A 72089-nucleotide genomic window follows, 5' to 3' on the forward strand; every position below is an offset into this window, starting at 1 on the left:
GGTCAATTAAGAATTTTCAGAGCAGGCATATTAAGAAGAAAGAAAATTAATAAAAGAATAATATAAAACAAAACAACGTAACAGATAGAAAGCCCTAAAATTGCAAGTCAAAGTGGAAATGTTACCATGTTATAGCTTTAAGCTATTCAATCCTTTCCTTGACAAATTTGAAGACTGATCTTAAATTGCTTATCACATTTTAATGCCTAATTTTCCGAAAAAGTCACCCCAAAATAAAAAGAAACGGAAAAAGCGAATTTCATTAAAAAAAAAAAAAAAGAAGCTACTTTACTTTCATTAATTGAAATGATACAATTAGGAACTTTAGTAATAATAATAACAATAATTGATAATAATTAGAGAGGGTGGCCTTTGCACACCACTACATTCTCTCTTCACATTCCGGAGTGTAAATCATGGATGGGTTGAAAAGTAGGCCAACAGGCCCACTAATGGGGCATTGACATAAGTAGTGGGCTCAGACTCCTGAAAAAAGGGCCTAGAGTCAGGGAACGCATCAGTGGTGTTGGGTCCACCAACTACAGCACCTACCAGGGGGTTAGGATTTGGATCTGGACTTAGGAAGTACCTCGACCCTTCTTTGCAGCCAATGTGGGCCGGGTGGACCCGAACTGATGGTAACGAACTAGCCCGATGATGAATCCTCTGCGGATAATGTTCTCCGTACCCCACCATGTACGACATTCCCATTGGATTGTCCCCAAGAATATAGTCAACCTGGTAGCCCAACCAATTTGACAAAAATTTATAATAATTGAAAAAAAATCAGTTACATCAAAAAAATAATAATAAAAAAAAATAGAGGGAATAAGATAAGGTCACAGGCGTTGGCTCAAATAATTTTTCTTTGAGCCAAAGGAAATTAATTTTTTTTAAACTAAATTTTCAATTCTTAGACGTACGAACGAACGTGTATTGTACAAGTATTATACGTGAGTTGAGTTTGATATTTACCTGACGTTTGGCTAAATTTTTGAGGAGAGAAGGGGAAGCCAACGTCTCGCCACATGGCACGGCCTTATTGGCGTGGCTTAGATAATTAGAGTAAGCTAGGAGCAGGAAAGATAGGGATGTTACATGCTGCATGTTGCACACTCCAGCTTTGACAATCAGTCCACCTTTTTACACCCACAAAAAAAAAAAAAAAAATTTAAAAAAAAAAAAGAGAAAAAAGAAAGATGTAAGAAAATAAAATCTTCAAATTGTTATCTATGTCTAAAAGATCAACTGAAAGAAATTTTCATCTGAAATTTTTTTTTTTGGGTAAGTGTAGAATAGTATACCTGGAGAATACTGGACTTGAGGATGAGAAATTCCAGGCAATATAGAACAGATGAAACCATCTGCATTTCTCCTAAAGGATTGCAGATCATCTGCTTTGCCCATCAGCACTTCCTGTAACAATTTCACACATGATTAAGTTGAATTGTAGTCTAATTATAATAATCTTCATAATCTTCATAATATAATAAAACCCAAAAAAAAAAAAATACAGCAAAAATGATGAATTTGGTGGAGTTGAGTTCCACTCATATTATTGGATGCTGTCATGTGAGTTCTTGACCCCATTTGGAGAATCCAAAAGCAGTGGGTAAAGAGACAACCGACAACCTACTACTCAAAAAAGGCCAAAGGAAAAGAGCATTAAATAGCGAAATTTACGATCCTGCCCCAAATCTTAAGCCTCCAATGAGGAAAGTCGCATTCATGAATAAAAAGCAATCCTCATCATCATGCATCATATTCATAGCATATAAGAAGAAGAAGAAGAGCTCTCGGTATGGAAGAACTGTTGTCTCAGACCTTTTTGCACATGCATGGCAGAAGCAGCAACTCACTTATCCCATCCCCAATGCCCCACAAATCTTAGGTCCTAAATGCAAGAAATAGTAGTAGCACAGCACCCCTTTTTCTTTTATTTATTTTTTTTTTGTCTTCTCAATATTCATTTTTTGTTTGTGCTTTAGTATATATTAGCACTTCTAATTAACCCAATATTTCTTAGGTGTCTCTAGCAATTTCCAGGCTAATTTTGCGCCTTATTGGTAAATTTACAATTAATTCGCAATAGTGAAATTTTTATATACTACTACATTAATATGTTCACTTGCGAAGGAAAGGAAAATGCCTTTTAGACTTTGTTAAAGTTAAAAAAAAAAAAAGGGATGTCCAAGTTTTCTGCCACCAAGTGAAAGCAACAACACTCAAAGCCATCATGTGCAATTATCCCAAAAAAAAAAAAAAAAAAAAAATGACCCTTCGCCGTTTGGTCTGGTACTGAACATTAAGGCCAAGTGGACCCTTTGTTCTTTAGATTCATCGTGGTTCACTCATCCATATCTATAGATTCTATACCCTGTGATGGGATGCATAAAATTTTTTTTTTTTTTGCATAATAGGTCAAAATTCACTAGACAAGAAGAATAAAGTTATAAAACCACAAAGAAAAAGAGACAAAGATTTGATGATGAGTGCAGGCTTCAATAATTAATCAACAAACAAACAGCATGATGTTTCCTCATATGGGTACTTGATTAAATTAAATTTCCGAAATAGGTGTGGTCGGGGGGGGGGGGGGGGGGAATAAAAGATTAGAGATTATGCTACTAACCTTGGAAATGAGAACATTAATCCCGGCGTGTTTGTTATCCCATCCGAATTCATTAATTGTGTCTGCAGCCCTCAATATCACCTCGTTCCTCACTATATACTCCCTGTATTCACGCCGCCTTGACGCCTTGTGTAACCATGCCGCCCCCCAGAGCAACTCATCCTACATTCTCAGTCATTAAAGAAACGGCTTTTTTTAGGGCAACTATCGAATTAGTAGTAATTCCACATTTTAAAAATGATTGTTGAAATGCTAATTAGACCCTCTTTCCTTCCCAAAAATGTTCCTATATCAAATAAATTATCTAGTTCATTAATTACATAATGAATAGTATATGGATTCTTGATTTATTAACTACAGAAGTAGATATTTTTTTTTTCTTTTTCTTTTTTGGGACGTGATAGACCTACTCTTACTCTATACTATAGATACTATAGGGAGGGGGTGACCCAACGGGACCAAAGGAGAAATCGGGGAAGGAGGAGGGACCGAGCCACCACCAGTCCAAATGAATACCTACGCACCCACTGACAAAACATTTAAGGAAGTTCTGAATTTTTAAAATGCAAGCCAAGAAAAGTAGAGATTAATGGTAGTGCTTGGGGGGGGTATATGCATTGGGGGTCGGAAACTCGAATGCAGCAAGGAAATACTATAGTAGAATATAAAAGAAGGGAAGTTATTAGTAGTTACCTGGTACCCATTAACATCACAATAAAAAGGGCAAACTGCAGAGCGCAGGCTGGAGCTGTACGCACCCCGGTGCCTGTCAGCGAACTGGAACACCTACAAAAAAACCAACACCAGGTCCATTTCACACACTCACGCAACGGTCCAATTCTTAGCTACTAGAGCAAGTACTACTACTGTAATGGTATCAATTATATGTTTCTCGTGAAATGCTTTACTTTTCCTTCTCAATAGTAACACTAACGTTAAATGCTTGGCCTTTAATACTAGTAGCTTGTGGAATTTGGAAAGAAAAGCATGTCTTGCTGCTGCAGTATCCACCGTAATAGTAATAACTTTAGCATGTGATCATCATCAGAATGAGAAGTCCCAAATATCACAACTCTAAAGATTTTACATGAATTTTTCAAGATCAAATTACCACAACCTGCAAATTTTGTGATAATAAAAGTCACTTGTTTTGTGTACCAATAAAGCAGGCAGGCACCAGTACTTTGTAATTGTAAGAGGCCCGTGACAGGGTGACACTATGAAGTTAACGTTATAGAAGGGCGGATATTGTGAATCTTGTGTGTACTGTATAGTCACGCAACAACGTTGACAATTTCACTGCATGTTTCTACTATATAAGGAAAATGTAGAGCAGTGAATATAGGATTTGTCATCACCCTCTTTCTTTGGTGACACCAGAGATGCCTCCCTCAAATTTGTCATAATTTGCCATAATATATCGCCGGTCTTAATTGATCATCTTCCCTTACCCGTTTCCTCTAGATTATTCCTAAATTTGCTTAGATTAGATTATAAGACATCTATCATTCTGAACAAAAAAAAATATATATAGGATTTGGTTTAGAGTGTTGTCCAATCCCTTGAGGAAAAAGGAATTGCTGCTGCTTTCTTTCCAACCACTAAATAAAAAGTGTTAAGTTTTATTTATTTTTTTTTGTCTTTGGACGTGATTGGGACTTACTAGTACTTATGAACACTGTGTTGCAGCCTTTTACAATAAGTTGAGAAAGGGGAAATTTTTTTCAAAAAACAAAAAGAAGAAAAATGAGAGAGAAATGAAGCAGCTTATAGGTTTCTCATAATTATTCAATTTTCAACCCATGTATTGTACTAAAAGAAGGAGTCCAAGATTCAAGGTAAATAACCGAAACCATGAAACCGGATGGTTAAAATTGATGCAACATTACATTATGACTTTATTGGAAGTCACAAACGTTATCAAAAGAAGCAAAACGACCAATCAGATGTTCCCTCAGTCAATCACATGCTGCCACCTAAAGTTTCTCGTTTTAGTCAAAAAAAAAAAAAAACACAACCAAAATTACTCATGCATGTTTTATACACTCCTCATTTTGAAGATCACATAACTGGAAAAAAAAAAAAAAAAAAAACTTCAGAGAACCATTTTTAGAACCTTTAAAGTAATGTATACAAGTTCAAGAAAACCATTAATATAGTAACATGCATGCCAAAATCAACAAAAAATACCTACATTCCTTAATTAATTATAAGCTAAGCCCGGAAAATAAAGTGCATCATTACCTTCATGGCACGATTGAGCAGGAGCCTAGAATAAGCAGGGTCACGGGACCTAAAGACAATGGAAGCAGCAGCCAAAGCGGCGGCAGTTTCACCAGCAACATCAGAGCCCGGATGGTTAACATCTATCTTGTAAACGGTCCTCAGCGTATCCATATCTTCAGGCCTTTCCCAACAATTATGGTCGGAAATTGCGTCCCCAACTTGTACGTAAATAATGCCCTCTTTCGCGGTCGCTTTCAGCAAGTAGTCAGTCCCCCATTTGACCGCCTTCAGTGCATTGCCCAGTTCACTTCCCATGTTCCTCCCGAAGTCTATAATGCTCCAGGACAACAATGCGGTAGTAAAGGCCATGGGAAAGCCGAATTTTATGTTGTCTCCGGCATCGTAATATCCTCCAGTCAAGTCCACCTGATCAGAAAATGCAGAACAAGAAGATAACACATACGTGATTACTTTTGAAATAGTCAAATCTGCGTTTTTTTTAGCAGCGGGAAGCGATAAAACTTACTCCGGCTGAGGCTCCGTCGTGCAATGCGGAGTCTTTGCGCCACCGGACACGCTGGTCGGGAGGGAGTTCGCCGGAGCGTTGGCCTTCGAAAAAGAGTATGCTTTTCTTGAGGGCGTCATGGTAATTTTGGCCACCGGAGACGGCGGAGCCATGGAGGAGGAGGGAGGAGGCAATGAGGAGGAAAACGGCGGAAAATCTTGCTGTTGAGGTTACCGGGATATGGCAAGATTTTCGCGCCATATTTAGTTGCTCGAGGGAGAAGTAAAGAATGAAGGAAGATCCCCTTGGCATATATAGGCGTGATGGAAGGAAAGAAGGGGAGAAAGCTTGTCATTGGATTCTTGGGGATTCAGGGGTAGTGGAACGACACGTAGGAAGACGTGACTGGTTCAGACTATTTGGGTTACCGATGAGGCAAGGATTGACCGGTTTTACCCTACAATTTGACCGGTTCAATGAACCGGGGAATTGGGATCGAGTTATGAGAGTCGGTGGGGTCATGGATTCATGGGGCCTGGGGGGAGTTAGCCGTTTTGGTTATGGTGGAGTGTATGTGCATTGTGTAGTGAGCAAAATAATCTGCGATTCGATGATGTGAATGGGGTTTGGGATTCACCGCCGCTTGATGGGGAACACGTGGAGGTTCTGAAAAAAGTGAAGAAATTGGTCCCACAGATCCAGTGAGATTCAGGGGGAGATGGTATGGGTAAGGAGGGGACTTGGGGGTGTAACCAGTTTGACTGAACTATCCCACCGTCTGGATAGATAATTGATAAGTAGGATGCAGAGTACTATAGGCTGTGAGATTTGGGCATGTACAGAGGATTCATGTGGTTAACCACCAAAAACAGCGGTCCAACGTTCGAGTTTTGATCTCAAGTGTAACGTTAGAAGTATTTTGTCCTGTCCTGCAACTTCTACTGATGGAGTTTGCTAACACTTGTTAGGAGTGGTTATTTGGTGTTCAAATGCTCATTTTATGTGAGTCCGATATGAAGAACATTAGATCCACGAATAGTTCAACTAGTTTCATAGTTTGACAATTGTCAGTAGATTCGCGATCAACTCTTACATGCTATCTCGCCGTATATTCTTGAAACAAGGTTTCACACAGTTTTAGAAAATTAATTTGATCAAAAGATTGGATACCCCTAAATGAATATATAGATATATATATATATATATATATATATATATATATATGAAGAACATCAATGGGATAGGAGTGGAGGGTTGATGAATCCACAAGAAAAGAATCTGATTTAGTATATGTTCCCTATTACCCCAACCCTTTTTTTATGCAAGCCAAGATTTTTGTTAAGGAATGACTTTGTCTAACATAATTGTGTGGTCGCAACCCTTTTTTCCGGTGTATTGGAAAAGCATTTGTATATATGTCTATGACTTGTGCAGCATAGCATGATTTGTATTGTACAAAGGTACAAGATGAAAAATCATGATTGGTCTAACAGTATGGTTTTCTTTTCTTTTCTTTATTTAAGCGAAAGTTGCATGATGGTAGTCAGAGGTGATGGTGTATCAACAACAAACTATTGACAACATGAACAGTTCTTGTTGACAACTATAATAGTACTTATCAAGTATGAATCTACAGTGACCATGAAGTTGCAGTAGTGTGTCCTTTGCTACACGAGAAATGCAATTACGAAAAACGTAAAAAATTTTCACCAAAAAATTACAATCCGAACGAGGCATTGCAGCATAGTTCACTTGTGGCTTTCCCAATTGGATAGATTTTTTTTTTTTTTTTTGTCAGCAGCGATACATTTGTATAACCTACTCTATCCTAATCTAGGAGGGAGAGGGAGCCTAGAGAGCTGTGATAGGGGGTTAGTGGGTATACAGATCCAACTAAATCAAAGGAGTGTTTTGACACAACTTTTAGATTTTTAGCTACAGGTGAGATTTAAACTTCACCTATAGTCCAAGGAGGGACTTAAGCCTCTCTATTGTGGCCACTGGGCCAATTGTATAGATAGAGTCTGTGATTATCTGGCGAGTGTAAAGAGAGTTGGGAAGCAACCTCAGGGCTTTCAGAAATTTTTTTTTTTGTGGGTATTTAGATTGTTCAGTTTCGGTTAATGGAAAAGAAATACTACTATAATATAATAGTAGTAGTAGTAGTAGTTGGGAAGGGTTGGGAGTAAAAATGGCAGCAGAGACTGCAATTCATTTATGAGGGTGCTCAAGTTGGTTATTTCTGCGCTGGTTACTAAGTTACTTGTTATAGCAGTGCCTACTGCCCTTTTTTTGTTGACAGGTTTCAGTTTCAGCATATGTGAAGGAGGTTAAAGAAAATAGCCCACACATGGTTGAATGAATAGGGATCAGGCACCAGCATGTTGGAGTAGGGTTGTTCCACTTTTCTAGTTTTCTTTTTTTATTTGAACTTTGTTTATCTTTTTCTTTTCTCCGATGTAAAAGCACTCTGATGTTTTTTACTACCGTGTTTAAAGGGGAAGGGGAACAAATGACTACAGAAGTCAAAAAGAAATACTAGGCCAGAAAATGTTTGTTCGGAAACCAAAAAAACCGACTGCCTTAAAGCTCAACCATGGATCTCTCTCTTTTTCCTGTTTCTCGTTACAAATTTGTAGAAAGATGTGATATTCTTGACCGCTGCATTTGACCCGTAAGTTTCTTTCGTACGGTTTGTCTAATGGGCGTCGCAGAGCATTCGTTAAAATGTATTTGAAGTATTATATTTTTTAAAATATAAAATTAATTGATAAAAATAAATAAATATAAGAGAGCGTGTGTAAAATTAAATAAAAAAAATACATAAATACAATGATAATATGTGCGCATATATATATGATAAGTTAAATAAATACTAAATTTGTTAACGAATGCATCATGGGTACCCGTTGGAAAAGCCCTTTTTCATATCATGTTTGCATAAGCAATCTGACCTTTCCAATTGTGAATAGTCCAATACGTTTCCAATCTACCATGATTATGCGCTTTAATGATAACGAAAGATTGCAAAAAATTCTTTCTGCCCCACGCCATATATGCCGTAATGGTTGGATGCTGTACATATATTCTCTCTTTTCCGATCAACATTCCGAACTTTTGAGATTCAGATGAGTCGTTAATCACGGTCAAGAGGTCAAAGTTGGACTGCCAAAAAGAGAAGAAGAAAGTTCATATTTCAAACAAGTTTCTAATATAGTCTCGTATAACACACGGAGAGGAAAGAGTCTCGTTCAGCTGCTAAGTTGAACGCAAATCAATGCGAGAAATGATCCTTCTTCTGTCATTGAACTCTACAATAGTTTGCCAATTTTTTGTTCATAAAAACACTATAGTTCATTATCACATTTAACATGATCATGGAATAGATTTGCAGAATTCACTCTGCCGAACCACTTAGAAAAGGCAACTATTAACAATTTAATCTTATGTATAGTTACTATATTGCTTAACTTGGCAGCGTAATAGGCTATGCATGTTTTCATCTACTAATATTTTTATAGGTACCAGTCATTTCTCAAAAGGAATACTTAAGGAGTAATTAATTGTTTATACATGGATAGTGTATACGCTAACGCTTTTTGATACATATCATATATATAAAATTTGGTGTTTAAATTCAGATTGAGATGATATAACATATATCTAGTCCCGTCAGTATGTACTAGGGCGGCAAACAAGCCAAACCGAGCTTTGCCCTAATCGAGCTGAATCTCGACATAATTTCATTGAACTCGAATTCGAGCTCGATCTCGACAAGCTGACAATTTCAAGCTCGAGCTCGAAAAAAAATAAAAATAATTTATTTTTATTTTTTAAAAAATAAATAAAATAATATTTTTTTCTTAATAAATAATAAAATATTAAGGATATATATGTAATTTTACTATTAAAATTAAAAAAATATAAAATATATATACTTAAAATAAAAAATAAATAAATAAATATATATATATATATATATACTCGAGCTCGTGAGTCGGCTCGCGATCTAACGAGTTTAATATTTTGAGTTCGAGTTCGAGTTTGATTTCGAATTGAGTCAACTGGAACTCGACTCGAGCGACTTGTGAGCGGTTCGATTCGTTTTGCAGCTCTAGCATGTACAAATGGCATTAAAAAGATTAACCTATACTTAAGATAAGAGTTGAAGAATTATTTTAAGTTCGAGCTCATCTACAAAAAGTGATTGAAAATCACTGACATATCTAAACAATCAAAACAAACTTGAGAATTCTTAAAATCAAGAAGGTAAATTATTTTTCAATTTGCTTCTATCATGTAGAGAGTGCGTCTTATAGAACAACATTTTCCTTCAAGTTGTAGCTACCAAAATCGGAAATTGGGCGTGCTTCCTCAAACAAAAAAAAAAAAAAAAAAAAATGGTGTACCAAATCGCAACTGGCTGGGCTAATGATTGCTAATGAGTGATGACAAGTTGCTTCAATCCAAATTGCCAAAATCATAGGAGGTAAGCCCAACCCATCATAGGAGGCTCAACTTGCAGGCATCATTCGACCAAAACAAAATTTGAGTTGGGCTTTTTTCGTTGGGTTTGGCAGCTTGAAGAAAACTTGCAAAAGTAAATTTTGTTTTCTATTTTTTTTTTGAAATTTTGCAAAAAAAAAAAAAAAAACTGTGAGTTAATTAATATCTTCCTTCGAGGTTTTACATTTGGATGATCGACTAGTCGAAATGATTTTGGCTAAGGAAGCTAACCATTCAGTCTTCTTCACTAATCTACCCTAAAGATTGTATTAAATTTGCTCAAATATGGTGAATACCAGACGGTGATTAACAGTCTAGTCCAATTCAGTAGCTCATGAAGGAAAGCAAAGAAATCCTATCATGTCTAAGTTGATACATATAAAACCAAAGTCTTTTTTTTTTCCCTTTTTTTTAAGGACTTTATATTTGTACTTGTTGTTTGTCTTTTAAATCTTATCTTAGTAGAATAAAACGCTAACTACAAATAAATCAGGACATACACAATTATATATAAAAGCGAAAATCTTTATTCAGACAATGCAAGATTTGAAGTGGAAGATACACCTGAGCTTGATTATGTAGTGCAAAATTTGGGAGGAAATTTGCTCAAGTACTTGAAAGTCGAAATACAGAGTAACGATTGAGGTTCAAATCATTCGAGTTGGTCCGGTGACTTTTATCTTTTTTTTTTTTTAGGTCCGAATTTAAAAGTTTTCGTAAAGTGAAAGTGTATATACTCAATTAATGAGAATAAGATTTGGTCCACATAATAGTTAAGGTCACCGTTTTCCGAGCTGGAGTGCCCAAACATTAAAATCAGATTCTTATCAGAAGCTATACACAATTTCTACAGTTAATTCTCAAGAATCCCACTTGACAAGAACAGAAATGATGGTGCAACAAGAAAGGTGTCTAGGACACATGGCTTTTGATTTTCCTGTCACATTATGGCTGTTATCTCAACAAGTTCACTTGCTGGGAGATACGCAATTGAGTGTCAGCCGCATAACAACACCAAACACAGTTATTCCCGTTCCTACTTTCACATCAATGGGTTTTTTTTTCGTATAATTTCTTTTGCCTTTTTGTGGGTTTTCTTGATCCTAATGTTGGCTAAATAGGAAGCTAAGCCTCTGCCAGTAGGCCACTAAATCCGATCCAGGGTTTCCTCTGCATGTAAAACCAATTATTGCAACCTTACTGTTTACGAATAAATTCCGTTTTCAAATGTAAAAGGAGCCAATTTGGTCAAGGCTAACAGATAAACATCAGCTTTTACATTTGAGTCAATCACGGCGACGAATTGTCTCTGTCTCTCCTCTTTTCCTGCAAATGATGAGCTTTACAGACATTCATGAGCCTTGAGTTGCGCTCGCGCCATGAATTACTGATCTTGTAGCCTTCAATTTTGTTTTGTAGAATGTACCGACATAGTTAAGCACTGTACATGGTTTGTAACAAATCTCGAGATTTATTAGCAATGTACATAAGTCAAAGTTTTTCACAAATTAAATTTCAAGTTCGTGGATAAACTCGCTCTAACTCGTCAGTTGAGATCCAAATATGATCCCGTTTAAATTGCCATTTTTTTGAAATTCTTGAAGAAAGATGTATCGTAATGATTCGATATATATGAAATGAAAAGATAATTGAAAAACGTGTTTACTGGAAATGTCAAAATTTTTCCTTTGCAATTCAGATAAATAGCTATATATATTTAATCTTCTCAGTATAAGTGTATAAAGGTTTCTTAGTTTAGGAAATCGACAACGATGAATGGGAAAAGCTTGCTTAAATAATTTCTAAATGTCCCATTACAATCCAAATAGGTCAGTGTTTGTAAACAATCTCTTATCATCCCAACAGAAAATAATTTAGGGTCTCACTCTCACATGTGGCAAGGTAGGGTATCCTTATATGTTTGTATTATTGATATGGTTCAGAATCCTCTCATGTTAAAAAATGTATTAAGAGATTGTCTTTACTTACACGACCCTTTTTTTTTTTTTTTTGAATAATGAAAATACTCACTCGTCCACGGCTTCTATACTTTTCACTCGTGCACGATTGAGCAAGCTCATGACAGAGATCAGCTTCCTTAGAATAGAATACCGAATCATCTTCACTTGAAATTCATTCACTATTTCTGTTCAAGCTTTTCCTGTTCTCTTCTTGCCATCTTAGATTCATTTGTTCTTCAAATATTTTGTTCATGAATGAATGCAAAGTCTTGGTTTTGTAGTTCAAGTTTTAGCATAAAGGGAACTAGCTCTATACGTCACGTCAGTAAACTAGTCCTAAAAGTCCCAGTCTAAGCCAATACCTGTTTGGACTTCATTATGATGATGATGCTCTATTTCCTCACCATAGATTTTGGTTTGTAAGTTGATCCAAAATGACAATGCCTGATGTCAATTCTTTCACGAGAATTAGCTTTTACGTTGGTCCATAGTGTTGCTAAGGCATTGCGGCTGTCTTGTACGTACCATATAGTAATTTGTTGCATGTGACTTTAGGTTTTGTTTGAAAGCTAATTTGATGGTCGCTTCTAGCTTCTTCCGGAAAATTTTAACTGCTACAAAGCTGCAAATGCCTCGACCACTAGGAATGTTCAATTGGGTTCACATGATCGAGTTATCCAGGTTGAATTATTTGACTGCAATGCATGTGACTTTCAAAATAACTTTTAACGTGAATATGATGAACTTAACTATTGGATTTTGATCCAATGTCAAGCAGAGCACCTTCAAACTTCTTCAAATCCCAGAAGTACAGTCCTTCTTTTCGTCAAAAAAATCCAGAGCGTGCAGTAGATTGTACATGTTAAACCTAAAAAGGAAGATGAGCAGATTTATAACAGAAGTTCTATGTGAATTTTTCCTTAGAATCTAGAACTGATTAAACTTTGAAACCTATTTCTTTTTAAAAATTTAAACAACTACAGTATTTATGGACGATTTACAATATATGGACCGCTTTTTTCTTTTTTTTTGGGGGTGGATGTATCTCCCCGCAGATCGGGTTACTCGAATCGAGTTGATTTTTCTTGTAGTATTACTTTCTGCCTCGAATCCACGCGGGAATGTGACCAGCAATCCCAGCACGAATTCGGGTCGGATAAATTTTAGGTTTTTTTTTCCCTATTTTTGCATAATTTATTAGGTTTTTGCTTGATTACTTAACTATTGATGATTAGGAATAAATGGAAAGTTAAATAAGCTATTTGTGCCATTAGATTAGTAGTTTTAAAAACATGGGATCATTACTTTTGAAGAGTAGTTACCAATGGCCATCATCCCATAACAAATACTGCATGATTTGCGGTGGCAGGGAGATGGAGATTTGCTTTTGCTCGTCATGTGTTAGTTAAGTAGTTATTGCTCTATGGTCCTAGTCTATAAAGAGTGTTCATATGTATAATTTGAAAAGGATGTCCCATGATCATTTGGACTTAAAGAGCAAAAGAGATGGTCAAAAAATCAAGTTTGATGTTCAAACGTACGCCTTGTTCTTGAATCTTTTATAAATAGTTTCTAGCACTTACTAGTTAATAAGGTTCTTGACACGAGAAATAAATCCACTGTCCTGCTAGGTCATGAGTTGGACAGCCGAGAAACTTATTGCCTTTGAGAGCAAACCCCCACCCCCCCCCCCCCCCCCCAAAGTAAAAAATTTCTGGGGACCCAGAGGAACGGAATTACACATACCAGAACCTATATGTCAAATATGAATGGGAAGGGGGGGGGGGGGGGGGGGGGGGGGGGGTTAAATCCAAAGATGTATTTGGCAGGTGAAATCTCCCTACTACTATTGTCAGGGTTTGTGATGTGCTTTAACGTCGTCATTATCAATTTTGGAAAGAAAAATCAGTATTTAACTATTTTCAAGAGACAAATTTAAGAAACTCAAAATTATATGACCCAAGAAATGAAAATCAGGCAAAAAGCATCCATTGATGCCCTTATAGCCGTTGCTGAAATTTTTAGAATTTTGAGAAACCATCTTTTGTCCAATAATTACTCAAGAACAATTCAAATAGAGAAACTTTTTGAACTTTGCGGTATTAATTTTTAGAAGTGCTAATTTGTTTCATGTAAACTATGAATATGAGTCCTCTTGGTTTGGTTAAAAAAAAAAAAAAAAAAAAAGACAAGAAGAAAGAAAATGTCGCTGAGGTCAAGTTTAGTTTGTAGGGACATTATTCAGGTAATTGTAAAACCCTATTCGACTTTCAAATCCTCCTTTTTTTCCATTTTCCTCTTATAACATTTGAAATCTTTCCTTAGACAAAAAAAACGTACTTCTTGAAAATTCAAGAGTTTTCCACTTGACACAACTGACATCTTCGTAGCAAAACTATTTGTCATAATAATAATAATTAGTACTTGATTTTCATACCCTTCTTTCTGATCAGTCTAGGAAGATAAACAGGAAGGTGGAATCGTCCACCCTGCGATCAATCAATTGGAATTTAGATGGACTAATCGAACCATTAGTTGAGGTTGAAAAAATCCCTTTTTTTTTTCTTCATCCCATCCAGAAGGAAAAGGGATAGAACATGCATGACTGATCCTACCATCAACGATACACGTACCACATTGGCAACTCGAACAAATTTATAATCTATATAACATTCAACTTGAACAACTACCTTGTTTAGTTTAAAGAGCATCGATGTCAAAAAGGGTAACGAAGCAGCAGAAAGGGATTGATTTACAAAAGAAAAGGTTGCTTCAAGAACAAAATGGTGGCTGAGTGGTTTGGTGGAGGGCCCTAAATCTGTTAAAGCAACACCACAAATTGCACGCATGAGAACTTCGAAGTGGCTCCATAGAAGGCAGGCTTATAGGTTCTCCCATCCCGCTATCAAAACTACCCCTTATTTTAAGTGGTCGGCTGGAAAAAATACTCTCCAGTCTCCACCACGCCACGGATTTTTATGTCGTCCACTCCATTGTGCTGGCTTGCCGGGTACTCTGTGCCCGCCCGATTCACCTCTGCTTTCTGTATTCATTCAATCAAACTATTAAGTAGTGTTCGTTTGTAGGAAAAAGCGTGGAAAATTAAAGAAAATTAATTTATTTTTTCTTTCATGTATATTTGATTGGCAGGAATGTTGAAAATTTTTCTTGCATTTTACGTCCTGCAAATTTTACAAGATTTTAAAGAAAAATAGTTGGGTACTCACAAAACTACTGTTCATTGTCATTCATAATTATCTTAGTAACCAACCGTGTATGAGAAATTCATTTTCGTTTTTCTTTACCTCACTTCTTTCACTTCACTTTCCCATATAACTTTACTTCTATTCAAACGAATTCTTAGTGTATAAATAATATGTTTTCAACAAAAATTATTTGACACTCTATAGAAGTTTATAAATTTGCTAGTTGGTTGTATTACTCACGCAGTGGTGGAGCCAAGTTATTTTTCCTGTGGAGATACAACATAAGATGAAAATATTTTAGTTCTATTGCTAGAATCAGACACTAAGGCTGCGTTTGATACAATTGAAATTTAAAAACTAAAATCTAAAATTTAAAATCTGAATCCATTGAGTTATTGAATTGTTAAATATTAAATCTAATACATTTGAGTACATACCACATTCAGTGATGAGTGAATAGCTTATCACTTAATTTTGAGAATAAATTTTGTTTAGAAAACCACTCAATTAATTTAGATGTTCAATTTTTTGTTATTAAACGGTCTGAATATGTTAAGATCCGAATCTATTAAATTTGAGCGTTGAATTGTATTATCAAATAGGGTCTAAAATCCACATGCTAAGTAATAGCAAGTATATCTATAGGTGTTAATTACTAAATTATACAAGATGATATAAGACTTTTATTGATATATTACAAGTCATGAAAGCACTAACTTATACGTTTCTTCTGCTTAAAAGAAATTTTTTGAAAAAGTCTACTGCTTAAAAGTATATATATTTTTTCCTTAGTGGGGGGCACATACACAAATTTTTAGTGTCAAAACAAAAATTTTTATGAAATTTCTATGCTTAGAATTAAAGCTTTTCTTTGCCCCTATAAAATCTACGTGCGCCCATTGGTTTACATGTAGGTCTGCCGCTAGACTGATGTGTTAACATAAATCATTAGATTTCTGATCATTTTGCGTTTTCATCTTTAACATGGAGAAAATGACAATATTATGTGCTTAAAGCACGCCACAATCTAATGTCCAACTGAAGCAAAACATGAACTGGCATTTGACTTATGCAGCTCTTGGATTATCAAGTTCGTCTTAATGAGCAAGAGCTAGAGTTTTGAGACCTCACGAACTCTATATGCTATTTCTTGGACTGATGCTATTTTCTTCCATTCTTTATATCGTTAGTCTTTCAGTAGAGGGTTCAATGTATACAAATGTACGTATTTCAACATATAGATTAGTATTTTTTTATACTGACAATATATATTTTAGCAAGTTTAAAAGTATGAATAATAATCTTAATTTGAATATAAAACTCAAATTTTGCAAAAAAATATATATATGCATTGTCAGTATAGAAAAAAAAAGTTAAACATTAACATATTGTAAGTTTTTTTTTTTTTTTTTTTTTTTTTTTTGTGAATGCCGGGGTTACTTTTGTCAAAAAACAAATGCGGGGGGTTACAAGATCAGCACTCCCGGGCACACACATAGTGCGTGAAGCCGCAGTCAAAAAAGCCATGACAGGCAGATAAAAGCACAACTGCCGGCCCAATATGCTATCCCCACTCCAACTGCGTCTCGATCTCGTATTGCAATTACTTTTGGTGCACGCGCACTTTCCGTTATCTTTTCCATTGTATAACTACCCATGGTCAAGAAGACATCAAATCTGATTGTAAGTTCCCAAACATGCCCTTGTTATCAAACAATGTTACAACAACATAAAATTTCGGTGGGGAACTGAAATTGAAGATATTCTACAATTGACTACACGATTATACGTTATTTATTTGATGCATAGACTTGGTTAATTTGAAATCTGAAAGATTAGGTGTTGAAAGTATTAAGTTGCTGAATTGATTAAATTATATCTGTTTGATAAGTAACTGAATTATAATGCTGAATTGAAATGTTACATAAATATTATGTTGTTATCTTTAAAAAATTACATCTATTTGTGTATTTAGAGAGAAAGAAAAGTGTGTATGTGTGTGAGAGAGAAATAAAAAATAATAAAGCAATTTGGAGGTGGTGTTTAAGCGTGCATATTTACGTGTGATAGTGTATATTTATATATGTATATATATGTGTGTGTGTGAATAAAAGAGAACAAATATGTATTTTTTGTGAGACAATGCATAAGAATGTATTATATGTATGATAGTTATGGTATGTATTGTCAATTCAGAAAATTTAGTAAAAATAATTCAAAAAGTTTTGAATGAATTAATTTTCTAACATTAAGTAAAGTTATCAAATAAGCCCACGTTAAAATTTCATTTTCCTACGGTCTCCTCTTCTTGCTTTCACGGTCAAGATTGCCAAAACATAATATTTGGTATACAAACTTGCTTAGAAATCAAATAAAATTGTAGGAACAAGGATGGTGTGATTAGAGTTTCTTTTATGTGTAAATTCTAGCTAGTCTATAAAAAGAAAGAAAACATCCTTACCTATAAATACAAATCAGAAAAACTATCACTACCAATAAAACCCTTCACAAATCTTTTTTTTTTTTTTTTGATATTGTCCTTCACAAAGAACTCATGTAGAATTAGCTTCAAATGAATTAAGCCATGGAATGGTTCTAATAAATCAAATCATCCCTGGACATGGGTCTCAGAGCAATTCCAATCGAATTTATGGTTTGGTTTTGTTATATCTCATCCCCTTCGAGGATCAGTCTAATCATAGATGAGGTTATTGATTAACTAATGTCCTTGGTGCAAGCAACAAAGTATTGATGTGAGGGATGGGATTTACAGCTTGCAAAGATGCTGCTAATGGAAAAGGAGTACTGCAAGCTAAAAGTTTCTTTTGACGAGGAAGAATTTAGTACGGCTGTTTTGTAAATTGAATACAACAAATAAGGTAAAATAGGACAAAAAGGTGATCAACTCGACAACAATTCTTCCTGCCGTGCTACAAATAAATAAGGTAAAATAAGACAAAAACGTGATCAACTCAACAAATAAGGTAAAATATGCAGGTGTTTTTATTTTTATCTTACTTGTAACTCTTCTTTATGTCACTAAAATGAAAATGCTAAAGCAATGCAATATTTCAGTACAAGAAACGAAAGAGGGTTTCTGTTTATGGATTGTATTACACTTATTCTCTTCTTCCATTGATATTGGCCTTTCCTAGTTATTTATGTGTATTGACATTGGATCTTAATACATAGGCCAAAAATCCCAGAAGTTCCAATATTAACTTTACTCCAATTTGAGTAACTACATAGCAAAAAAAAAAAAAAAAAAAAAAACTAAATATGTCCAAAATTTGATTTTCAAAATCAGAGAAAGTGCTATGTTTAGAGATCTTCAAGATAATACCTCACATAACAATTACATTTACATAGAGATCGATGATACGTGAACTAATCTAGTGTAAATGATACATGAAAAAATAGTTTTGACTAATAGCTGTCTTTGTTGCAGCTGTAAACTCAAGAAACATCAACAAATGTCATGTTCCACATTGAGTTCTACACTCAAGAGACATCTCTTGTGCTTAATTTTTCCAAAGGAAATCTTTGTAATCGGAAGTTTATAAAATGGGTCGGCCAAGAATTTTTCTTACTTTCACAAGCACTTTCTGTTCCTGTTGTCTCCAAAGTCCAATGTTGTGGCATGTCAACAATATTGTGTTCATGAGAAAATACAATTCCAAGAAAACACTACTGATACTTGGTGAAATTTTTTCTGTAAAAGAAAGATGCTTTTAAATTCCGGATGTCTATACCAAGAAAATTCCACCAGAATTACTATCAATTCAGCGTTACTCTTTTGCCTTGGACATTGTAACAAACATACAGAAATTGCCCATGAGAATGTGGTTAGTGAAGAAGCTGCCACAAAGATTCTTCTATTGTTTACTTATATCCAAGGGCTTACTTCCGAACCTCAGGCTCATTTGGATGTTTCCAAGATGAAGTAAAAACAACTGTAATAGGCCAAATTCTGTTATTATCTGCTATTTTTAATAAAAGAAACAAGAATTGCTGGCCATACCGATATTTCTAATGAAGCAGTGTATCCCAATTCTTTAGTACTTTTTAACTTTCTATATTAATTAGCTGCGGTTAATTAACCACTCATCAACACCGAAAGTGTCAGGTTCAAGCAATATTATTGATAGCCATCAATTAAGTACTGCAATTGGTACGTACGCCTCCGTAGCTACTGGGATTAGTTTAAACTTTGTGCACTCTAGTCATAGAAAATTGTATTGTGCTCCCCCGCCAACTTCAACCTCCCACTCCCCTCAAATGAAAACCAACAAGAAAGCTAATTTGATAAAGAAAAATATACAATATTGAACTCAAACGAATGCATTTAACTGCAGTTATTTTCGACGATTTCTTTTTTGTTTATCAAAGATAAATTGCGTCAAGATTTCACTTAAAATTACATTCACCTCATACTTTTTTGTATCATAGATAACCTCCTATATATTTTGCCTAGATTGATTCCAACGCTTATCATGTAGCTTTGCAAGAAAATTTTGAATCATGGATACATAACCCTTTATACGGAAGACCTATATATTGCTGAAGAGTTACTTTAAAATAAAGTATGATCACCGTTAATATCTAACATGTAATCACTACTTGTGTTGAGAAAATTCAAGATTTCAATGTCTTAAACGTGCTAAGAGTTGTTTACGAATTTACCAATCCATGATTAGAACAATTTGTTTTCGACAACAATCATCTGAATTTGACTCCCATGCATCAAGCAAGTCTCTTTGAGTCCCTCAATGGATGAATTGTTGTATGTATATAATAATGCACATTATAATGTCTAGCCACAGATAGACTAGCTTGCAGCAAATGTTCTGCCAAAAAGAAACTCATCATATGCATTTTGGATCATTAAGGTGCTGCCGATGATATCTTGGGTAGACAACAAAAATATTGAGAGAACTAAAAAGGATTCATTGAAGTAAATTGTGTGTGAATTGCATTCAAAACTAGAAAATATCGAAACTCAAAACCTTGACCTGCTTGAAGATCGCTTAAGCCATAAAATTAAAGCCTCTGCCAGCACCTTTATATTTGGCATTAACTGTCCCTAAAACCTCCAAATTAATTTATATTCATTGAAAAATATTGCAGAAATCTTTCAGCTTGAGATATTCTCCTATTTTTTTTTTTCTCCACTTGTAATTTTTAGCCCAACCAAATGGTACCATTAGTTGTACAAATTCACAATCATGAGTTAAGGCACATGCTGTCCTTACAAGGTCAAACTTGTTAACAAAACTGAGAGATTTGAATCTTTAACCCTTTAAAGGTCCACACCACAAACAGTAGCATAATCATACATACATGTGCAACAAGAAAACTTGAACTACTATAGCTTTTTTCCATTCTTCTTCTTTGTTAATCCGTTTTCTCTTTTCTCCTCTAATTAAGGACTCCGTCCTAACCCTTAAAATAATACACCCTTCACATCAAGAAATAAACTATGCATAAAAATCAAATTACATGCCAAACGAAAATGGAGGGCATTATAGTCATTTTGCGCTCAAACAGAGTTTATATAAACTCCTTACAACTCCTCAAGAAACTCACTCTCCAACATTTGCGGTTTGCCACCAATATTTCCTAACCTCATACTACTATATACCATAACAATTCAAGAAAACAAACAACGATGGATACTCATCAACGTCCTCTCTTCCTCATCACCACCTTCCTCCTCCTCCTCCTCCACCACCCCACCTCCACCCATTCCCTCATTGACCCCACCACCTACTCCACCCCGGCCGCCGCTCCCACCACCATCTCGGCTGCCACTCCGCCTGCCACCACCACCACCACTTACCCCACCAATAAAGACACCGAATTCATCCGTTCAAGCTGTGCATCCACCCGGTACCCCGACGAATGCTACAACTCCCTCTCGGGCTACGCCAGCGCCGTACAACAAAACCCTGCTCGGCTAGCGCGTGTAGCCATAGCCGTGAGCCTCTCCAGAGCCAGACTGGAAGCCACTTACTTCTCGAACATATCGAAAGAAGCAGACTACGGGGCCGACCATCGAGTCTCAGCCGCTATTCACGACTGCTTCTCCACCTTCGGCGACGCTGTGGACCAGCTTCGCGGCTCGCTCAACCAGATGCGCCACCTCGTCCCGGCTGGCTCCAGCGAGACGTTTAGGTTTCAGATGAGTAACGTTCAGACGTGGATGAGTGCTGCCTTGACGAATGAGGACACGTGTACGGATGGATTTGATGGGGTTTCTGATGGGCCCACGAAGAAGGACGTCTTTGATCGTGTTCATAGAGCTGAGGCTGTTACCAGCAACGCCTTGGCTTTGGTCAATAGTTATGCCAATACAGTTGCAGCAGATTCGAACTTCCCGTGAGAATTTACTCTAGCAGAGTAAGAAAAAAAAATTATGTGAAAGGACTGACTTTTTATTTATAGGTTTTTTATATGGAGAAAATTAGGGGTGAGTGAATTATTCTTGGTTTGTGAGCTGATTAAAAAGTGAGTTAGCTGTATATTATTTGCATGTAAGTGTAGTAATGCTATAGTATGAGTTTGTGGGATTTTGTTGTTATCTTATAAAGGTAATAAAAGTGTTGGTCATAGAAATTTGACTTGAGAAGACAAAAGAAATTAAAGGGGCAAAAGGGAAAGAATAATTTGGATTGTAGTTTTTTAACAAAAAATTTTATATTTTTTGTAAGCATATTTTTCAATCATTTTTTTTAATTCACATATATCAAATCTTTTTATTATATATTTTTTTTAATAAAAATTTCAAAAAGTAGAAACCAAAATGGGAAAATAGAAAGCATTTGACGAGCTAGAGTACATTTTTACTTGACGAGGTAGAGTCAAAAATTGTATCAATATTTTTTGTCTATGGCCAATGCTCTACTGCGTCTCTGTATTGCTCCACAAAACCCTGTAAAGGAAATATATAATCATTACAACTAACTTGATGGACTAACTACCAGTTTGAAATAGAGAGCATTTGTCCACCTGTGCGTTCATATTGTGTGGACGGCAAATAGTCGAAAGGGGGGGGACCCCCAGGCCTGTTAGTACTCGTAGTACCTTTTCAAGTTCAACCCTATGTTCTTCCATAACAAAAGTTTTCCTCTGTTTTACCCATTTCTTGAGGCTCAAACCAATCATGGCAGCAACAAAGCATTTTGTATTACCTATTTTGAGATTTAGTTAGTGTTTGCACGGCACAAGATTTATCCTATTGTGAGGTTAAAGATGGGCAAACAGTCGGCAATTGCTAATATGATATACTCCTTGATGTGAAAGTATTTTGTGATTGTAACGATTACAGGGAAAAAGCAGGCGGATTTAAATTCAAAACTTCTAATTTCTGAATTTAAATCTCTCCGTTCTCTTCTCGCTGCATTCATAGGTGTTTTGATTTATTGACAAACAATTAATGTTTGAGAGACATATGTATGTAGGTAAGACTGTGTCCTAGCAAATGAAAATATTTAGGGATTACTTTTTGCATAGTAGCCGAAGAACATAACCCCAAGCTCTATTTGGATCTTATTCTAATCACAAAAATGCGACTAACATTTAGTGAAATTATAACTAGAGAACTAACAAATCCCTTATTCGGAAGGCTAAAATTCTTTCCTTTTTTCATGTATTTATACTTGTTAGACACGTACTTCCACGACAATAGTAACAACTCTGTGAATTTATGCTCCACTCTTTTTGCAGTGGAATAATTGCACCATAGATCAATGATTTGCCATGATTCGGCCATTTTCTACCTAGTTGGTGGCTTTAAGTTAATGAATATTTGAGGATCTTCTCCAACTAAGTAGGAAGATTTTGCATTCGATCATAAAAAGGAAGAAAGAAGGGAAAGATAATATTGTGTGAGAAACATAGTTCACATAAAGGTGAAAGTGTATGATTCACTGTCGGGGTAGTTTGGAAATCCTGTCTAAAGTAATCATGACTTTATTTTGATTAATCCAGAAACGAAATAGAGGTATTTTTTTTTTCAACACAGGAATATTCGAATCAATCGTTACGGTCCGACGAGAGGTATTCAATTGCTGTGCCAAAATGAGTATCGACTTTTAACTTGTGAAGCTACAGTTTTGTTAACCAACTTTTGACCCAAAGAAGCAGCAGCCACCACAATCCCAAGCGGGACCTAAGTCACTGACCACAAGTTTTTGTTGATTTCGCACTGGTAAATTGTTAATAGAGGTGCAATTTGCTGTTATTTAAGAAGTAATTTTGAATTTCTTCCAAATTATTTCTTGAATAATATTTGCTTTATCATTTGAGTCATAATCACAGAATCAATATAATCGGGTCTAACCAAGAAGAGATGCATACTGGGTTGATCCATATAATCTTGAATGTCAACAGGATCACGAATTTCCTTTCTCTTTTTTTTTTTCCAATTTGACTATTACTGATTTAAGAAAAATGGATCATCAAACTGCTTAAAGTCTCCAGATGCGAGTTAACAATATGAAGTACAGCAGCTCCATTGTTGTTTGCATCCTAAACTAATCAAATTTGCTAGTAGTTGACATGGCTGTCTTGCACATTTCCAACAACAGAAACAAGAATTTAATCAGTTTCGCTATTTTCTATCGGAAAATTACGTTGTTTGTTTGGATTGTAATTTTCTGTCGGAAAATTACGTTGTTTTCCGTAATCTCATTTCCCTATTTTTTTCCCTCACATACATCAAATCGCTACAATAATTTTTCCATGAAAAATCATAAAAAATTCAATCCAAACACAAATAAATCTTTATCCAAAAAAATTTCACCTTTTCTGAAAATAAAAGTTACCTCGCACTTTACATACCCCCGTTAACTTACTCCTGCAACTGCTTAATCTCTGCTATGAAATTAATAATTACACTATTAGTTCCATCATATCGCATAATAGAAATGGCTCTTCAGAATAGTCAGTATCTAAGAAGCAAATGAATAATGTTTGCTATACAAAATGATTGTCTAATCCACCTATTAGCATCTGTCTCGTCCTTAATACGTTATCTTCACAATGATATTGGAATTTTTGAAACTTTCTTGAATTGCCCTTTTTCTTTGACCAATTAGAAAACTCATTTTTCACCTGGAAGGTAGAAATAGAGTAACATAATACCAATGGATTAAAAACGAATGTATTTTTGCGCAAAATTAGATTCGGGATTTGAGAGTGTTTTCAATGTTCAATCACTCCTTAATCTTAGCCATGATTATGAGTTATGACATGGTACAACTTCAATCCTTGTCGGGAATCAACCTTCCTTAGTTATAGGCTTCACTCAAACTAACCATCACAATAATGTGGATAACCTTAAACACATTAATATATTTTTTATTAATATATAGAAACTCAGAACCTCCTACTTATAATCCCTCTCTCACTTTACCTCTCAACCTAATTCTCCTCTAAACACATTATATCTATTTTTCCTTTTCTCATTGAGAATATTGTAGGTCTGCTTCCAAGAATCAACTCTCCTTAGGATAGGCCACCCTCAAACCACCAGAAAAAAAAATTGAGGACAGCCATAAAGAGTTTATATCTATTTTTCCTTTTCTTTTTTTCTTTTTTATTAAGATTGTTGGTGGTTCAAGTGCGCCTCTTGAGATTATTCTTCTCCACGGCGTAAAAATTTTCTTACATACTCTTTGATTCAAGGATGGAACCAAAAGGGAGCAGAGAGAAGCCATTGCCACCCAAATCCTAAAAGTTCACTCTTAAAAGATTTTTTTTTTTTTTTGGCTTCGGTCCATTTTTTAATTTCATACTCAATGCCCATCCTTTCTTAGATTTTAAAATCAATTATTTGGAGATGATTTTTTGTACAAATTCTAATCCTTGCTGAGATGAACGCTTTTCTGTTTCAACTTAGATCATAACTGTCGTTATAAAGGAAAATAAACTTTGATTGTAATTGGAAAAACAGAGCACCATCCAATTAAATGCATGTGTATACTTTTCTGTGCTAAGGTGATTCATTGTCGCTTTCAGATCAAATTGATATACATCGACCAATGAAGAAGAAATTATTAGTTGCATATTATCCAGGATGGAATACACAGTTTGATAAGATAGATATATTACGTGTTTGTGTTAATGCACATTGCCGTCATTAGTCAATTTATAATTCCACGCTTCGACGGGCTACATCCGACGCCAACCAATATGTTCCTCGTCTCTCAAAATAACAAACGAAACTCTGCTTATTTTAGGTCCAATTTTGTGAAATCTCGTTTTGGTTCTTAAATTGAAATTGAAGCAATTAGAGTCCCTCAGAGTTATGTCTGCCGCAGTACATCACTTCTATATGAGATCAAATTTCAGGGTCGTGCGTTGGAATTCTGTTGTTGATGTAATTTATGAGAATTCCTAGAAATGAATCGTGGTTCAAAAAATATGCCCTGATCCATGGTGATGATCAGAGTTGAGCCAACAAAAAATTAAAAAAAATGTCGGAAAAGTATATAATATGAATAAGGAAAACTCTAAGAAAACGTTTCTCACATTTTACGGTTTAAATTTTCTCATCTCTTATTTTAAAGTGATGCATTTACTTCCCTCAAAAATTTAAAATACACCTATTTGGTTTCAAATTCACCTGAGATTTTTCACGGGACACACACTTGATGAATTTTAAAGGAGCAAAAAGGTCAAATAAAGAAAATTTTTTTGACCCACTCACATGACTCGATTTATGTTTACCTAGTGAGAAATCTCCTTCAATATACTCATCCCTTGGTTGGGTAAAAAGGACAAAAGAAAACTCAGAAAAAAGGAAAAGAAATTGCATCAAGACAAAAGACACATACAACAGCATGATTTTGTTGGAGATAAGCGACGAGTGAATTATTGGAGCAAAGCAAAGAGATGCTTATGATACCATAATTTATGGGGGTTTTTTTTGTTTTGTGTTGGGTACGAACCATATTTTATGGGTTAGAATAGGGAGAGAGATGGACAGCGTGCATGAATCATGAATCGCTTTCTACCGAATACCGGATCACATGAAGAGTCGTACTCAGCTTTCTTGTGTTAAAGATTTCAAGTTCACTTCTATCTCTTTTCTTCTTTTTGGATTTATTCTACAATCAATAATTGTAATTTACTTGTACTTGAAGATATATATATATATATATATATGTCTGGTTCATGTCTCAAATCAGAACACGGCACGTAAACAATTAAATTCTGGTTTTGTGGTCTATGCGAACGATGAACAAGGACAATAATTCTGTCCAATAATTATTAGGGTAAAATACACTAAATCCCCTTGTGGTTTGGGTTATTATCATAAAGCCTCCTCATTATTTGAAAACTCTCAAAGAACCCCCTCATAGTTTGGACTAATTTGGATAATGAACGGAAATTATCCAATTTGACAGAAAAATATGAAATTTCGATATTAACCTTATTTCAATGTATACTAAAAGTTAGTTCAGGGTTTACATAAGATTTTAAAATTTTTTTTCACTTTATTTGAGAATAAAGAAACATCAAGTGGCTCATTTGAAAATTTCAAAACTTATCATCTTCTCCAAATCTCCACTTTTTCCTTCAACAATAGTAGAATAGCCACCGATTACCACTGCATCTAAGCTCCTTCCATGGGTAATTGATCCGTTGTTTCTTTCTTAACTATAATGCAAATGTCCGAATGGTGATGAACTAAACAACATTATTGCTACTAATTTTCTTTGAAAACAACCAGCATACCAGAAAAATTCACTAATTTCACTAAAATAAATTCCCTAAATTCGCCATTATCCTACTTAGTACTGCTGCCAGAAAAACTTACGGCTACCCAACTTTCAAAGTTTCTCCAACAAATCGACAACAGCAGGTGAGAACTAGCAAAAGCCCAAGGTGATTTATCTGCAATTAAAGAAGGGGGTCTTCTGCACAATCGTAGCCATCAAAATTCATAACTGGGAGCCCCCCAGAAATCTAGATTATCATCAAGGTTCTAACTTTTCAATAACTCTTCCCAGAAACGCAAATTTTGCTCCACCACCACCCTCATTTTTCAGTTTCTTGAGTTTTCTGGCCACCTCCGTTCTGACTCCGTTCCATTCTTTCAAAACATTGGACGCCGTCGACGAAGACGACGTCGTCGATTCAGCACCATCCGACGACAAGTCCAACGACGAGAAGTCAAAGTCACAAGATTCTCCATCACATGACTGCATGCTCCTACTCGATCATCCTCCTTTTCTTTCTTGATCTCAACACCCATTAGATCACGGAAACTAATTGCCGACGCACCGCAAAATATTTCAAAATTGGAACAAGTGCTCAAATCGAAGTGGTGATGTTGAGGACTCCGTGAAACCTACCGGAAGGATGCCAGATTTGGACTGCAGTGAACGCCGGAGTTCCAATTGCGTCGGCCAAAGAGGGGAATTTCCGGAGGCAACTACTTAGCAGGAACCCTACAGTGCTTTCTGGTTTGCTGCACCAGTAGGTGGGAGAGAGAGGGAAAAGAAAAGAAGAAAAAAAGAAAGTAGTTTGAAGCCCCTGTTTGAATAAAGGTTGGTATTGATTTTGCTTCAGTTTTTCTGCTCCAGATGGTTCAAGAGAAAGAAGAAAAAGGAAGAACAAGGAAAAAAGAAAAGGAAAGAAAAGAAAATGTAAAATTACCACATTACCCTTGATATATTGTTATCACACTCGCTTATCAAGCATGTGTAAGTCACTTCCCGTCAAATTGGATGATTTCCGTTCGTTGCCCAAATTAGTCCAAATCACAAGGGGGTTCTTTGGGGTTTTTAAATAATGAGGAAGTTTTATGATAATAACCCAAACCACAAGGGGGTTTAGTGTATTTCATAACCCAAACCCTAATTATTAATCTAACACTTTCATTTGATTTGTCTGCCTAATTAAGCTGGACCAAATCTGATTTTGGTGACTAAATAGCTGCAAAATCGCAGGGTTTTCTGTATTTTCTGTTTACCAGTTTTTTTTTTTTGTTCCCCAAACGATAGGGAATTTCATTACTTCATCAAAGTATTACAAATTTGGAGCAAAGGCTCCTACATCATTTTTGGCTATACTACTTAGTCAACTTGGGAATGAATCAATCCAGGCTATCTCAGAAACTAAGTTTAAGGCAAACTTTGCCAAATGGTGCGAGAAAAAATTCCCTTCTCTCTTAACAAAAGAGAAGAGACAAGATCTAAAGCCTTTGCTAAGTACGTCAATGTAAAAAAGGACAGCTCCTGCTAAATGATCATTCAAGTCCCCCTCTATGATTTGATCAATAATTCCCTTGCAATCTGATTGGATGATGATGTTCATCCATCCATTCCTCTTGGCAAAAATAAGAACTTTCCAGATTGTCATAGCCTATTCAACAGTAGGAACTCCCTTCCTTCCTTCACAACCATCCCAAGCACCTCTTAATTTCCCTTTACTGCATCTGGCCACGACTCCCTAACCTACCTTTGCTTCATTCTGCTTTATTGCTGCATCAGTATTTAAACACAAGAAGTTTTCTGACGGTGGCTCCCATCTAACCATCTTGTCTTCTTTTCCCTTGCCTGTTGCCTCCTCATCCCTTTTTGCTATGTTAGCTTCCTGGAATTCCAGCCATTCTTGTACTACCTTATTTGTTGTTACACCTGGACATCTCTCTTCTCTGTTAAACTGTATCTGATTTCTGGATTTCTCAATCTGCTACAACACATTTATAGTCAGCTCAATATGCTTCCTTCCTTCCTTCCTAGCCTTTGCTTCCATCAGACCACTCCACCACTGCCAAAAGTTATGTCTATAGTCCTTCAACCCATTCCAGCTAATTGGAGCAGCTTTCCATATTAGCTCAGCATGCTTACAGAAAAAGAACATATGTTCCATAGTTTCTGTCCCTTTTCCACAACAACGGCACCCATCATTCCCTTGTCGAATTCTCCTTCTAATTGTTTCATTAACTGGCAATATGCACTGAAGACATTTCCAAATGAAGTGTTTTAGCTTATGCTTAACGTTCAGGCTCCATAGAAACTTCCACACCCCTGAATTAGCTTCATTCCTGCTGCTACTTTCTTGCTGCAGGCTTTCCCTTCTGCCTTTGAGCTGCATCTCTTTTGCCACCACATATCTAGACTTTACAGTGTACCCACCTGATTTAGACAGCATCCAAACTAGTCTATCCTTATCACCAAATGCACTTATTTGACTATTAAGTATTCTTTGGCAGCCCTCCTCCTCAAACATGTTCTTCAGTAATCCCTCATTCCATCTTCCATCAGAAATCAACTCATGAACTCTCTGTACACAACAATGCTGAGGTTATTTTATTTTATTTTTCCATCCTCCAAGTCTAGCAATCACTTGTCTTCCCATATCTTAATTTGCTGATCATTTCCCACTCTCTTTCGTACCCCTTCTGTCAATACTTCCCTTGAGCTTAGGATGCTTTTCCATATCCAAGAATCCCCTGCATGGATTTTCATATTCCGAATGGAAGATCCTTTAAAGTACCTCCCCGTAACAATTTTACTAACTAACAAGTTAGGCCTTATCAAGATTCTCCAAAACTGCTTAGCAAGCATAGCAGTATTAAATTGTTGAAGATCTCTAAAACCCAATTCCCCTTTCCCTTTCACCTCAGACAACCTCCCCCACTCCATCTAATGGATTTTTCTATTTTCCTCCTTATCTCCCCACCAAAATTTAGCCATTTCTTTAAAAATATCCCTGCATAATCCTTTTGGCAGTTTGCAACAACTCATAGCATATGCAGGTAAAGCTAAAATCACAGATTTTAAAAGCACATCCTTGCCAGCATTATTTAGCAGCTTCTCCTTCCATCCACCCAACCTGTTGATGACCTTTTTCCTGATGTAGTTAAAGACTTGCTTCTTTGGTCTTCCTATAACCATTGGCAATTCTAGATACTTACTTTGCTTAGCCTCCTTTATACCTCTCAAGATATTCAGAATTTCTCCCTTTACTGAATTCCCAGTATTCTTACTAAAAAACACTGAGGACTTCTCAGCATTTATAGCTTGTCCTGAGGCTTCTCCATCATCTTCAACAACTTCATCACATGAGCAGCCTCTTTCTTGTTAGCTCTGCAGAACACCAAAGTATCATCTGCAAAAAAGAGGTGAGACAAAACTGGACTCTGCTGAGCAATCCTAAGTCCAGAAATGTCCTGGTTATACATTGCTCTCTTAAACAAACTTGATAATCCCTCAGACACTTGCAAGAAAATGTATGGAGACAGAGGATCTCCTTGCCTAATTTCCCTTGTAGGTGTAACCAAACTTTTTTTTTCCCATTCAAATTAAAAGAGTAAACAACAGAAGACATGCACTTCAAAATCCAGTTTCTCCACTTCTGACAAAAACCCATTTTTTCCATAACTTTTTGCACAAAAAGCCACTCCATCCTATCATAAGCTTTGGCCATATCAAGTTTTAAAGCCATGAAAGCATTTGATCCACATCTTCTGTTATTCAAACAATGGATGAATTCATGTGCAATAACAACATTATCAATTATTTGTCTTTCTAGAATAAAAGCTGATTGGTTTTGGCTAACACAGTGTTTTAGCAGAGGCTTAAGTCTGTTGACCAAGATTTTAGAGATTATCCTATAGACTACATTACACAAGCTAGTTGGTCTAAACTGAGAAATAGACATTGGGGAATCAATTTTAGGAATAAGAGTGATGATAGTCTCATTGACAGCCTTCAGTAAGTGACCAGAATAAAAGAAACTAGATATGGCATTCACCAAATCATCTTTTAACACACTTCAGTACTGTTGGAAAAAGGCAGGAGTCATACCATCAGGTCCAGAAGCTTTGTTGGGTTGCAAAGAGAAAACAGATTTTTTGACTTCCATTTCTGATACAGGTCTAACCAGTATAGCATTCATTTGGTCTGTGATCACTAGGGGGATCCCACTCAATACTGGCTCAAGGTGCTGGGAATTACTGGAAGTGAAAAGTTCCTAAAAGTAACCATTGATTTCATCCTCAATGTCTTGCTCTGATTCACACCAAGATCCATGTCCTCTTTGCAAACTTGATATGTTATTCCTTCTCCTCCTCTCAGCAACACTAGCATGAAAAAATTTTGTATTCTTATCACCTTCCTTCAACCATTTAACTCTAGCTTTCTACTACCAAAACACATCCTCTCTCCTATAGGCCTCTTCTAGTTTCTTTTTAAGCTCTCTCACCCTCCCAGCCTTATTGGCTTGACCATCTCCATGAGCCTTTGTGATCTTCTGTTTCAGCTCTACAATCTCTTTTTTTGCATTTACACCCTTTTGCCTATTCCAGTTCAAAAGAGCTACTCTACAATTCTTGATTTTTTGATGCAGCTTAAAGAATCTAGATTCTTCCTATTGTTTCCTCCATTCCTTAGTAACAATCTCTCCCACCTCCTTATTGTTTATCTAGTTCCTATCAAAATAGAACTTCATTTTCCATTTTCTACCCTTTTGCTCAGTGTCAAACAATAGCATGGCATGATCAGAGGCATCATTTTGGATATGTAGGCATTTAGCCTTTTCATGCTCTCTTTTCCACTGTCTACTGCATAGAACTCTATCCAAACGTTCCTTTACTTCCTTCCCCTCTTCCCAATTATTTGACCATGTCCATGGCACTCCTTCAAAGCCAATGTCAATGAGCTAATTAGTGTTTACAAAATCCCTGAAATTTTGAAAACTTCTTTCAGGCCTCCTACTACCCCCTTACTTCTCATCATTAGACAGTATATCATTCATATCCCCTGCCAGCACCCATTTCTGCCCTACACTCTCATCCTATCTTTGATGATCCTCCACTGTTTCTTTCTAATCTGATCCTCACTACTAGCATATATAAAAATCAGCTATCACCTATCTCTAGCACCAGTCCTTTCTAGCAACAATTCAATAGTAAAGTCAGTATAAAATAACGTACAAACATGCAAATCATTCTTCCACATTACTGCCATCCTACCAGCTATTCCAATTGGATCCACCACACACAGTCTATCATATCTTAACTTTAGTCTCACCTTATTCAAAATTTCTTTTTTGTTTTTTGTTTCTGATAAGAAAATCAACTTAGGAGAGTGGAGTTTGACACTCTCCTCTATCTGGGGAACTGTCAAGGGGCTCCCAACATTTCGACAGTTCCACACTAGAGCTCTCATTAGAATCTGGGAGCCCCATTTAAGTAGGACTCCACCACCTCAGATGCTAGTTCCATCCCAGCCACACCACTCACAGTTTTGCCTCTCTTCTGGCTTTCCCCTTATTCCCTAATATTTTCCTTATCCATACTCTCACTCAGCTTCCTTTTTCCCCCCTTCATTTTCTATGTCCATTCCCTCATTCTTTTCCCCCAGAGGTATTTTTTTGCTCACCTCACGAACTAACCTCTTCCACCCTCTACTCCCCTTATACTTCCCACCTCTTATACCTATACTACCATGCAGCTCCTATTGTTCTATTGCACGATCAATCCCCCTTATCCCCTCTATCCCTTTCCTTATTGTCAGTGTCAATTCCATCAATCCATGTGGAATCAAACAGTTCCTTTCATTCAGACCCCCTCTCTGGCTACCCTCCTGTATTTCCTCCTCAGCCGTGAAATTTAATCCCTTAGTGGCTTTACTCTTTTCCTTTATAACATCTTCATTCTTCTTATAACCAGACTTCAAGCTCTCTTTCTTAATGTCTTCCAATACTACCCCCTTCTCCCTACTCTTTTTAGTAACTTTCATTACTGCCTCTTGATCCCTCTCCTTAGTTCCCTCACTCCCTTTTACTACTGTATCAACATTAACCTCCACTAGCTTCCCAGGCAGACAAAGTTGTTCCTGCACCTTGTCCCCCCATCCCTTGGACAACTGTGGCCTTTCACCACCCTTACTCTCCCCCATGCTAGAGGTATTCTGTTTCCTAACTAGGGTCCTCGCATTGCTAGCTGTAAGCCAAGCTCCATACTGATTTTCCTTTTCTATATTAACTCACTTTTCCCTGCAAATTCTCTCATTATGCCCCATGATCCCACAACAGTAGCAAAAGTTAGGGCATTTCTCGTATTTGAATTCTATCCATCTAGTACTACCCCCTAGCTTAACTGTGGTTCCTTTTAGCATTGGCTTAGTTAACTCCATCTCAACCAGAATTTTTAAATGTTTCCCTTCTTTTCCACCACCATTAGGAATAATCACTTCCTTTACAGAATTGAAAACTCCCCCAATTTTCCTACTAATGTCCTTAGTAATCCAATGAATAGGTAAATTCCACAGCTGAACCCAAATCCAAGTCCTATTAAAAGCTTCAAGGTTCTGTTCTAACCCTTCCTTCCATGGTAAAACTACTAATGGCAAATTATCATATACCCATGGCCTTTCCCTCAGCACCCTATCCATATCCTAATTATTACTGAATACAAACTGGAACATATTAACCCTATCTCAACAACTCTTAGATTTCTAGTAAACGACCACATATTATTTGTAAAACTCTTTATACCAGCAATGTTTGCAGTCTTCTCCCCCACCACCCTTCGAATAATACTCAATTAACATTCAACTACTCCCTGAGCCAAGTCCTTACCATCCAATTCCACATCCTCAGCGTCCTCCTCTGTCAGAGCAAATTTCCTTAAAATTTCCTCCAGATCTTCAGTCATCCTAAACCACTACCAGTAAGATCCCCAGCTAACCACAGACCAAAAGAGCAATACCAGAATCCCGTCCAATCAGAAACAGAGTCTACAAAATAGCAAAAGAAAGCAACAAAGACCAAAGGAATGAAAACCAAAAAACACGGCCGATCAAAAACTATATCAGTAGGATTAAGAGACCTATACGGACAATACTAAGCTACTAATAACTGCAATGGAAAATGTCACCTGGAAGCAGAACTTAGATCTATGGTGAAGAAGTATCTGAAGTAGAAATTAAGATCGAGATGGAAGCTGTAAGCAAGAATGCAAGCTCAGAAGAGTTCGAATCTAGCTTGCGCAGAAATCAGCTCGCAGTAGCCACAAACCAAGGATGTAGCAAACAATGAACGAGTAGAGATGGGATGACAACATCATGATATTATTCCACTGAATTCACCATTGAAGCAACATCAATGTGGATCGAAATCAAAAGAACAAATTAAATTTGTTTTTGTTTTTGTTTGATGAAGAAAGTACGGGAAATTTGAATTTGAAAAAGCAAGTTCAAACACCCAATAAAGGTGAATTTGGCTCCCTACTTAGAGAGAGAAAGTAACCACCTACAAGAGGGACTTCTGTTCACCAGCTGATTTTTTTTTTTGATAAAAACCCACAAATTATTGGAAATCATTCAATACAATTTGACTTACGTCAGTGCTCAGTTTGTTGATCTAATTCACCAAAATAGTTCAGGGGCTAATGCCATATTTCACCAAATCTCAAAGTAACCAAGCTCTAGTACTTTGATGGGATAAAATGGTATTAGCCCACAAAAAAAAAAGAGCCTCTGACCTTACAAGAATAATTAAAATTGTTAAATCATTTTACTTTAATTTCTCAGCATCTATTTCCAGAATAATTTTATCACCAATTTGTCCTTCAGCTATCAATAAAGTAGGTGTATACAACAGCCTCAAGAGCAACATGAAGCTTGTATGTACACTACACTTAAGACTATGAGTTTTCTTGGATTTTGTACCACAAATAAGAAATTTATAGAGATAAACTTGAATATGAGAGGGGTCAAACATACACCTTTCCATTGAATTGTTTACTTTTGCATAACTTATTTTCATCAAGATCATAAAATAATTATGAATTGAAATATGTTGATCAATTGTCCTGTCCGTTTATATATCATATACATGTACATGTCTGTCATCACTTCAGAAAACATTTGTATTATCATATACCCTCGTAAGCCTGTAAGGGAAAGACGTAAGGGAGAGACATTCATCAGTATATTCAGCATGTGACAGTGGGAAGTGACAGTTTGGACAGAAAGAGAGTGATCAAAATACAGGTACATTAGCAGTGGACAAATTTCTTTGGGTCTCAAAATGTAGCACTTTTCTATATATTTTTCGTGGATCCTTAATGCAATTCAAATCATGTATGCATACATGCAAGGGACAATTGTTCATTAATGCCCCCATCACTATTGCCAGCAGATATGATTTTAGCAGTTTATGATTATAGAGGGCTAGATGCTTGGAGGCATGTGATATCATGGGTCCAATGTTACAATCAATCAATAGTTCCCCCTTTGCTGATATGAAAATGCATGGATATGTATTCAATGAAAATTACAGCTAACGATTTCATTGGAAATAATAATGTTAAGAATTATGATACTATGTTGATTAAGCCTAAGCCAAACTCAATTCACTTCCACATTGAAATGGGTAATTATGATTGTACCAATATTAATGGATATTATCAGTTCTTTGTGACGTTTCTGCTTTGAAAATGATAATACTTTCATGGTCCTAGAACATGTGTATATAAAAAGGGAAAAAAGTTGAAAGGATAACAATTGAAGAAAAACACTATGAATTGAGTCTTGCATGAGGACATCTAATTGAGGAAACATTTACATGACTATTTTTTATTTTTATTATTCATTTTTTAATTTTTTTTTTTGGAGGTATAGTACTTTGGGCACATGAAATGCTTAATTTTTGTGGATAATTAGTATGCTAGCATGGTATTCTACACGAGAGGATTGGATTATAAGGTGGGAGGGATTGTAAGAAAGAGATTATGCTTCAAAACCTCAAAAGAAAAAAAAATGAAAAGAGCATGATAATCTACAAAATGACAAATTGAATGGTTTTCCTTTTCAGAAGCCGGCTTGTGAAACTGGACATCAATCTCCTGACAAGACCAAGGAAAATGAAATGCTGCACATTTCACCACTTATTTAGACCCCCAGAAGCCCATTTTAAGCCCCAAGCCCAAAGTGTCATGTAAATACACCAACCCTGAAGTATGTGTCCATCAATAACATATTTAGAAATTTGGGCTTGTTGGCTTGTTTGTGTTGCAAATTTAGAAAAGGGAAAAGAAGTTGGCTGGTTTGTCTTGCAAATTTAGTGGAATTTCCTTCTTTTTTTTCTTATTTGGATTTTTTAGGTATTTTCTTAAAAGATATACAATCATTTTTCTTAACTTGCATACATCACATTTCAAAAAATTTCTACAGTAGTACATTCCCATAACAACTCCCAAAATTGCAATGACGTAATTTCAAATTATTAATCTCTAAAAGTTTCTTTGTTCACTTAAAAGAGGAAATTTTTCCTACACTGACGGTGTATACACTATTATCGTTAGATTCATGACATGGTGTGCAAAAGTTGAATTTCAAATTCAAATTTTACACAGTTATCAATCATCCAACGCTGATAGTGTATACACTGTCAGTGTAGGAAAAATTAAAACCATTGCTTAAAGCCACCCAGCCCCCTCGCTACACCTAAACTTATTTTAGGTCACCATATCAGTTGGGCAACAGTGACCTTGCATGCAGAGTAAACTCAAATTGTAAAAAATTGGGGGGGGGGGGGGGATCGGGGGGAGTCAACTCTATTTTATTCATATATTTACTTATTATGAATTAAAATTTTCAAAACTTAGGAGGGCATGACCCTCTTCAACCCCCCTTGGCTCCTTCGTTGAGTAACAGATGGTTGGTGCACTTTATGGCATCAACAAATGTAATTGAGTAAGTTCCCAAAGTTTCCAACTTGAAATAGTTAGTGTACTATATTTACATTACTCAATGGTAATTAAATACTAATGTTGATATGCTTACATTACGACATGATAAGAAAGTAATGGATGTCAAAATTTTGTCCTATGGTACTGTACACAACCATATATTACAACATAATATTCTCCTTGATCCCTTGCTCAAAAATGAAAAAAGTCGTAGTCTGAAACCTTCTGATCTGGAGTCCTTGCATCGCAATAGTTTGAGACCTTCTGATTTGGAGTCCTTGTATTGTATGTGATCAAAGGCGTGAAAATCACTTGCGTCAAACATGGGATACTAGGAATTTGTCGTCCTTGTATTCTTCCAAAAACGTTGGAGCAATTCGAAACAGTATTCTTCTCATCACCTGAAAGAAGGTAGACGTCTTCGACTACTACGTCCCTGCATGGAACTGTCTCGCTGCATCTTAAACTGCTACATTTTTCTTTGATGTCCCAAGTACTTGTCTAAACTTGATGTCGTGAATTTGCACTGCTGAATCCTGAAACAAGAACTTTAAAAAAGTGAGCTCCTGACTGATAGATTAAGGTGATAGATTAAACTGTGTGATTTGAAAATCGTAACAAAGAAAAAAAGTTATAAGTTGTAACAAGTGCATATTAGCATCAGTGGAAAGATGAATATTCTGAAGAGAAAAGAAGAAATAACTTACCCGATCTGTACAGTTTCTGTGATCACAGTAGAATTGATCAATAATGATGGGGTTTGCTGCTTCATGAAACCAAATTCTTTCGAAGGTTATGTTCCTTGCATAACCTCTTCCTCCCTGATAGCACAAAATTATAAACAGATACTCGATCAGGAGATTATTGACAAAATAACTCGTAATTTAGACTCCATGTTTCTGTAAAAGAATATGGATAATTTCCAAAAAGCCTGTATTAATGCACTTGAGCAACTGATTAAGTACCTGCCATGATTTAATTCTAGCACCATTGGTTGATTTGGTGAATACAATATCACCGACGTAAACGTTTTCGACTTTGTGGTTTGCACCATCCTTGCCGAAACTCCCAATACTGTATTAACATTTATAGCCAAAGAAAAATAAATAAATAAATCAGCAACAAGCAACCTCTGAAATATTATCTTTGAAAAGAAAAAACAGAAAAGAAAAAGGCTTCATAATGTGAAACAAAGCATTGGCACTATTCTTAGTTTGATTCAGTTCTTCCACACCCGCTAGATTGCCTTACACAAGGATAAAATCAGCCTTAGGATCACAATATAAACTGACAACAAAATGTTTCAAATATTGCAGACTTTTTATGGTTTTCATTTCAAACAATTTGAATAATCAATGATTTTTTTTTTGTTTTTAAATTATCATACATGCATATAGTTCGAATCATCAAAACCAAGCAAAAAACCTGCCAAATCAACTTAACCAAAAACCAAAAAAAAAAAAAATATATATATATATATATTTCATGCCTGGATCTTTTCAACAGATTCTATTCCAAATAAGCAGGAAATTTGTTTTGCCTTATACCATTCCCAGGGCCACACAATATGTTGTTGACTTTCACATCTGCACATCCATCTACAATCGAGATGCAATCATCACCTGTGCAAAAAATAAATAAGACAACGTGATAAGTAAACAAACTGAACTTTTAATCATCATATCAATAATTTTCTATAGCTTTCTGTTTACCAAGCAGAGTTAAATTAGTATCACGTTTTAAAATAATGTTTATCATTACAGTATGAATACTTAATTCTTTGGAGTTTAGTGTATGTGCAAAAGGAATTAAGTACCTGTACTTTTATTGGAATCCACAATGGTAGCATTTGTGGCATCAATCTTTATCCTTGAGACAAAAAGTGATCTTAAATGATTCAGGATAATATGCATTCGAGGGTTGTCCTTGAAATTCAGATTAATCAACTGAACATCCTCCGAGTTCGAAATCTGCAAAGCCTGTTGAAAAAATATTCATAGCTAGTACTGTTATTATTTCTTTCTCCAAGCTTATATATATAAGATGTTTTACAAAGGACACCAAACTCACCGCTGGTTTCTTGAGACTCTGTAAAAGGACAAAAAAAAAGGGGTTAGTTCTAGACAATGAAATAACGAACGTCAATAGTGAACCTGACGAGAAAATATAATAGTACTCCTTACATGGATATTCCACCATTTGTCTCCTCGACCATGAATTCTGCCACCACCATAAAGTCTTAGTCCATGTACATGTTTGAAATGGATCCACTTCATCCAATTTTCGTCGCAGCATTTCCACTTTGAGGGATTCTCTGGTGCTCCAATTTCTCCTTTAATCTGCATGAATTTTAATCAGTAACTTTGATAATAATAGGTTAGTTATAAAAAAGAAAAAAGAGATGAGGAGAAAAGTATTGAGTGGTGTATACTTCAATATACACCAGTAGACTGTAATATCACCATGGCCATGTTATGAAAAATATATCCATGTCTCTCAAACTAATTTAATCCAATTCTCTAGTAAGATTCTAAGATATTATTAATTGTACCTTGGAGTTTAATCAATGTGATTAGAAGTTCTTAAATTTCTCCACATGAACAAAAAAGATTGTGATATCTTACCCTATGTAGTCAAAAAATAAAAATTCAATGTAATTCCCTGATAGGATTGTATATATTTACTTTACATCTGGGACGATTACACATATACCATGATTTTCAATATGGAAATAAGAGGCACTACAAAAAAAAAAAAAAAATCATCTTATTTCTTCTTACCTAAAATTTTGAGAGGTATACATCTTTGTTTTCAGATTCGGATTGAACCGGCCAGTTCAACTGATCGAATCGGACACAAGTCAGGTATTCAATCTAAGTTATTCTAAAACCCCCATTGGAAGAAGTTCAGTCAAACCCGATCAAAAATCGGGTTGAACCATGAACCGTGCAAACCGGGTTAATTTCCATTTTCTCATTTTGCTTGACTTTTCAACCGACCATCACCACCAAAATCACACCCCACTTCTCTTTTTCCTCATCCAATTTTCCTCCTCACTTCACAGAGACTTGACAGTAGCCTCATCTCCCTACGCCGGCAACTTCATCTCGTTAAGGTAAGTTTCTTTCTCTTCATTTGTCTTTTTTTTTTAATTTTTTTAATTTTTATTTATTGCAAGTATAAAAGTGTTAATTGGCATCTGCTTTGCTCTTAGGGATCGCCTCTATGTACTCATATTGTTTGTTTTCATACTAGTAGTAGTTAAAAACGGGCATCAATACAATAAGCAGAATAGTAATAATTGATACTACTATTTGGGAATCAAGTTTTGTATTAGTGTTTTTTCATTTTTGGCATTTGTATTTAGATTAAGCTTCGCATGTCAGAAGTAAGAACTTGCTCTAGGTTATATTTTGCAATAATTTGTGACATATGAGTTCTAAGAAAAAGAACTAAAATGTATATATTGGGCCTAGAAATTTCTTGAATAACTCAATGTATAGAAACTTAATATGTGAATACCTAAATAAATACTATGTTTTCAACTGAACAAAACTTGTTATACTTCAATTTGTTCTTTTAGATGATGTTGCTACGTCGAAGTTTCAAAGTGAAACAAGTTATTACAGTATTTCAACTTGAGGGAGTTGATGAATATACAAATAGAGGTGTACTTTTCATTGTCTTCAGATTTAACATGTATTAGATTTCTATTTAGTTTAGTTTGTTAGTTTCGATAGATTTGGAGGTTACTGTTCTTCATTTGTGAAGTTATTCTTTGGATTGTATTGTTTGAGTTTTCAAAGTTGGTTTTACTTCATGGATATGATATGTAGGAAATGTATAGGACAAAGAAAAACACCAAAATGTATATACTTTTCATGGCATTTCAGGGTTTATATATTTAATATATATTTATGATATCATGATGACATCATCTGATTGGACCCTAATCGAACCGGTCGAACTAATTGACCCCTAACCCTTGAGTTCGGCCGAGTCAACACCCGGTCCGAGTCTAAAAACATAGACATACATAGGTGCTTTCCTCTAGTAATTGAGAGTATATAATTTGGGTCGGACCAAAAAAAGAAAAGAGAGAGAGAGAGAGAGAGTATATAATTTGAGTGTGTACGATACTAGACTGTAGTGGGTTCAATGCAAGAAAAGTATCGACCTGACTCTAATATGGGTATCATATATGTCTATTTACTAAAACCGGTTTATGCATAGGCAGTAAAGGTTGGCGAGATAGTTTAGGTGAATTTGAAGAGACTACACAATCCAAGCCTGGAAATTACTAATTGTTTATTTTTTTTTTCTACCAAAGTGCAATTAGCTCTTTAAATTTCAAGGGCCAAAAAAAATGAAGGAACGAAAAAGAAGAAAGAAGAAAGTGCTATTTTAATCAAACACCTCACCTCAACATTGATGATTGAGGATTTGCAAGGCCCGCTGAATAACACAGGATGGATCAAGAACATCCCATCTGCAGGAACTTCCATAATTGGAGGAGAAGATGATGAAGACGTGCAAGTCGCATTCCACGCTTCCATGAAAGCCTAAATCAGCTCAGACATTAAGACAAATTAATTGCTCATGCAATATAGTTAATTACGTTTATAATCATCAGCATAGCTAGTATTTAAGGTATGGGCAATCTTAGGCCCTGTTTGGATTGCCATTTTCTGCCAGAAAAGTACGTCGTTTTCCGTGATCACATTTCCCTATTACCTTTTTTTCTCACATACATCAAATCGCTACAGTAATTTTTTCATAAAAAATGACAGAAAATGCAATCCAAACAGGGCCTTAGTATCATATATAGGTTTTTGAATTCATATTATTACATTTGTGTCATCTGTCTTGCCATCCCCAGCTGCATAATAATCACGAACATTGTGAACTGATGATGAATCAGACTTTGTCACCACGAAAGAAGGGAGAATTAATGCGACGATAATCAACAGCGGCAAAAAAATTTTAACTCGTCGATTTGTGAAGGAACATAGCATCCAACCGATTTGAACTACAAACAAGAAAAAGGAATGAAACCGATTTGCACTTACAACCGATTTGACTTGTCGATGTTTCCTTTCTTTCGAAGCAAATCGGATTCAGATACGGTAGGGCCACAAATACTAAACAAGTTTAAAAAGCTGCACCAAAACCCACAAAAATTACGATCTCATGATTAAAAAAAAAATGTAGTGAAAAAAATATCAATTCTCACAAGTCATTCATGCTTATAAGAGGAAGATAAGATTTTCTTGTAAACATATTCCGAACATAATACAAATATATTTGGTTACTATTAGTAGTAAATTAAACAAGCAAAGGTGTTAGACTTCTCTTTTCAAACGATACATTTTGAGCAATGATCACAAGGACACAATAATCAAGTCACAGAATTTGAAGCGTATGTTCATCCTTTGGTTCTTTTTGAATATGAATTAAACGTCAGGATAAGTTTGACAATAAAATGTTGTTTCTAATGGCAATTCACATTACCTTAGACAAAAGTAATATAATAAGCGTAAATTTTATATACACTGATAGTGTATATAATATCATTATTGAATTCATGATACATGTGCAAAAATTAAACTTTGAATTCAAATTTTACATAGTTATAATTTATCCAATACTAACATTATATACGATCAGTGTATAAAAGATTAATCCATATTATAACATTAAACCAAGGAAACTATGAACATATAACAAAGAATGCACAGTGGCTTGTATTAACTATAGTACTCAATGTTCACATCTTTGGCTTTGTTGTTCCTTTCTCAAAATAGAGACCGTAGACAATTAGACCGTTTTAATTGAAGTTCTAGTGACAAATATAATTTAATGCTTATATATATATATATATATATATATACACACACACACAAACAAAAGAAAAAATTGCTTTTGAATAAATAAAGAAAATTAAATTAAAAAATTGGGTAAATTACTTTATACAAAAAAAAAACAAAAGAAAAAATGATGATTGTGTGAATGCAGGTACATTGTTATTACCATGGAACACTAAAAGAAAACTTAGGTGACAAAGAGTCATTGGATGTCTAAAAAATCCCAAACCAGAATGATCCTAATATACTTTAATTAACTCTTTTGTAAAAATACCCAAAGAAACGCAATTTGATTGCAAAATCCATTTTGCACTTTTAAGTTTTAAATAAACCGTAAACTCCACTCGATCCAGCTGGATTCACCATGAGGTCCATGACCCAGTTTTGCCGTGAGCCCTATTAGAGTCAAATCGATAGCAATTTGCTTGTCAAAGAGGTCAAAAGATCCCAGCTACAGAACCAGTAACCCTCTAGTCGGACAGACTGTGGACGTCTGCGCGGAGATGTTCGATGATGCGTTGAAAGAACTGCGGAAATCGTTGAATGAGATGCATCATCTTAGACCCGACAAGGAATTTCATGGCAAGTCTAAAGTTGGCCACATGGGATCGAATCCCATAATGTTAGTCATAGTAGAGTTATAAGTCTTGTGTTGGGTTATTGTACGAAGTAGAAGTGGCCTCTAGCTTTGTCCTAGAGTATAGCCTCTGCGTCTGTCTTTTAGCCTTAAGAAGAAGTAGTAACCTCCGTTGGTTTTTTGTATGGTGTAGCCAAAGCCTCGTTTGATTAATAAAAAATTTCCCTTTGCTTCTATATCGTTTTTCTTCATTTTTTTCTGTGGGTTCATGCGTGTTTATTTGTTTGGATCCATCACCGTGGACCGACTAAAACAGATGTGTTTCGTCGTGTTGACTTTATTTTGGCCATGATTTGCAGATGCTTGGATTGAACCTCGAAAAATTGAGAAATTAAATTTGGCCTTTCTTTTAAGGTAAACAAGACTTTGAAATCTCAAAGGAAAAGGTAAACTAGACATTTAAACCTCTCATTGGAAGGAGCCAACTAGATGTTGCAGCTGATGGACTGAGCGACGTAAATGCTCCGCTGCGTCTTTGAACATGGCCACACAATCCTTCAAGGCAAATACAACTCCTGGCTCGGCTACCTTGCATACTTTACTTGGAGAAGTATTTAGCTGTTTCTGAGAGGGCTGCAAGTAAAACAATAACTATTACGAGAGGAATCGAGCTTAGTACATGATGTTTCAAGGCCAATTCTGCTAAATCGGAGCCCTAACATGAGGGTTTTAGGATAGACTAATTGACAGCCCATTGGTATGTATGAAACAGCAGCAGTAGGAAATCCGCCTTTCACCTGTTCTGTTATGAAGGTAAACTTTATAAAAATGCGCAGACAGATCATCTAAGACACACAATTATTGCTAAAAGAAGAACTTTCGGAAACTCAAAATAGTACAATGTTAAGTATGTATTACTTTCTAGATCATATATTTTAGGGTAAAAAACAAAAAAAAAACCCCTGTGATAAATCTAATACACAGAAAAGCCTCTCGTGATTTCAAAATATATAACACGGTACCCCGTACTTTGAACTAAATTATAAAGGTGACAAAATCCGTTAAACTTAACAGAAATTGATGAAATGACCAAAATGCCCTGATATAATTACGCAAAATACAGTTCAAAAAAATCATTTGTTTAATTTTCTAAATAGAGAGAATTGAGGGTTAAGGAGTAGAACAGGTATATTTGTTAAAAATTAGGTATAAAAATATTTTTTAAGGTTTCAATAAGTAATTTTCGTTAAGTTTAACGGATTCCGTCATCTTTACAATTTAGTTCAAAGTACGGGGCGTCGTGTTGTATATTTTGAAACCACTGAGGGTTTTTTTGTGTATTAGGTTTACCACATAGGGTTTTTTTGTATTTTACCCTATATTTTAGTAACCCCATGCTAATATGATATCTAGTCACTGACAAAGATATAAGCAAGTAGAGATTTATAGACAAGAAGTCTCTACTTTAGAAACAGAACATCTAGCTTAAAAACAAAACATATACATATACATATATATATATATATATATATAAATATGAATGAGATTAATTTCTAGTTCTAAACCAGCCCTATCCCTAATCGTTAAGCTCAAATGCTAGACATGGTTTGTCAAAGGTAGCAAGCACAAATAACTGAAAAGCTTGTTGCATTTGGAGCCACAAATTTCAATTGCTCAAGCAGCAAATAAGTTTCCAAATAATTGAAGAAACTAAGCTAATCCCCCATATGTCACTTGTATCAAGCAGCAATTTGCTGTTTGATCATGAATACAATAATTGACATATCAATGATTTCATCAACGAGAATATTTATTGCAAACAGCTAAGCATACCTCCTTTAAACTTCAACTAAAGAAACAGGAGGATTGTAACCCACAGCTTCTAGCAAACACCATTTTCCCAAAAAAAAAAAAAAAAAACCCTTAGAACACATAGTATAACTTAAACGTATACCTTAAAATTCCCAAAAATTAATCATATTGCAGAAACCTAGGTGTACTTGCAGAAAAATGGAATACATTCCAACATAAATGGGATGGCAAGAAATTTGGGTGGGGAACAAAAAGACAAAAGCGGCATATTGCAGGATACTGTTCTAAGCAGACAAATGGGCCAAAATTCACAGATAAGTGAGGCCCCTTGGAGCCCACTCTACATCAATCCAACAAGTCACAACAGTTCCAAGGGTAGAAGCCCATAAGTTAACCAAAGCAAAAACATTTTTTTGTCTTGTCGACATTTTGTAACATGAAATGCACCCACATGTTGGGCTTGGGTCCTTTTTTGTTTTTCCATGAATTCAACATAATTTCAACGTTTCCAGCGTCTCCATCTTCTTAGATAGGACGCTTACAAGAATATTATCAAGATCAATGTTGTATTAAATTTCAATGTCATAGTACTCGATGTTGCTCTATTTTAGTACAATTTTACATGCAGATTACTATAAATTTTGAAAACCATTTCCATTGAAAAGAGAGATACTTTTTAAAATTAAGCGCACACACGTAGAATGAGTTAAAATGACTTGTGTTGGTAATTACTATGCAGATCCAAACCTCCCAAATTTATGACAATTTGTTCATTTTATTTTGTTTTTCTTAAGTACAATTGTACAGTTAACAATATTTGTTTCACACTTGTAGTACAATTGGTAACTAGTATTGCGATTGTAAACCTTGGAATATTTGTTCTTGTTTTAAGAATTTAGCAAATAATGTTTCAGACTTATTTGAGATGAGGAAAAGTATATGAGTGTGTTTGGATACAAGTTTTTTTTTTTTTTTTTGCCAAATTTTATTTTTTTACATCATAAATATATCTTTTAATTATATTTTAATACTATGAATCGTCTTTCTGTCTCACATACATCATATCACAAAAAAATATTATAAAATTATTACAAGTAAATTTTGCAAATAATCTCCTATCCAAACAAGCCCAATGGGTGTATTCGTAGTTTGCTAGAATTTAAAAGGCCACAACTTTGAGAAGACCCATTAACTAATTAATATTAGTGATCGATTGTGGGGTTGTAATCTCCTATTTGTAAAATTGGGGATCTCCTGTAATGGCTCGGCCTGTCAATCGGGCCTAATGAGTCGGGCTTTGATGAGTTCAAGCTCAACTCATTTAATTTGAAACATTTTCGGGCTTCAGGTTATGAGTTTCGGGTTCGTAAATATGAAGCTCATACTCAACTCACAAAATATTCGGGTTGTGAGCCTTAATCGGGTTTAGCCCAAGCTCACTTTTTACTCCTTAATTTTCTTAATATAATTACTATAACTATTATGTTGTAAAACTAATTTAACATTTACAAGACTATAATATTAAAACTAAACATGAACAAATAATAGTTCTTAAAAAGTATATAAACCAAAAAATTTTTCAACAATATTTATATTTAATCCATTTAAAATGCATGAAAAATAGTAATAAAATATGCGATCATAAGCCAATACATCTTTAAAAGTTGAAACTTTTTTTTATAATCTTGTGATTTAAATCCAAATATGTTTGATGATTTTTGTGTTTGTAGACCAAAAAAAAATCAACCAATAATATGCTAATACAAAAATTTACTCAACCAATAAGAAAAATTAGAGATTAGTTATGCATTATTAATATTGGCTCTCAAGAAAGATCATGAAAGAGTCTTTAGATGTATTTTTATGTTTTGTAATTTATATATATATTTAATATTTAGTAAAAATATATTTGGATATATAATTATACATAATATCAAAATATAAATATTATATATATAGATAATTAAAGGGTCGGGCCTATATCGGATTTGAGTCTAATAAGGCCCAAGCTCGGCTCACATTTAATTCGGGCTTAATTTTTAGGCTCAAGCTCAGACCGGCTCACTAAATGATCGGACTTATCGGGCTTTCTGTCGGGCCGAACGAGCCGAGCTCGAGCTGGCCCAGCCCCATTGAGAGTCCTACTCTTCTCAGAGCTGGAGATCATATGCCCCACTATTCAGCTTGGAGCTTGGAGGTCTTTGTAATCCATGACCTGCTGTCCTCTATTAATTTCTGACTACAAAACTTGAACCCCTAAAGTCATGGATGATATCTACTCACCCAAACGAGCTATAATGTTTCTTGTATTGACCGTACACCACATGATAGTGCTTTTTCTAGAAACAAAACAAGAACTCTTAGTAACACATCTGGATAATAAAAACATATACCCTGGAAAAAAAAACACTAATGGGTCAACACATAGAGATGAAGGTTGAATATTATTTGGAAAGAATTTTAAAAGTCTGATATTGTATCAGTTTTCTCTGATGTGAAGTATGTAAAATAAAAAGGTAGATTAAAAGATGTTTAAAAAAGAAAAAAGACTAGTAAATGTGTTTATGATTTAACATAAGAAATGTTTTCAAATTACTCTCAATACAAACATGTCGATTTCTTCTTATTTAAGCAATTTTCCCCCTTCTGTTTTGGTACCATGCATACTGAGAGCATATCTATTGGAGGAAGTCAGGAGAAACTACAGATAGCCGACGTCAAAACATTGTTGCAGGAGAAAGTAAGCAATTGCTTTGGAAGTAATCAAAGATTTGTTTCTGATAGCCAAAGTTTTAGTATTTACTTTTCAAGCTAGAGACAGACGGGTTTCTCCTTTCTGGAGGATAGGATCATAGGAAGTTGGGACTGGAATTTGGGGGGACGACCTGGGCATTAGTCTACCCATTACTCGGATTTGCATCCCAAATATGAAGTGATAAAGCAGCCACATTACTGTGTTTCTTAATCATACGTTGACTACAGCTCATCATCATCATCATCATCATCTAGTCAATAATACAAGATGAATATTTTAAGGATCCTTCTATTCTCATCTAGTGAATAATACAAGACTAATATTTTAAAGCATCCTTCTCTTCTTTGCACCGGGGACTTATAGAATTAAAGATGGTTTTCAAGTTTTTTTTTTTTTTTTTTTTGAAGTACAAGTGTAGTTTTGTTCTCAAAAAGGGCATACAATATTACAATAGTCGATGAATGGTTGGTTTGCTGGTTAGGGTTAAGATTCTAAAAATTAAAAGTTCTAAATTCAAATTTTTTTCCCCTCTCCATTTCTTAAATCTCACGCCTCTTTTGTGAACAAAAATATTTTGCAGTAGACTTGCTTTTGGTGTATAAAGTCCTGTGCCCTAATAGAAATTTTAAAAAAAAAAACAACATATTATTTGTCTATTCATTGATTAAATTTCAATTTGTAGGGAGATACTGTCTAAGGATTCTGATCAAGCACACATATACGAAAAGGAATGCGTGTAATCCAGACTGAGGTGGACATTGAAGTAAAAAACCAGTGGTGCAAAGCAGTCCTTGGAGGCAAACAGCCTTCACAGCCGCACAATCTATGTACATACTAATATTCTAAATGCTGGAGATGGCAACCCTCCATCTGCCCTTGGAATAAAATTTGGAATAATGAATATATCTGCGTCAAGCAATGACGCAATCTGCTTCAACCGTTGCTTAAATTAAATGTCTACACACAATCAATAATTATAAGTAATTAATTAAGACGCTATGATATGGGTTTTTTTTGTGGTCAATACTTAAAGAAGCGGACATACTCTGAATTCATGTTCTTAATGGAAAGCTCAAATTCAAATTCTTTGACTTGTCATGTTCTTATGTGTGTTTTTTTTCCCTTTTTGTTTTGTGCCAATGGGTGATTCCTTGCCATTATTTTAACTTTTGTCTGCACCAACCTAATTAACGTCTTTGATGTATGGTTTTTAGTGTATTAATCTTGAATTGTAGTTATCATAGTTTGGAAAAAAGGACTCCCTATTTAAGTGGATTGGCTTAAGAGATATTGCTAGAAGATCCCACAAAAGGGAAAAAAAATGTATATTTAAATCAAAGTTTGGCAATTAGAAATCATTTTTTGCATTCTCAAAGTCAAATGTTGGTGATTAACTGGTAGGATTTTCCTTTAAATTCAAAAGATGCTGGAATGAACACGTCATATTATCCATTTACATCAATCCTAAACTAATGTCTAGGGAATCAAATTTCTTTCATTCTTTCTTTTTTTTTTTTTTTTTTGAGGTAGTCTTTCCATGTTTTAGAAAAATATACATAAAATTAGAGAAATAAACAAATAATAAGAAACTATTATGATTTACCCCAAAAAAAATCATTATCACGACCATAAACTTTGAGAACTTCACGTGGCAACCCACAAAACCAATGAGCTTTGTCTGCTAGTTTTGCTTTGTTTCCTCGGATGGACGAAGTTGAAAATTGAACGAACAACTGGCAAAGGGCTGTGGTCAGGAGCAATTTATTGTTTATCCGGAATATTTGGGTCAATCTTTTACTTTTTACAATTCTTTGTCTCTTTTGTAACTTTGGTCCATCATTTGGGTCAATTCTTGGAGTTATTGCAGCTCTAACTAAATCATCATCATATTTGGAGTCAGACAAAGCCCCCATTCTACTATAAAGTCTGCGGGCTGAACCTAAGCCCGTTCAAAAAGTTTGCTAAGTACGACAGCTATCTACACTGCAAGTAGGCGTTGAGAACAGGAGCAAATTTGGGAGTATCAGGAGATTAGGTTTTATCCATATTCATTGATTAGGTCAAGTATTTATTAATCAGCAGATTAGGTTACACAGCGAGTTTCCATATTTTGTGATGGACCAAATTATGTGTTAGTCTGTTTCCTTTTCTTTCTTTCTTTCTTTCTTTTAACCAAAACAAAAAGAAGCCAAGAATTGGATACAAGTGAGAAATCCCAAGTCAAATAAATCAGAAGATCTGTTTGTGTAGCATGGTCCTTGCTATTTAATAAGGTCACGGGAGTACTGCATGTAATGGCGTGTTAGTAATATCCAACATGATCGAGATGTGTGATCTAGAATTGCAAGAGAAGAAGAGTGTTGAAATGTCATTCATCCTTCTCTAGAAGAATAAATTTGGACCTTGATTACTATATTAGTCTTGGATAATTTTAAAATTGTTCTATGTCAACCATTTTTTTTTTTGAATATTAAATTTGAATGGGTTCGGTTCCGATTATCACCACCGGTAAGGACGTGTTTCCGAAATCATAGGTCATTTACAGAAATTCTTACAAATTATTCACCAATACAGTCCTTACTGGAATTCGAACACATGATCTTTCATGAAAAAATGACTTATCAGGAATCATAACTCGCTTACAGAGTCCTTACAAATCGTCTACTAATACAGCCCTTACATAAATAGCGCAATTCAGACACATAATTTTTTTGTGAAAAAATGAGTTGTTATCCTTGCCAACTTGTGTTGGCGTTCTATGTCAACCATACGTGCCTTTTAGCACTTTTTCGACTGAGTTAACAATAATATCTGCTACTAGAACCATACATAACTTTAATAGTTTATTTTGTTTTTGATGACTGATAGACTACCATATATAAGATGGAAATTTGATGTTTATAAACAGGTGATCACACAAAAGCATGGATACTTTTGTGAAACTTTCCCGGAAATTGATAACCGACTTACATGTACTATTCAAGACAATTAAAACCTGAACTTTTAATATCTATGAACAGTTGTCTGTGAAACTCCAGCTTTAAACTTTTTTGTGTTTAAGGTTCTTCCAACGAATTACTTCTCTCTCTATTGCTCTACAGGCATATATTCTAGAATGCTATACCAAATCGTCAAACGTAAATTCCAAAAAAGGTCTCAAGTTCTAAAACCAGCAAAACCATGATTTGACATGCATTGGTCTAAAAGGTTTGCCTGGGAGGCAGGACATTTGGCGTAACTTACAGAGCCATTGCATTAATCCATCCATATCTTACCAGGTGGCAGAAGAAGAACTCACTTGCAAAACCTATTTACCAAACAGTGCATATCACTTCACCTAAGCTAACTAAAAAGGCCACTTTGCATCGTTTTCAAATTAAGGCCAGCTAATGTAACATTCACGAGTCTATTCTTGTATATGTGGTCTAGGTAAATATGCATAACATAATATGTGTATATAATGCATACATACATATGGATGTCTGAAAATGTAATGGCTATGATGCATACGTTTGACATCACATATAAGTTTGAAAATTGGAATGGTTTCCATATTCTTGTTTCTTTGTGATCCGTATATATGCACGGAAGCATCATTTTTAGGGGTCAAAAAACTTAAATTTTAGTAAATTGACATTGGTGGGATGTATATTTATACTTTTCAAACATTTCTTTCACTTGGATTAAAATGAAACTTCATTTTCATTTCCTAAAACCCCATCCACACGTTGAGAAACCAACACAATCATAACGACGTGGTTTCACAATCAATTGGCGTGGCTTCATGCAAAACCCAAGATTTTCATTCGAAAACAAACATAAAACCCCTAAGATTCTCCACTGCTAATTAAAGTGGGCATCATTTTGCATGGCCGTGGCATTTTCATAAACTTAAGCGCGTTGAAAAATCTTGAAACACGTAAATTACTTTTTTACATGCAAATCACTTTTGTGTGCCCCTCAACCAGCCAAGTTTTTGCCTATATAAAGGACCTCATTTAGGCATCCTTTACACAATCATCATCCAAAGATACCAATTAATAGTTCATAGCAAGCAAAAAATTGATTTTGCATGGATAAGCTAGCTATCTTTGCGCTCTTTAGTTTTCATATTTTTGTTGCATCATTTGGGGTGGCAAAGGCTGCAACATCATCATCCTTTTGTAGCCAAACCCCCTATCCAGACCTGTGCAATTCTCTCTCAATTAACACAATGTCACCTCAAACTAAACTTGATCAAACTTCCTTCAATGTTCGTGATGCTGCCCTTAAGTTCACTCTCTCCCAGGCTCAATATGTCCAAAAGCTCCTCTCAACTATGGATTTGAGTTCTCTCAATCAGCTAGGCAAGTCTGCTTGGGCTGATTGTGTAGAACTCTATGAAGATAGCATTGATAACCTCAATCGTGCTATTACTTCTGCCAATCCTACCAAATTGGATGATGCTCAAACATGGTTAAGCGCTGCTATTGCAAATCATCAAACCTGCCAAAATGGCTTTCTTGATTTCCAATTGTCTTCGAATTTGCAATCCTTCCCATTTCTTGTGAACAGCACCTTCTCAAAGCACCTTAGCAATTCACTTGCCATCAACAAGGCTGCTTTATCAGCAGCTTCTGCACATTCCAGCACTCAACAAATCAAAGGCAGGCGATTGCTGAGTTCTAATGGCTTCCCAGAATGGCTTTCTGTTGGTGATCGTAAGCTTCTTCAATCATCCGGTGGACCAACAAAAGCTGATATCACTGTAGCCCAAGATGGTTCTGGCAACTACAAAACCATTGCTGAAGCTTTGGCTGCTGCTAAGGGGAAGGGTGGCAGAGTTGTTATATACGTTAAAAAAGGCATTTACAAAGAAAATGTCGTGGTAACCATGAAGAATATAATGTTCATAGGAGATGGAATCGATGCTACAGTTGTTACAGGCAACAAAAATGTTCAAGATGGCTCAACAACTTTTCGATCAGCAACATTCGGTGAGTTCATCATAAAGGTTTTCATCATTCAAGGTCCCACTGAAACTCAAAAATAGCAAATTTAAACATTCAATCAACAAAAAATCACTACATCAGTCATTGTTCCACGTAGACTTCTATTTGTCACATTCATTAACCTTTTCCTCTTTTCCATTAAGATGATTGACATAAAAATCAACATTTAAGTCACTATTTCTTCTCCTTTTTATTTCATTGGAGGATTCTTCTAATCCTCTTCCAGTTACAATTGAACGTTTGGAACTCAGCAATTTGCATATAGCATGAAAAGTAACTTGTCAAACATCCATGCACAATATTTTCGTCTCAACTCACGAGACAACCAACCCAAGTCATTACGCTCTGCTGTCAAAACCCAATATTAACAAATATTTTTGTAGTCAACTTGAGCATTAACTTAAGTTATCTTTTGTTGCAAATGTCAACAGCAGAGAACTTCTGCAATTGTTCTTCATTCAAAGAGATAATTGACATCTTATTATATTATATATACCCTACTCTACTTTTATCATAATTTTCGCACTAGCTTATCCTTCGAGGAAATAACTGACATCTCATTATGAAACAATAATATACTTAATGTATACACTTTCTCCTCAGCTATTACTGGAAGTGGATTCATTGCTCGAGATATGACATTTGAAAATACGGCTGGACCTCAAAAACACCAAGCAGTTGCTCTGCGCTCAGGGTCAGACTTTTCAGTTTTCTATAGATGCAGCTTCAAAGGCTATCAAGATACCCTCTATGTGTATGCCCAACGCCAATTCTATCGCGATTGCGATGTGTATGGAACCCAAGACTTCGTCTTTGGAGATGCAATAGTTGTCTTTCAAAACTGCAATTTTAACCTAAGAAGGCCACTAGGTAATCAAATGAACACTCTCACAGCCCAAGCAAGAACTGATCCTAATGAAAATACTGGAATAATTATCCATAACTCGCGAATCACTGCAGCTTCAGACTTGAAATCAGTTCAGGGTTCAATCAAGAGTTATCTTGGAAGGCCATGGCAAAAGTATTCAAGGACTGTAATCATGACAACTTCCATAGATAACGTGATTGATCCAGCAGGTTGGCTTCCATGGAGTGGCAACTTTGCTCTAAGTACACTTTACTATGCTGAGTATATGAACTCTGGACCTGGTGCAGCAACTGGCGGAAGGGTAAAATGGGGGGGATTTCATATTTTAACAAGTCCTGCAGAAGCTGGAAAATTTTCTGTCGGAAACTTCTTGGCCGGAAATTCATGGATTCCAGGAACTGGAGTGCCTTTCACATCAGGCCTGTAAAATAAACTAAAGTCACGTCTATTCCATTTTTTCATTACGCTATTACTGAAAGGTATTGTCATTGTCAATTCATCAAGAACAAGATTACTAGACTAGCATATCGATTTCATGCAATTGTCAATAGTATAAGTTTGCTCTGGTTAGCTTTGTAGATGGTGTGCCAAAAACTCCTTGTAACATAGAATGAAAATCAACAAATAAAATTGCAACTTTTACTTAATTTGTTTCATTATCATTGTGGATATATGATGTGCTGAATGGGACATAAACAAAGACTGTGCCCACAATAACAATAACCTATCTGGAGAGCAACCATAGCATTATAAAAGAAAGGCAACAGTTCAACCAGTAATCATCCAAATTTTTGTGAGTTGACTTTAAATCTTAAAAGCCAGCCATGAGAAAATTATTAATCTATCATTCGGGTCTTGCATTTGTCTATGCCAGTGAGCACTGGGCATCTTAAAAGAAAGTATTGACTTTTCTCAGTCTCCATTTTTTTTTTCTTCTTTTACGTAAAACTGTGATTTTCGTGAATAGCACACTGAATCTAATCCAAACTAACTTTAAAAATGCGCAGACTGACTCTAATCCAAAAGAACTCTATTTTATTGTAGAGTCTCCATTTTTTCTTGATTCTTTGTCTTGTGACTTCTTCTACTGGCCTGGCACCAAATATTTTACCATGTCATAAATAGACAATTTTCTGACAAGTGAATGATTGATTATTTATGTGCTTCTAAATAGTTTGATTTTATTTAAAATTTGTAATATAACTCGAAAGATTAAACTTTTATCCTGTGTATTTTGGACACATATGGCTCTGAATAAAGACGTTTGATTATTAACAAGATTAACGGGCCGGGTTTCCAGTGAAATATGCCTTAGCCTGTCTTGTTAAGAGTTCAAGAAATATTCACTGCATGCATGGAAGCTCAGGAACATTTCAAGATGTAATCCAGTCCCGTCAATATTTTGTATTTTTTTTAAAAACACTAGTTTTCTGTAATTTGGAAATTATAATTTGTGTGGCCCTGAATGAATTAGTTCAACTTAATTAGATGCAATTATTTTTTATCATAATTGTTCCAAATTAATGGGAAAAAAAAAAGCAAAAAATAACAAATCAAAAAGTAAAGACGAGACTCCTGGAAAGTGACTGGCGCATGCAGCTTCTCCTCAGCAAGTTTTCGATAAGGCATTAGTCAATAAACGTGTTATGTGGAGCGACACTGTAGCTAGGAGTACCAACTGGACTTGTTCTTATTAAGTTACGACCTGAAAGATTTGTCAAATAATTACACTTTTAATTGCCAAGGAAACAAAAGTTATTTTACGTCTTTTTAGTAACAAAATCAAGGCCAAGGAAACTCATTGGCTAAATAACTTTGACGTCAAGTAAAGGGTGAAAGGGAGAACCACATAATGGAGCCCATAAAAGTCACCACACGACGTATTTTTCCATATCGCAGTCTCATCGAACAAGCAGTCAAGGTGCAGCACATGCTAACAAACAATGACTGCAGTTGATTTATATTCAAGACAATATGGCACCAACGATTGCAACTGTTATTGTTTAAGAGATAATTTATGGGTTCCCTTCTTTTTTTTTTTTTCTGTTTTTTAGGTAGGAGCCGACCTCCAACTTACCGTTCCTGTCATCTTATCATCAAATCTAATCTTATCCTAAATGATTTCTAGGTTAGATTTGTCTTAAAATGGCAGTTCTTAAAATTGTATGTAGCAAATTATAAGGTGTATATAGTTTTTTATTCATAAGACTCGAATAAAAGTAATATCTGGTGTTTATATTATGAATGAAATTATATATAATTGTAAACATACTCCTTTTTTTTTTCTTTTGGTCAAAAGGATGATTGTGTTAATAATGCCCAAAATATATAATACATGGACAAAGGTCCAATGACTGAAGGACAAAGGTACTATGAGCTATACAAAAGTGCATACTAGCACTGAAGAACACAATTGATCAATTCTTCATCTTGACAAAGGCTTAAAGCGTAGATGCCAAGATATGTAGCAATATCATTCATCACTGTTACGTCTTTTTCTACATATACGCTGTATAATTTGTTGGATGTTCTTTAGAGATATATTGTTCATGCAACTCTTTCCTTTATTTAAATTTATACTAGGCTCTGATGAAACTACATATCTATACTTTTTGCATGCTGCTGTATTTGAGATCTCGTTTTGAAATAAATATTTTGATGAAATTATATATACAGTTAATTATTTTTTTCACATGCCGATTCACTTACACATGTGTCTAGCTTGTGAGTCTGTCTTGAAGGATATGATCTTAATTTATTGATAATATCACCCTTTATCTATTTGGGCTACGGGTGAACATATCATCCCTGCACCCTAATCCGCATTTAATAGCAGAATAATTCCTTCGAACTTAACCTTGTCTTCAAGATGACAAGCTTTAATAGCATTTCCATGTAATTAATAATCCAAAATATTAATTAGCACATAAATCATAGGTCTACAAATTATCAGGAAGTCATGGTTTCATATAAAAAATTATGAAAAAGAAACATTTATTTCTGTTTTTTTTTAAAAAAATGAACAGAAACAGAATGACAAGCCTCTATCTTCGAATGTAAGCCATACATTATTCTGACCTACTGGTCTATTACTTAAGGTGCTATCAAATAGTTAAGTGCATACTTTTTGTTAGTTAGGACATATTTAGCAAGTCACTTTCATATTTTGTCTAAACAAACTACGCCATCCATCGCAAATTAAGAGAAATAAAAGTTCATTTCACACATCCTCTGAAAACATAATATGGAGAAAACATAGACAAGAAAGAATAGTCAAATGGGAATTAATTCTCTTATTATTTCTCTAGTTTTTGTTGGACCATCAATTTCCTGGAATTTTCCAGCTTTTGCAGTTTCAGAATGTAAAAATCCAAATTGAAACGAGATAATGAGGTGAGTAATTGTGACAACTTTGAAAGCTGAGTGGATTATGACTTATATGTATCTATCCTAACAAAAACGAACGATTGTGGTGTAAGAGAATTTGCAAATTGTGTATTGGATTGGTCATTGCTGACAAGTGATTTCGATGGTCATCATGGAATATTGATTATAAGAGAATTGACAAAATATTCAGTCGTCCTCTTCCTTACACTTTCCCGTACTTCGCATGTCCTCACACCGTCATTTGGTGAACTCCTCCTCTTAATTTTTATCCTTCTATGGAAATGTAAAGGGAGAAAACATATAAGTTCAATTTACTCTTGAACCATCTAAGAATTAATCAGCAATGGTACTAAACCTTCAACAATCTAACTGCAAACTAATCTGTTCCTTCCAAACTTCCAACTGTGTGAGTGAACTCTCATCTATTTATATCTTAGTTCATTTGATCTTGCTATTACTTAATTATATCTTAGTTCATTTGATCTTGCTATTATCTTAACAAAGATGTAAAAGAATAGATTGGGATTTAGTTAATCAAACTTCTACATAATAGTTCCTTATCTTCTCTATAATAAGCTAGATTTTCCTCAAAAGTAAGACGTAAAAAAAGGTTTGCATGATGACTTAATACAGACATGCATAATGAATTATGCATGCAAAACTAAACATGTATATGCATAATTATGCATGGATGTATATGTGATAGATGAGGCTATGAATGATTTCTGGATTTCGAGGATAATGGGCAGGAAAATGAAGATGATATCATCCCTTTCTCAAATGACAGTCCAAAAAATTTCCACCATTCATTCTTGCTTGAGTCGCAATTGATTAGTACCTCATTGTCGTGTATTTCCTTAATCCTATTGGCTATGCGTTTAGCTTTTTCGCTAAAAGCGCAAACTTTATGCTTCCATGTCTTGATTAGATTGAGAAATTTGATAAGGAGAGGTGGTTAGAATTTGAAAGTGTGTTTCTCGTAGCTGGAAATTGACTAAAAATGTCATGTCCTTGTTTTCAGACGCAAATATGACTGTCTCTGTTAGCAAATGATTATATGGCTTCCATCATTTACCAAAAATAAATGGAATTAAATGAGTAAAAACACTAGTGGCTCTCGAGTAGTGAAGAACAGTAGGAAAAAGCTAAAGTGTTACGTCAATTAGAGTGTGTATACTTCAATTAGATAAATATGTCTAACTGCTTTTCTTTTCATGGAAAAGCACAATAATATGGTGATGGTGAGATTGTGTTTGCCTTATAGATTTATGTCATTCAAAAGACATCTTAGTGTTGTTATAGGAAGTAAAATCTTCTCCACAAGCGCTCTTTTAAGTTGCGCCAAATCTTCCTTCCATTTCTCCTTTTGAGCACACCGATCACGTAAAATTTCATTACGTAGAATTCGTGGGTTGTAGCTTAATTTTCATTAAAAGCAATTCAAAAGATTTGATAAAGTCCTTTTTTTTCTGATTAATTTCTTCCGCGTAAAAAATGGGTTGGACGAACCCAATTTGTAGAGTAGAATAAGGAATAAGAGCTTGTTTGGATTGTCATCTTCATCTTTTGTGGAGAAAATTTTGAGTTTTTAAAGAATAAGGAATAAGAGCTTTTGGATTGTCATTTTTTGGGGAGAATTTTCGAGTTCCCAAGTAATATTTCCACGTCACATTTTTCAACTACCAATTTATTTCATATATATCCAGGAACAGGACCAATAATGTAAATTTAAAAGGGATGAAATATATATATGTGCATATAAAGTTAATGAAATTTTTTGGAGAGTAAATAGCTTAAACTATATAGGAGGAGTTTTCTAAAATTTTCAAAATTTTAAGGTGAGAAGATAACCCCCTAGATTTTGTCTTTGACTATGCCACATCTCAAAAAGTACAATAGTAATTTTGTTTGTTTTCACAAATTCTTCTAAACTAATGCAATCTAAACAACCTCTAACGTAGTAATGGTTTGACTTGTCAAACCCAGTAACAGCAATTTTTCTCCGGTATTTGTTTCCACTCTAACGATGAAACCTAACTAGGTGGTCCTAACAAAAAGAAAAATCATCAACATGCTTCACTCAATTAGTACCAATAAAATTTAGCACTAGTATGGTAAAAATTAAGCTTTTTGGATCAAGCTACATCAAAGTTATTTTGATGGATCAAGCTCAGCTATCAAACAACCACACTCATTCGCCTAACTACCTCGCTTAATTAGTGGACCAAATTTCAATAATTGCCTTCGATTCATAGCGTAAGCTCAACGGTCTTACAAGTGTGGATCTAAAAAGATGAAAAGGCATGGATCCTTATCTATAGGACTAAAAGAGCAAGGAAAAGAAATGAAAAAGATGATAGTTACTCCATGTAGGGAAGAAGCGTATGAGATCAGAGTTGCATAAAATGGTGTTTGGCTTTTGCTCAATCGGGGATATATACCTATAAGAGGCATCAAAGTCAGATAAACACTGACTTAGCCTCTAAAGCATGGCTGGCCTAATTCCAGGTTAGGAGGACTGTCCTATGGGGCTCTCGTGCTCTTTGGGGTAGCTTTTCACAGTCATCGAGTCTCTCTTTTTCGTCTTAGTCTGAAAAGAAATGAATGGAAAAAGAAAGAGCCCCCCCCCCCCCCCCCCAAAAACCCTTCCTAAACAAAAAAAAAGGAAAAAGGTAGAAGCATCTTCTGAATTATTGGGTCCGTTCTGCTTTTTTACATTGGGTCAGCTGATGGACGAAATGTTTTGCAGCATTTATCTTTCTTTCTTTTTCTTTTTTTTTTCTGCCCTGTTAAGGTTTTGTTTTGTTGTAATTAACATCTTCGTTGAAGGGGTTGCAATGCGAAACTATTCTTGTGGATTGCATTAAGCAGTGATCCAAACGTCCACGTGACCACGTACGAGGACCACTTGAAATGGAGCAATGAGAACCGGATTTCGACCCTGTGAAAAGTAATGTATGGACGAGAGATTAGGGAATTGACCCTTTAATTTGTTCTCTAATTCGTACGACAAAAGTATGCACTTTAGTGTTTATCCATATATAAGATGCTGCTTCCATCGCTGATGTGGTGTGACCAACAAGTTATAAATTGGAGTTCAGCTGGCCCCGACATTGAGATAATTTGAGCGTTCAACAAGGAGTGAAGCAGAGCTTTCACTCCACCCAAGACAATGGACCCCTTCAGGATTGATGTCATGATACTATCTCAATAGTCACTTGGACTAATATTTGATCCAGAGCCAAAAGAACCGTACTGATCGGAAGCCAGAGCCGAAAGAACCATACTGATTGATGTCATAATACACTGTACTATCTCAATAGTTGGTTGGTTACCCGGGAATGTTAATCATCGGTTTCCTGTAAAATAATAAGACTTGATTATTCAGATCATCACCCTTTGCATTGCATTATTGTATGGAGATAGATAATGTCATACTTAATTATGAAAAAGAAGAATAAAGATTGGAATTTTTTGATGCATTTCAAAATATATGGGTTTGTTTCGAGGGTCCCAATTATCTTTTCTTTGATTCTGTGTGATCATGGATGAGTGTTTTATATTTTTCCTGAAATCTTGATTTTTTTTTGTTTTTTTTTGTTTTGGGCCCCAGCTCCATTTGTCTTCCGAACTATTTTCTTAAAAGAAAACTCTTCAAATCTTCGGATTTTATGATAGAAAAACAGTTCTTTCTTCCCCTACCGTTTTGGATGATTAAAAGAGTTTACCTTTTGTCCCTTCTTTTCCATTACCATACCGGGATTTTCTGAAACCATCTCCAGGCATGGCAGGGCATGGCATGACTAAAGAGTTGGGTTTACATTCCTCCAACACCTTACCTTATTCATAGAGCGTTTGGTGGAGGAACAAAAAGTGCAGGCGCTTGTACTTTCCGAACTTGATGACAAATGCCATGGTCTCCAGAAGGATTCTAATTCCAATGGAGAAGAATTCAAGGACATCGCTGTCATCATCAATATGGTCGCAAAGTTTGAAAACTTTGGCTTATACCAAACAGACATCATGCAATAATTCATTATGCATACCGATACCCTGCCTGAGTTACTTTTAAATCTGAAGGAATTTGACGACCGACATTAATTTTTCAAATGAGTAATATACCGACCTTAAAAAAAAAAAAAAAAAAAAGATAGCAGAAAGAATTCAAGTAGATTTGCTCGACTGTATATACAATTTTTAAAGTAAAATCAATGCGGAAGATAGGGTAAAAGAACAAATTATAAACTACAGCAAAAGAGACGCTATATTAAAGGCAATGAATGAGGTGCCAAAAGTTACCCGACCATCCAAAGTAAGTTTTACGTGCAAAACTGGAAACCCAAGTCCACAGATATTCTCATCAAAAAAATGCCCACCATATTAAGGCCGCAGAAATACAAAAATTACACAAGTCGATACATGCGAGTATCCATAGACTGGAGCACTACTGACTCATAACAGCAGTTATACCATTTATTTGTGCTGTAAGACGTACAATTTGTTAAACCGCGTAACAGTATGATCTTATGTGATGACTGTGGGGGCAGATCTGCCGGTGAATGCTTCCATCTTAGAGAGCTTAATAGCAACTTCCACCTGAGGCGATAAAAAACCAGTTTTAGAGACGAGGAGGCTGAAATAGATTCATGTTAGATAGGTATGAAAACATGCGCTGCAATATCTCACCAAAGGAGCAAGTGCTTCTTGAGAATCTCTCCCAGTTTTTGAAGAATCCTTCTCATATTGCTCGATATAAACACGAATAGTAGCACCCTCTGATCCAGTTCCAGAAAGACGGAAAACCTGATGCAAGAGGAAGGTGTGGTGAAGAGAGAGAGAGAGATACATCTACCATATGAAATAGTCAACACGGCTCATATCATGATTAATCGTTCCTTCTGTTTTCATTGTACTCTACTTGAAACATGATAAGAAATACTACCTCGTTGCAGTAATGCACTTAATTATTAGAAACAAATTTAGACATTTTTTAAGCTTCAAGGGCTAGGACTTTACCAATCGCGAACCATCTTCAAACAGATATCGGATACCCTGATGCTTAGAGATGGAACCATCCACTGGATCTTTATACTCAAACTCATCAGCACGATCAACATTTGAAACGTCTGAACATATCCCTTTTATTATTCTGCATTACATGAACAGGCAAGGTTTTCAGAAAAAAAAAACGCTACCTCAAACCAACACAAGCAATTGAATATCATCTGGTAGAAGTTCCCTCAACATTCAAGTTTCAAGCATTCATCCAAATCATTGGAACGCAAGGTATCAAACAAAATGATGCTAAAACACTCGTGCCACACAAATCATTTTGGCATGTCTCCCAAGTGATGAGCTAATTATATTGGAAACCATCAACTGACAATTCCCACATCTTTTCTCTTTTTTGTCAAACATTATATATGTATTTCACGCCTGTAAAAGGGTCAGGCTAATTGGTGATAATCTTTGATTCATGAACTTTATTCAAGTCGTTAAAATTAGCATCCAATGCTCATATCGAGTTTTGACAGTGTTCCTTTGATGAGAAATTCCTGCCGGGTGATGCAGCAGTAGAGATGAAGACAACTTTGTCCAACAATAACTAGAGTCACATTTGCCTTCCTCAAAGATAGGCAAGAGTTTCCTTAAAATGAGAACATATTCAGTGAAAGCTACAGAATCTTCACATGAAATGCCAGAGAGGACTTACCTTTCTCTTTTAACTTAACTGCAGAATATAAGCATACAAACAAACTTTTCGACACGAGCAAGGCAAGCAGAAGATACTAAGAGCATTATCTTCTGACAACATTACAGAGCCATCATTTGATTCCAACCACAGATAGCCCTAGCTAAACTCTGAAAAACAGTTGATATAGAATGATGACACATTTTCTCAACTGGAGAACATCTGCCCATCAACAGTCTTTTACTTGATTCAGAAGGCAGAGTTAAGAGAAATGTAGTTGGTTCACTTTATTGATACTATTGACTCACGCAAACAAGTACTTGATGCCCTTTAATGCTGAGAAGAAGTGGAGAAAACAAGGGTTACTTAGATTAAACGTGTTCAAATTCAGAGGTTATCAACCATGACAGTAGAAGATATCTAATGTCAGAAAGTTGTTACACAAGACTCTCAACCCATTTACATTAAGCCTAAGAAACTTGTCATATTCATTTTAGTGTTTCAAAAAGAAGCAGAACAAATCCTATTTAGACAGAGTAAAAGAAAGAAGCATACTCATTCACTTCACCGAGGGATGATTGCAGCTTGACCAAATGTGCCATCAAGTCCTTTGCACCACCTGCATCAACATTCTTGTAGAAAAAAAGCCACATTGTTTTAGACACAATATATTACCATTATATCGTTCAACTTACTTAGTCCGAATCAAAAATACCATATATGCAGGTTGCAAGAAATGAATAAGCATTTCTACATACTGCATGTACCTCGTAATCATATCGAGTGTAATAGTGGCGTCCATATACAGACCAATGCTGACGAACAATGTCTTCAACAGTCACAAGCTTCCCTCCACCTAAGTTATCTTTGTTTTTGTAGGCCAGTATGGATAGCCAAGCCAAAACAGCCCAGATTCCATCTTTCTCGCGTATATGATCCGAGCCTACCAGCGAACCAATTAAGTAGCTTATTGTTATTCAGCTCTTTAGTTGTTTTACAACTGATATAGCTCTTTTTGAACAGTTAAATCTTAAAGGATATGAAAAAGAGCTTACCAGTTCCAAAACTTTCTTCACCACAAACTGAACACATTCCAGCATCCATTAAGTTACCAAAGAATTTCCAGCCAGTAGGCACCTATATAAAAATAATAGTCAGAAGACTCATTGCATGGACAAGGAACTACACTCAATTCACAAAGATTCACTGCATAGGCAAGGAACCTCACTCAATTACCAACCTCCCACCTAGAGGTGGCAAAATGGGCGGGATGGGCGGGATTTGCTTGGGTTTGAGATGGAATCAAGTCATATGGGTTTGCGCCCAACCTTACCCATATGTTTTTTGGGACTAATTTGGGCGGGATCACTTTGGGATGGGTTTAGATTGATCCCGCCCAATACCCAAATCCATTTCCTACATATTTTTTTTCCTTTAATTCATTTTTTATTTTTTTATATAATTTTAATATTTTTGATTTATTAAATTTCTTTTAGTTTTATTAAATAAACATGCCAGTGCTTTATACTCAAAATTCCCACCAAAAATTGGATTAACAAATAAAGGAAAAGATAGATATACAGCCATATTCTAACATATATCAAGATGGCCAAGGTACTTAGGATGTTGAATATTTATCCTCATCATTGTCCAAGAATGACAGGTCTAAACTGACTGAAATGCTAGAAATTCTTGTGGATAATAACTAGGAAGACTACTAGATTATATTCGCTGGTATGACTATAAAAATTGTTAAAGATAATTTTTGAATCTAAGACTCCGTTTGGATTGACTATTTTTCCAAAAAATAAGTTTTTCAAATACAATGTTACAGTAATATACAATAACTCAAGAAACATCCCATCCATATTAGTATATCAAATATTTCAAAAAAAATTTATAGTAAAAATTTTTCATATACACTGTTACAATAAAATATTTCAAAAACACCCCCCCCAAAAACAGCTAATCCAAATGGAGCCCTTGCTATTTGAGCCCAATGGGTACCCAAGTATTTCCCACCCTTTCCCATTCATTAATGGGTATAGTTGGGATGTGTCCCAACTTAAACCCAATATCAAATTATAATACCCATCCCGCCCAAAGTTCTTTTGGGCATGGGTAGCCCATTGGGACTTGGGACAAATTGCCAGCTCTACTCCCACCCCAGTCCAACTCAAAAAATGGAAAACTTAAAAGAAGGGAATGTATTAAAGCACCTCAAAGAATTTCAGGTTGAGATGTTTAGCCACAACATCAAGAGCAGCAGATGTTGGCATACTCCTGCAAAGGAAAAGTTAAACACAATTAAAACCTTTTTTGATAAATTTACCGAAAGGTCACGCATGTCTGCATACATACATAGTGTGTGAAGTGAGAGCATGTATGCATGTGGATATACATCCAGCGATACCAAAAGGACATACATGTACCAGGAGAAAATTTTAATCATGAAAAAGCAGGATTGAAACACATTCAATGTACATGAAGATCAGACAATAGCAAGTCTGAGCAAAACCTGGCAACTCCTTTTAGACCACTGGAAAAGTAAGGGATGGCTTCAACAGCATTTGCAGCAATAATAGCAACCGAATCAGATGGAGTGACAAAAAACCTGACACCAAATGAATACAGTTTAATGTAATTTTGAGCAACATGACAGTTGTCACCAAAAATGAGTACGAAGCTACCTTTTCCCAAGGATCATGTTACGGTCAGCATCCCCATCAGCAGCAGCACCAAATTCTGGTGGCTCACTTTCATTGTTAGTCTTACCCAATCCCATGCGAGCAACTAACTCTTTTGCATAGGTAAGATTAGGATCTGGGTGCCCTCCACCAAAGTCCTCCTGCTCGGGTAGAAGTTATGAACAAGTCAGTCGAAGAATGTAATTCTGTTAAAAGAAGCGGGAAATATACAACAGTTTAACATTTTCATTTAAAGCAACAGTAGCAGGAAAATAAACTCAAGACCTTTGGTACGCAATTCAAAAGAGAGCTTTCTTCTGCACCAAGCTCTTCAACAAATATACGCTTTGCATAAACTCCAGCAACCCCATGAAGTGCATCATAACTGCAGAACATGACCAGCCGTTAAGCATCCAAACAATTGCGTAGAATAGGGAAACAGAGCATTTAGAATTTTACATATGAAAGAAGGGTATGACAAGCATACCAGAAAGTAAAGTTTGGAGATGATAGAAGCTTCCGAATAGACTCAAAATCAAATATGGACCTGTTATCAGATTAAAACAAGTTATAGACAACTTAAAAAAGGAATGAAAAATAAAGCTAAACTGGAAGAATCCCAAGCATAACAAAGCTGCTTTGAATATTCTCACAGAAGCAGCAAGGATGGCAGCATAAATTATTTATATAAGATCTCTGGTAAAGCAGTAATACATAAGGTAAATCTCCTATCTACTACAGATGTAGAGATGTTTGCAGCATACAAGCAAACCATTCACTCTTCGTACAACTAAAACAATTCGAAATGCTTCAAAAACATCCCACAAAAGTGGTGTGTTTAACTGCTTACAGGTATTATTGACTCAAGTACAACCCCAAACTTAAACAAGAATTAACATTTAACTTGTACATAAGATCATCAAAGATCTAAAAATAATATGGCATGCATGCATGATATGCTAATATAGAACTCAATGAAATCTCATATGCAAGCTGCAGAAATACCACTCATCTTCAGGACATAAAGGATGGGAATGCACTACACAAATGTCTTTGAAATTTTTAAAAAAAGAAAAAAAATAGTCATAAGCTTCTACTACTCTAAGAAGATAACATACTTCATCAGTTTCACATAATCAGTGGTTGAATCAAAAACATCAACGTCAAATTGCCCCTCTGGACCAGTAAAGCTTGAAACACCTACTGTACTGATGTCCACCTGACAGAATTTCAAATCATGTTGGAATATCAGATCAATGAAAAAGTAAATTGAGTCCAAGGAAAACAGACAAGATTTAAAAGCACTTCATACATCTGGCAATCCTTCTGCAATCAAATACTCCTTTATTGTTTTTGTATTCTCATAGATCTTATCAGTAACTGACTCTGGAGCAGGTCCACCATTTTCCATGTTGTATTTAATTCCAAAATCCTGCAGTCAAAATAGTCCACACAACAAGAGATGACTTAATCATCATTCAATTTGTTTCTGAAATTCCTTATTCCAGGATATATGTTATATGAGTTCTACAAAAATCATTCTCCAACTAGGCAACCATAATGGCGTGCCTTCACTAGTATTCAAATTACAATTCAACTATTACTGGCTAAAACAGAACCATCAAGAAAATTAGGTATTTGCAAAAATCAAAGAACTTCACTGCAAAATACAGAAGTAAGGTCTTCATTCCCAGGTCATATGCCTTCTTTTCCCTTGCAACGTGTTATCAGGTATCTACCATTCTCATCCAAGTAACTAATATACTTGTAAGTATTAAGTCTAATCCTGACATCTTTTGTGTTCCCATCCAATTCTCATCAACTAGATAAAGAGACACTAAGAAAACAAGAGCCAAATTCTATTTTTTCTTTACATGGACAAGAACAAGCCATAGACAACATTCACAATTCTACCTTGCTTTTAACACTTTGTTTCCTCCATCAAATTAATCAAAAATCTGTAGTCATTAGTTCCAAAAGAATTTTCTAAACAAGTTATTTCCCTTTCTCCAAAAATTAAATTTCTGTCTCCAACTCTTCGCAGGTGTCAATTGACAAACTCTGCACCTCTTCATCTCTCCAGCATTTTTGACTTGTATAACTGTACAGTGAGATTTATAAACATTGGCCTAATTTAAGTTTTCAAGTTTTCTACATCCCTAAGGTTTTTTTTAAGTGGGTGGATTCTATCCTAGTAAATTTGCCTATACAGAAAAGCCTTGCTCAACAATGACTAAAAGATTATTAAATATGGAAATGAGGCTCTTGAAAGAATTTCTTATCAACATGAACAGAAAGTTTAACACCTAAGATGACGAAAGCTAAAAAAATTTTCTCTCACGCACATCACCAAAACCATTAAAGAAAACCCTAAAGCAAAAAAGAATGAATGCATAAATAGACTCCTTAAGAATGAAATGCTCTTTTCAGCAAGGCATGTACAACATCAGTACATTAAGAAAATACAGCACAAACTAACCTCATGGGGTCCACCAGGGTTGTGACTTGCAGTCAAAATAAATCCTCCATTTGCCTTAGATCCCTATATTCAGTTGAGAGAGAGAGAGGAGTATCAGTGTCAACATTGAAATAACTTAAACATTTCTGGAACATTGGGGGAAAAAGTCATAGGAGAAATGCAAAGGAGATACTCACATCATGGCCAACTCTGTCACGTATAACAGCCGATACAGCAGGAGTAGACAACAATCCATTCTGACCAACCCAAATTCGTCTTACTCCATTTGCAGCTGCCATTTTAATAATGATCTGACACATATACAACAGAGTCATTTCCAAAAGCAAGCCATGCATGGTCCGCAGTTCTGCACTTTCTAGCCCAGCAAAAGCAAAAAAGCCCACACTGAGGAACAAAATGTTTGAACTTACATGCAAATGCAAGTTATATTCTGCATCTAAAATCATATATTATTAGTTGTTGCAGCATGAAACTCATAAGCCTAGTTATATTTTGCAACATTGACTTTTTAAGTTCTTTCAGAGAATCAATTAAAATACACCTTCAAAACAAGACTCATCTCCTCATGATAATAAAGTCACAGCAAAGGAAACAAGACATGTTTAACATCAAGAAGTAACATCAGAGTCTGAGATGTTAAAATCGTCTTCTATTGAATAGTTCATGGTGTGGCAGGTCCCATGTAACGAACTACATAGACCATTCAAACTAAAATAGAAAAGAGCAGGGCTCTGAGTGCGTACCATTCGTGAATTCAGTGGCTGGATAATTGAAAACTTAAAATTTGTAACCGCAACACTAGCCAGTGCTAATTAATTCATGAATCGAAAGAGTATCATCCTAAAATAAAGCACTTTAACATGCATAAAGCTGCACACTTTTCAAGAACTTTACCTGGATTGCATCCTTTGAATAGTATCGACCATCACCAGAAACAACCAGTGTAGCACCTGGAACATGGAGAGATGCAGGAAGAAGATGATAAATCAAAAACATATATCAGAGACACGGATGTACTTCATTAAGAAAGTTTACAGTCTCCTTCAACTTCAGTTACAGTTGAAACAATACAAATTAGATACAGTTCCGTCTAACACCAATTAAGAGCAAAGCATACAATCTTGTTTTGGAGTTAGTCAAGCTAACTTTCTGCTGCCAATTAAGAGCAAAGCATACAATCTTGTTTTGGAGTTAGTCAAGCTAACTTTCTGCTGCAATTATTATTACACCTCAGAAACTTCAGGTGGCATGCATTGTTGGACAAAAGGAAGAACATAATACTTTCTTCCAGCAATATCAATCTCCTGAAGCTTTCAAACATTCAACACAAGCACCTCTTGTATCCCTAAAATGTGCAATCGCTAAGCAAAAACAGACCAAAATCATGTTTCACCTGCTCTGAGATGATACGAATACTTGTATCATGAATGCTTTAACAGATGGTTTATCTGAACACTGTTCTGAAGTAAGCACTGATTGATACTAATATTGAGGAATGCTTTATCTAGATTATACCACTGTAAGGGTAGATTGCCACTGGATCTCTAAATCACCATTCCCACCAGAAAACTATCAAAAATCTGCGTTCCTTAAGCGTGTACCTATTGCTGCTACATTTCAGCCTTGTGCGTGAACAAGATTCTATTGAATTTGGTGGTGACATGCACAGAAGCATCTCATTTTGCCTTCACTCAACAAAGACAAGACACAATAAATGCAGAAATCATAAAAAGTTTCTTCCTTGCAATCAAATTCACAAAAAGTTAACCTTGGAGCCTTTGACATTTAAACTTTGAACATAAACCCAGCAATCTACAAAAGGTACCAATTGAACAAACTAAAAGTAAAAACCCAAATCACCTCTGACTTTATCAGCTCCAAGGGCATAGAATGTTGACTGCACAAAGTTGTGCAAGTAATGAGGCTGAGTAAAAACCTTCACCTGCAACAATCCAATCATGATCACGTTACATCAGAACAAGCCAAACGGAATAAAAGACATTGTGAAAGGCTTTATTTGTTCATATCCAAAACAAATCCAGGCTACTGCAGTCCGTGAGATCTGCATTACATAACATATTACACCACTCAACTAAGAAAATCAACTTTCTCTATAGCATATTCTGCAATTCATCCATTGATTAATAAAACTCACGAATCAACCAAACCGACCACTTAGTAGCCGAAAAGCAAAAGAAAAAGACAGAAACTCAGGTAATCTTCCAAATTTCAAATCGATGCAATGCAAATGCGATGCAGTAACAGATCATAATCAACACAAATGCATATGATTCACGGATCCAAAAAGAGAAAAAATAGAAGTTCAAATATGAACAAAACATGATCAAATTAAAAGAAATATCGATACTACTAAGACGCTAAGATCATCATCATCGATAAAAATGATACAATTTTTCAATAAATTTCATAAGAATTAAACTATCACGGTTAATGATTGGATTCGTTTCCATTTCTTTGGCCGAAGAAAGAAGGAAGAAAAGAAAATTATTAAGCAAACCTTCTTGCGGAGGCCGGAGGTGCCAGGCTTCTGGCCGTCGAACGGCGTAGTTTCAACGCGAGCTACCTGGAAAACCACCATTGTTGTCGTCCTGGTTTGTTTGTTGTTGCTGAATTAGGTTCAAAACTGCAAAATGAATCAGAGGTTTCCAATCAGCATATCCCTACTGATTTATACGCATGAGAGTATATATATAAGGATTCCGTTGGAAGTGAGTGTGTGAGAGGGAGAAAGCACGTGGCACCTGAGCTAGAAGAGATGAGGGAGTGACGGGTGTGAGAGAGATTCCAGAGGGAAAAGGAAAAGGAGGGAGAGCAGTAATATGTACGCAAAGAAAAAGGAACGGAATGAGGTGCAGCTAAGAGGATGGGGAAGAAAACTAGGGAAGTGACTCGGATTATTCTGCGTGCGATTTTGTGGCCTTAGTATATGCCACAATTTAATCCTCTTCTTCAGTTTGTATTAGAATAGATCCCAATTTCTTTTGCAGTATTTTTAGGCCATGTTAGGCTCACATGTAGATGGTTTTTGTCTGGCCTGCCCACAATGTCAAGTTATCAAACTCTTGTGGATTTAGACTGTTAATGAATTTGAGCTAGAACAATTGACAAAGCTTTTGGATTGTAACTTTTTGTGCAAAAAATATATTGTAACAATGTTGGATCTACGCGAGGTGAAAAGATAATTATAAAATATGTCGAGGAAGTATTTTAAATTTTTTATGATGGCAGGTCCATAATAGGTGTTTTCAAAATTACCATAATAGCCCTAACGTATTAATATTTTTTTCATGTAATTAGACAGTCCACTCGTAATCTCTGGTTCATATGAATGTATCACATAATTAAACATTTAATGGAAACAAAATACAATTCACTTGTGGAATAACTAATTATGTACTAAACACAATTATAACATATTAAAAATTAAATTTAGGTTTGCTTGAAGGATCTAGAGATGAATAGAAGAAAATGTAAATTGGGTTTAAAAAGGATTGGGTTGGTATCGGTAATCCAATTTTTGAGGGATAGGATGTTTTATTGATGTTGTTATTGAAATTATTTGAGTTCAACAATACAATTTTCTTTAATTTCGACTGAGGTTTTAGAATTTAGTTATTGATGATAGTAATGGTCATGGTGATAATGGTACTAATTTGAAATGAAGTAATATGAAAGGTTTAAAATAATAGATATGAGAGTTCAAAATGAATTTGAGATTTTGTGCATGTTCCATAATTTTTAAACAATTTTATAAGAAAGTAAAATGAACTTCATAATTTCATGAGAGCATTTTGGGTTATTCATTCAAAAGTTTGACCATTAAATAGTTTTTGTTACGAAAACGGTAAATTTAGGAGAGATATATGTAATTTTTCAAACCTCAAAAAGAACTAAGGGAAATTGTTAAAAAAATCTCAAGTAAGGTTTTTGAATTTATCCCTTATTTTTGAAATGAAAATATAACTTATTTACTCATCTAGACAGTTGATACTACAAAAGTTCTGTCTAGGAAAATATATCTGGTTTACACTAAAAAGTTCTCGTAGCATGTTCTTGAATTACGTGCATTGATTGTCCAATTTGATCCACGGACTGCATAAAAACATGCCTGTAATGCACTAAAACAAATTATGAGCTATCCAATCAAAACATGCAACGCAGTGTTTAAAGCTTCAAGCGTTGCGTCATGGCAGTTTACGAGAAAT

General features: G+C 35.3%; 5 protein-coding genes and 1 pseudogene across 5 annotated transcripts; 2 read left to right on the forward strand and 4 right to left on the reverse strand.

Moving 5' to 3' along the window:
- Positions 1–234: 234 nt before the first annotated feature.
- LOC113715534 (endoglucanase 8-like) lies at positions 235–5697 on the reverse strand. Its single transcript, XM_027239761.2, has 7 exons — positions 5385–5697; positions 4877–5284; positions 3326–3418; positions 2633–2794; positions 1305–1416; positions 976–1139; positions 235–738 (listed from the first exon to the last, which is right to left on the reverse strand). Exons 1-7 carry the CDS (start codon positions 5673–5675, stop codon positions 415–417), a joined length of 1554 nt encoding a protein of 517 aa, XP_027095562.1. The 5' UTR covers positions 5676–5697; the 3' UTR covers positions 235–414.
- A 14914-nt stretch (positions 5698–20611) lies between these two features.
- Positions 20612–21651, forward strand: LOC113715641 (pectinesterase inhibitor 7-like). Its single transcript, XM_027239909.2, has one exon. It carries the CDS (start codon positions 20705–20707, stop codon positions 21416–21418), a length of 714 nt encoding a protein of 237 aa, XP_027095710.1. The 5' UTR covers positions 20612–20704; the 3' UTR covers positions 21419–21651.
- An 11390-nt stretch (positions 21652–33041) lies between these two features.
- On the reverse strand, positions 33042–33449 carry LOC140016575 (uncharacterized protein At4g02000-like). The gene has a single exon (XM_072070139.1). The coding sequence runs from the start codon at positions 33447–33449 to the stop codon at positions 33042–33044; it is 408 nt and encodes a 135-aa protein (XP_071926240.1).
- Positions 33450–33601: 152 nt separating this feature from the next.
- On the reverse strand, positions 33602–41766 carry LOC113716181 (probable polygalacturonase At1g80170; annotated as a pseudogene).
- A 10021-nt stretch (positions 41767–51787) lies between these two features.
- LOC113715640 (pectinesterase) lies at positions 51788–54265 on the forward strand. The gene is made up of 2 exons (XM_027239907.2): positions 51788–52735; positions 53354–54265. Exons 1-2 carry the CDS (start codon positions 51832–51834, stop codon positions 54043–54045), a joined length of 1596 nt encoding a protein of 531 aa, XP_027095708.1. The 5' UTR covers positions 51788–51831; the 3' UTR covers positions 54046–54265.
- Positions 54266–61251: 6986 nt separating this feature from the next.
- LOC113715879 (phosphoglucomutase, cytoplasmic-like) lies at positions 61252–70765 on the reverse strand. The gene is made up of 19 exons (XM_072070519.1): positions 70626–70765; positions 70382–70507; positions 69724–69805; positions 68758–68813; positions 68040–68153; positions 67864–67926; positions 66697–66816; positions 66503–66603; positions 65872–65931; positions 65670–65769; positions 65388–65545; positions 65216–65311; positions 64917–64980; positions 63753–63834; positions 63465–63640; positions 63253–63329; positions 62022–62154; positions 61692–61808; positions 61252–61601 (listed from the first exon to the last, which is right to left on the reverse strand). The coding sequence occupies exons 2-19, from the start codon at positions 70460–70462 to the stop codon at positions 61530–61532; spliced, it is 1752 nt and encodes a 583-aa protein (XP_071926620.1). The 5' UTR covers positions 70463–70507; positions 70626–70765; the 3' UTR covers positions 61252–61529.
- Between the last annotated feature and the right edge of the window lie 1324 nt (positions 70766–72089).

Source organism: Coffea arabica, chromosome 11c (assembly GCF_036785885.1).
Source record: "Coffea arabica cultivar ET-39 chromosome 11c, Coffea Arabica ET-39 HiFi, whole genome shotgun sequence".
Lineage (NCBI taxonomy): Eukaryota > Viridiplantae > Streptophyta > Magnoliopsida > Gentianales > Rubiaceae > Coffea > Coffea arabica.

Coding starts and splice junctions, on each gene's coding strand:
- LOC113715534 (XM_027239761.2), bottom strand. CDS start 5,675: ATGCCAAGGGGATCTTCCTTCATTCTTTACTTCTCCCTCGAGCAACTA. Junction 2,795..3,325: donor GTGATGTTAATGGGTACCAG/GTAACTACTAAT, acceptor CTGAGAATGTAG/GATGAGTTGCTCTGGGGGGC. Junction 1,417..2,632: donor TTAATGTTCTCATTTCCAAG/GTTAGTAGCATA, acceptor AAATTGTTACAG/GAAGTGCTGATGGGCAAAGC.
- LOC113715641 (XM_027239909.2), top strand. CDS start 20,705: ATGGATACTCATCAACGTCCTCTCTTCCTCATCACCACCTTCCTCCTC.
- LOC140016575 (XM_072070139.1), bottom strand. CDS start 33,449: ATGGATAGGGTGCTGAGGGAAAGGCCATGGGTATATGATAATTTGCCA.
- LOC113715640 (XM_027239907.2), top strand. CDS start 51,832: ATGGATAAGCTAGCTATCTTTGCGCTCTTTAGTTTTCATATTTTTGTT. Junction 52,736..53,353: donor TTTTCGATCAGCAACATTCG/GTGAGTTCATCA, acceptor CTTTCTCCTCAG/CTATTACTGGAAGTGGATTC.
- LOC113715879 (XM_072070519.1), bottom strand. CDS start 70,462: ATGGTGGTTTTCCAGGTAGCTCGCGTTGAAACTACGCCGTTCGACGGC. Junction 63,641..63,752: donor TGAAGAAAGTTTTGGAACTG/GTAAGCTCTTTT, acceptor GTTCGCTGGTAG/GCTCGGATCATATACGCGAG. Junction 63,330..63,464: donor ACACTCGATATGATTACGAG/GTACATGCAGTA, acceptor TTTTTCTACAAG/AATGTTGATGCAGGTGGTGC.